Source organism: Mesoplodon bidens (assembly GCF_964165515.1).
Source record: "Mesoplodon bidens genome assembly, chromosome: 4".
Lineage (NCBI taxonomy): Eukaryota > Metazoa > Chordata > Mammalia > Artiodactyla > Ziphiidae > Mesoplodon > Mesoplodon bidens.
Genome location: NC_138160.1, coordinates 15,485,015 through 15,557,103, shown reverse-complemented (window position 1 = coordinate 15,557,103; position 72,089 = coordinate 15,485,015). Strand labels below are relative to the sequence as shown.

Sequence of the window (72,089 nt, the reverse complement as noted above, 5' to 3'; positions counted from 1 at the left end):
TGTTACTTGGTTCCTGGAACCAACATGAAATAAAAAACACAGTGGTTGCCTTTTCAGCGTTCTTCAGTCCAAATGAAATCCAGGTTAAAGTCTCAGTTTGATCTACTAGCTCTTCATCTCCACTCTTGCACTGACTAATCTCCTCACTTGAGTCAGTATACCTCCCATCCAGAGGCTGTGTCAGCCCACGCCATCTGGCTAGAATTCAAGTCTTCAGGTATCTCCTATTTATAGCAAATTATAATGGCTTTCCATTTTGATGGTGAAATAAATGTTCCTCTTTAAATAAATAAATATGACTCAGTAGAAATAAATAAACCAGTGAACTAATTTGAAGAAAACATTTAAGTAAACAAGTCCAGGTGTTACATGAATGTATCAAAACTATCAACTTTGGATGTGAGTGACTGAAAAAGAAAACATTGAGTTCATTAGAGACATTTTAAATATATATATGTGTATGCATACATGTATATTTATTAGATACATATATATCTTGATCGATTTCAAATCTCCTTAAGTCTGACAAAGAATAGTGTTTAAAAAAAACTAAAAAGGAGCTAAAAAGTATCTAAAGTGCCTGTTTTATTTTGTAAAATAAGCAGTCAATTCCCAATGATAGTACCAAGATTAAACATCTATTTCACAAAAGAATGCTTTTTCCTAACTAAGAGTTAATGTAATAGATGATCAATAAGTACTCTAGAGATGCAATGGTAAAGGAAGACAATAAGCTTTATTCCTCACAGTAATGGAATATATGTGGTTCATAGAGTCTGAGTTCTTATCCAGAGATTAGGTGAAGAACTCTTCCCCAAAACTTTCTATAACACCCTTGTTTCAAAATTTCAGCACATGGTTCTTCTATTGGGTGACACCATCACCAAACATTCAGAAACGTCAAGAACATCCACCTCCCTGGTGCCCACGTTTCATCTCAGGACATTGTCAGACAAAGTCAGATTCACTGTGGTGTAAAGATTAGACCAGAGGAGGGGGACCCAGAAATAGGCCTGCCCCTTAATGTGGGAAATGCTCTGACGCCTGCCAGTTCAGGGACAAAACTGAGCAAACCTCAGAATTCAGAGAATTTGGTAAATTTTGACCAGTCCAGGCAAATAGTGTTAGGATGTATAGGGTGGAATAACAATAACAGGATTCTCTGTGCAGGTAAGAGGGGCAGGGGATCCAGGTGAAAGGCAAAATTCAGAGATTCTAGAGGCAACCTCTGTAGAGTCTGTGAAAAGCCTCTGTTGGCTGCCCGCTGGGCTCTCGCCACTAGCAGTGGGCTAACACCTGGCCTCCCAGTCAAGACGAGGACTGGCAAGATCTAAGAAGGACCTCAGTTCTAGAGGAGCACAGTTTAGGAAGGCATACGTTCTGGATAGGCCGCTGATTCTCTTATCTTAAGTAAGTACAAGGGTAGACTGGGCTTCAATACCAAGGCCACAGTGCCATCATGAACTACAATGTTGGGCTACATCTTCCTAAGTCCCCTGAAGTACTGAGGTCAAGAAATGGTCCCCTATCCTGGAGGCAAAGATGAATCTTCATGTGGGAATGAGGTCTTCCCAGAGGCAGGTAGAGGAGTGATTCAGAGGATGAGAACCTGGCAGGGGCTGTACACGAAATGGAAGGTGACAGTGTGATCTTTCCATTATTACACGGAACAATCGTGACCTGTGAGGGTCAGTGGTCCAGCCTTCTAAATCTAGTAGGTTATGCTCTGAATCAGTGGTTCTCGTCCAAGGGCAGGGATCACATGAGAGTCTATTCTCTTTGAGAAGATCACTCTGTAATGAGGATTCTTACATGCCCCAGCATTCTATAAATCTCTGCTATGTACAAACCAAAGTTATGCAGCCTTAATTTAACTTTTTTTTTTGGTTGTTGTTGTTTTCTTTGGCCGCATAGCACAGCTTGCCAGGATCTTAGTTCCCCAACCAGGGATCGAACCCACGTCCTTGGCAGTGAAAGCGCTAAGTCATAACCACTGGATCACCAGGGACTTCCCAATTTAATCTTATTTCTATTTTAGTCGTATGTGAATGTGGAGGTTGGAGGGTATGTTGGGAATGGTCAGCAATCCTTTGAGAAAAAGAAAACAAAAACTCTCTACGTATGAAAAGATACAGGAGCTGTCATTTAGCTGTCTCGTGTTGGAGGCCAAGCAATGTCCATTCAACATCTCATGACTTAAGCCTAGCAATCATTCAGATACAGACAGCAAAGCAGAAAGCCTAGAAATATTTTTTTAAGTACCAGACTGGAAAAAATTAGATATACACCTATGACATATGTTTCCAGAAATCAACAATTTTCAACTGTATAAAATAAATAATATTAATTATTTGAAATCCCTTAAGACCTCGCTACTGATGTGTGGAGAAAGGACCAGAAGCATGGGCTTTCCTTGGGAGATTTTTAGAAATGATGAGCCTTTGCCCCAGTCTAGACTTACTGAATCAGAATCTGCAACTGAATGAGGGTTCCAGTTGATTCATATGCAGGTTATGTTTGAGAAATACTCTGAGATATATACTAGTACCTTTCCCTTTTCAGTGCGCTCAAAAAGGAAAATTTAGAAAATAACATTTATTTCTTATACAGAAAACTCTCCATCATGGTTGCCATCAGTTATCTCTTAAGTATAGTTCTTAATTGGTGAAGGTAAATATACTAAGGAACTACTTCCTATCTCCACCCTTCCACCTCAACCATTTCAAAAAGGTGACAATTCCCTTATACTTAGCAAACCCATTATCAGAAACACAAGTGGGATGAGGAGTGGTGCGAACAGCAGAGGGGAAGCCCACACATTCAGGAAAAGCCCTGGAAGGACTGGGGAGAAGTCAAAAGGCAGGAAAGGTAGCCTGGGGAGAAGTTGAAAGCATGGAGCATCCATGATAAATGCACATATGGTTGGGTGTTTGGCTTCATAAATCACAAAGATCTCTGATTTCTGACTTTGCCAGTTGACTGGGTGCTCAAGTGGATAACCAGCTTCTTCTTCATCTGATTTGCTAGTCCCCAGTTGGTATGCTCATTCCTAGGCCCTGTTGGTTTTCAGACATCTATCCTGTTTACAACTATTACCCCTGCACCTTTATCTTCCTAAGTGATCTTCCTCAAAAGTCACACAAGACTCTCTTCTAACTCTTCCATAAACCAAACTGTCTCAAGGAACAAAGCAGAACCATAGTCTAAGATATAAAAAAGGAGCCAGACTTCAAATGCAAAGTATCTTTAGGCTCAAACCAACAAAATCATCTGAATCATCAGCAATACTTTGGCCTCCTCTTGCCTTTGGGAGTGGTAGTGGCTTGTAGCTGGTATGAAATCTCTCATAACTATGAACTTGTGCTTGCTTCAGAGAATCGGAAGATGGGGAAAGTTGGAAGAATTCTGATTAAAACATCAAAAGGACCTCGTGTGAGTGACTCTTGAGCTATGAAGTATAGATGGTTGGGCAGCCAACAAAATGGTGACCTTCAAAAAAAAGTAACCAAGATTTAATCTATCAACTTCTCAGTTGAGAGATCCAAATGTTTCCTCGAGGACTAAGATTATAAGAAAGTATCAATCAAACTAGGTAGCATGACTAGCCAGAGTTTCTCTCTAAAATCAGATGCTCAGGATAAATGAAGAAACTAGCAATGTGAATGTTTTTTAATATAATAATCCACATGCTTTTTAACCTTATACAGATTATTTCCATTGTATTGTAAATTTGATAAGTGAACAAACCTAAGGATAATAACAGGATTTTTTCTTTTTTAAAGTGCAACGTATTTGAAGCATCTTTTTGTATGCTTTGTGTAAATGAAGAATAAGTTATTTTTAATTACTGAAATATAATGAAGATACAGGCATATGCAAAATACATGATATAATTGATGGAAATTATGAACACTGTATATTTTTCTCTGTCAAGGAAAATACTATGTTTCATAAAAAGAAAATCCATAAGTGAATCATATACGTTTCCACTAGAAGTTACCGAATCATCATGCATTACATATAGGGAGAAGGTAACATGTATGTTAGGTTACAGTAGGGGCTTTACCAGAATAAACTCACTCTCTAGTTACTTAATAATGCTGATGGATTGATTATAGACTTAATGTGTAAACTCCTAGTTCCTTGTTTTAAAAAGATAAACTCATCCAATAATTATTAGTTGTCTTTAGAGAGACTTAGAGAATTAAGTAAGGAAATGCCAGCTCTTCTAGTTGAACTTCCTATGGGACCTTCAGGAAAAGCCTGAAACTCAGAATACAAAACAGACAGCAAATTTCCAGGAATCCATGAAGAGCTCAACAATAAATGTTACTTTCTCCAAAGAATATCAAGCAAAGCAGCTTGATATTCTAGTTGCTTTCTAATTTCTTTTATTTTATCCAAATTTAAATTGAATAATAGTATTTTCAGCAAGATCACTATAAGGCCATCTGCTCATTACTGTCCAATTCCACAGGAGGGCTGTTGGAGATCTTTTGGACTCTATGCAGAGATAGGAAGCTCAGGGAGGCAATTCCGTTCAACATCTTCATAAACTAATAATGCTTGGCTTCAATCTGTGATTCACAGATGCATGTTTTTCATTTATAATATTTGATTTAGGACAAGCACTTCCCTCCTTTCTTTCCCAAATGCTGGAGATTGCTATATATTAAATTATTAATAAGAAAACAAATTATGTTGTTATCATATCATGTATTTGTAACAAATACCAAATACAGAATTGGCCTTATTAGTTGAGAAAGTCCAAACCAGCCATATACGATGTAATTTCAGTGGTTCTAGGAAGTTCCTGATCAGTAACGTTGTCCTGCCCACCCAAAGTCACCCCACTCTTCCCCAAACAAATACCTCTCCTCTGCCTGAACATTTACCTGAAAGTGGGCAATTGAGAGTCTTTTTTTTTTTTTTTTTTTTTTTTTGCGCCCAGCGGCCATGGCTCATGGGCCCAGCCGCTCCATGGCATGTGGGATCCTCCCAGACTGGGGCACGAACCCGTGTCCCCTGCATTGGCAGGCGGACTCTCAACCACTGCGCCACCAGGGAAGACCTGAGAGTCATTTTTACGTAAACTTTTTGTCTCATCTCAAAAGGCAAATAGGTCTGGGACAGAACATAAGAGGCCATATTATATAAGCCACTTACATCTCAACACATATTTTAAAAATACTAAGTGAGAAGCAACATTCAAAATACTGGAGATAAGAGAATGAGAAATTATGTTTCTGCCCACAAGTCACTCACAGCCTAGTGAGGGAGCTATATGAAAGAGAGGATTTGAAAAATTCCAGTGAGTCTGGATTTTAGGAAATATTTGGAGAAAATAGAGACAAGGCTGCACATTTTCTTTAGTCCATCCTTGGGTTCCAGGTACTGTGCCTCAGATCCATTATATCATTGATCTTGGTGACAACCCTATGAGTTGGGTGATATTATTATTCCCATTTTACAGATAAGGAAGATGAAGCACCAAGAGGTTAAGCCACTTGTCCAAGGTCGCTGAGCTCAGAAAGTCTCAGAGACAAGCTTCAAACCAGGAGTCTGCTAACAGCTTCTCAGTGCAGGTTGTGAAAGAGGAAGGGTCACGGAACACAAAGGCATGGGAGGTCTTCGGAGAGACGTGAGGTGTGTGCTGAGCCCACATGGAAAGCAGGTTCACCCACGTGTGCTTTGTTTGAGGTCCAGCCTGCAAGGTCTACTGAGGCAAAGTGCAGAATACATCTTTGGCCATTAGGGTCAGAACTCACTGTCCTCAAAGGGAATGTTAAAGCTTAATCTCCACGTCTCTCATCTCCGATTACCATCAGTCAACATACAGTGTAAGTTACCGGGGGGCCCAATTTGTTGCAACATCATCCTCCCCATAATGCACTCTGTTTCCCTGCCTGGACTCAGCTGCGCTCTCCTCCCCACCTCCCAGACTCGGCTCCAGGAGCGCAGCGTCATAGCAAGCAGAGGCCTTTTGCCCTCCATCGTCTTTTTGGAACATCCCTCCTCCCTCCTTGTCTTAACTGGAGCCACCGAGGATGAGCTCCCTCCTTGCTTCCTACAGCAACTTCCAGAAGTCTGGTCTGCAATGGTCCTGTGCAACACAGCACCAAGTCTGCTTTGAGGCTTCTGCCCTTTGACCAAAACATCCCCTCCTCCTCACATTTTCACGGGCTCCTGCTTACTCCTTCTCTTTCCCCACGTCTTGCCCACCAGCCTCCTGGGTGGCATTGCCTTCCACGTGGACAACTTAGCTCAAGTCCTGGCCTCTTAGTGTCTTCAATTCCTCTCCTTCAATAACCCACTCACCCCGTCAGCCACCTTCTTCCTCAGTCACCAGGAAAACTGTCACTGTGCAAAACTTCTCCACTTACAAAATTTCCAATTCAAGTGTCCTGCTCCATTTCTCAAACATGCTTTTCCAGGCACTCTTACCAAGACTGTGGTTCGACTTCCCCAGGGTGTTTATCACACGGACTGGTTTCCTTCTCCCCATCCACCCACCGATCTCTCCTGGTTCTTCACTCGCTCGGTCTTATTTCCGTGGGATGGCCACCGTATCAACAACAATCTTGCCAGTTCCCTAATTGGGTTTTGAGGACTGGGTTTCTGTCACACGCACCTAGAAAAATCCAACCCTGGAGGCCCCCAGTTGTGCTCTTTTTATGTGTCTGCACCCAAGTAGCCAAGGAATTCTGGGGAAGAGCAAGCAATGGAGTATCATTACTCATCATTCAAGATCAGCCGTCTCCAATGGGCCCTCAAGTATGTCTTACCACCTTACTAAACTTTGAGGGCCATCTTGCATATCTTCCTTCTTCTGCATCTTCAAATCTCCTACTAAGCTATCTGACCAGCACCCCAGCTGGCCCCCCTCAATCACAGTAAATACTCTTGCTTCAGAGGAATAGTCATGACTTTTTCGAGAGCAGGGGTGTAATTTGGACCCAGACCTGATGCAACATTCCTTTTCCGTAGTTGTATGGCCTTTTCTGGCTGTCGTCATGGCAACTGTCAACTCTCATGGCACTGGTGGGTGTGTCTTTAGCATGCTAATGTATTACAATGAGCATATAATGAGGCTCAGGGTCTACTGGAAGTCAAATCTTTCACCATCTTGGGCCTAGCTGGTTCTAACCAGTTCTTGTTTTGTTCTCTTTGCAGCTTCCTCCTGAAACTTAGATAAGAGTAGTTGGTTTCCATTTGAGGGAGAGGCAGAGGTATGATTCTGGGGCAACAGCCTTGGTAACACTTATGTACTATGTACTGTGTTAAATATGCCCTTTGATTCTCTCCACAAGCCCCCAAGACAGGCATATTCTCTAGCTTTCAGATTAGTATATTGAGGCTTTGAGAAGTTAAAGCTCTCCCAGTTCACAGAGTTAACTAAATAATAGAGGTAGGATTCCAGGTCTTCACCTGCTGTACACAAGGCAATTCATTTTCTCTCCTTGAGTCATATCTTAGTTATCTCAGTAAAGTAATTAGAATATTCTCAGGGAAACCATCTTAGATTTTGACATTCCCCACCCCCCTCCCAAATGGTTTCCATGCCTTGCATGTGTGTTTTATTTTTTTCCTACAAATTAGGCTGTCTCGTCTAGGATAATTTGGGTCTCAATTCCACAGTCATTGTTTTTGTATTTCCAAGGAAACATTAAGAAATGTCTTCCCATTACATTTTCCTCTACAATTTAAGTAGGATAGACAAGCCAGAGCTTACAATCCCAGCTTTTTTTAGGAACTGAAGCCTCTGCTGTGGTTCACTGAGTATCTATCAAGAGCTGGTTACTTCCAGCTCTTATTAAAAATATTCACAGCAACTTATTATTATTCCTTTTTTCCCTAATGAGGTAAGGGAGCCTCAGAGATGTTAAGTAATTTACTTAAGATCAAATAATCCACAAAAACAGATTCTAACCCAAGTCCCTTTGCAAATCTTGTGAAAGTTACACTATCTCGGTGGATTCCCAAAGAAGGGCTTTATGACACTCTTCCCCTCCCTCTACCTTCCATAAACACTACTGATTCAGAATCATGGCTTGGTGGTTGGAATGTTTTTATTTCAATACCTTAAAAAATTTTATGTAGTCGGGTTGTATGGCATTTCGGAACCACTGCCCTGCATTCTGGAACAGAGTTTCTTGAGGCGAAACCTTTAGGATTCCCTTTTAATAAGCATTCTACATCAAAGACTGTTTCAAATTATGTTAGATTCTGAATATATCTTCCCTTAATCTCCCTGTTATTTTTATAGATAAATGGGGATGGGGGGGAGAGGAGATGTAAGTAAAGTACAGGTAAGTTCCAAGTAAAGTATATTGTTCTTCCTGAAGAAAGAACAAATGAATAATAAGTGTTGTGCAAAGTAAAAAACAAAACAGTACACTTAAAGTGTATTTAAGAAGTACACATTTAAGATGTATATAATTTTTATAGTTCTGGCCCAGTGTATGTATTTGCCTCAGTATGAGTTCAGTGGAAGGAAGGTAGGAAGGAAGGAAGGGAGAAAGGGAGGGAAGACAGTGACCATATCACTTTAGAATTTAACTAGTTGACCAAAAAAATGTAAAAGTAGGAGACTTCATGGGAAAGATAAACTGCAGAGGAAACAGAATAAGGAAGAGAGGAAATAAAAGACAAAAAAAGTTATAATGAAGTTCTGACAAGCATCAGAAATGTAAGCAACTCTTCTTTGTCTTCTAATTATGTTATTTTTCTTTCTTTTTTTTTTTTTTTTTTACTATTGTGTGTTTTATTTTTATTTTGAAAAGGTAGAATTTGCTCTGAATGTCAAGGCATTTCCAGCTCCTGCAAGAGAAGGCAGTTGAATAGGTAGCAAAATATAGTCTCTATTATCCTCAGCAAAAAAAAAAAAAAGAAAAGAAAAGAAAAAGAACCAAGAACCCTCTGGGGAATTTGCATACTAGTCAGACTCTGGTGGCTGCGGTGGGTGGCTCTGGCTGACAGGCAGCTCTATTCTTAGACGTCTGGGCTGAGGCAGAGGGTAGCATGGAAACTGTTCACTGCTGCTTTAGGACCTTCTTCTAATCAGAGATTTTAATGGAGTTCACCTGTCAGATCAAATTTCCCAAACCTGCACGAAAGGCAATTGTAATCAGACGTGTCATTCCCTTCTGCTCATGGCAAATGTCCAAACAGGGTCTTTTCTGTCAGTAAAGTACTAAAATGTAGTCTTTCTCTTCCATTAAGAGGATTGTTTTCTTTTTAAGGGTTCAGGGATTTTTTTTCTTTTTTTGTTTTCTTCCCTGTCCTTTTTGTTAACAAAAGTGTATTACAAGTAAATGTGTTTTCCTCCAGGTTAAAAAAAGTGCCTTTTTCCTTTGAATAACAATGTTATGGGCCTGACTTTCTGGATGTGTGGCTCTTAAGTACAATCCAGTAGACATTAAGGATTAATTTAGTCAATTATAAAGCAAGAGTCTTTGGTACCTATTCCAACATATTTTCTACTTGAATAAATTCATAGCTTAAAAAGCCAAAAGATAGTGAGGTTGCCAGTAGGCTTTCTAATGATTGAAACTCAATCTTTAAGATATATGTTTTAATGTATCAGCATATTTATGTAAGTTTAAAAAAATAGATTTCTTTTTAAGTTTTAGTAGACGTTCCTACACCCATGACTTCAGGGAAGCCTGCAGCTTGTCTGGCTATGTTTTCGTTATCTGAAACTCTGCCTCAGAAATAGGGAAATACATGTAAAGCCACATTCAAGATGAGAATTCCCCAATACATCATTTTTGAGACCCTTTTATTCTTACTCTTTTAAATCCTGGACTATATAAGCAAAAACATATGTGAAGAAAGCAAATATGAAAGCTTTCTAGGTGATTCTAAATTGGTGCTTATTGCTCTATCATTTTTTCATTTGACCATTAAAGATATGAACCTGAGGGAGTTAAAACAAAAGAGATGGATACATTATAGAGGCTAATTAATTTATAAATGAATGATATTAAATGTGAATTTTCCTGGACTCAGAGGGAAACTTGGGGGAAACATAAAACCACCTTCAAAGGGAACAAAATGAGGAACAAATGTGATATTTGGACCTTAGGAAAATATGAAGGTCAAGTGTACATGAGATAGAGATATATGATATTGCTATTTGATTTTTCTATTTCAATGTGTACAGTTGTACTAAGTATTCTTTTTCAAGAGCATAGTTCTTCTTTAGATATTCCCTCTAGGAATTCAAATATGTAAATGAGTGGAAGTATACAGCTTCAGAATGAAAATTGCTTTTAATAAAATGAAGACTGAGAAAAACTTTTAGAAATGTACTGAACCAATGGTTCCTGGATTTCGAGATTTCATATGCTCATAAAATTTCTATCCTTAAAAAGGCATGCAGCATATCGGCTCATAAAAGAAATAGCTTTTTTTTTTAAATCAAGGACATATACCTTTATGAAAAACTCTCTACGTTACTCTCTTAACTTTTTCATGAGCAGAAAGGGTAAAAAAATGTGACATCCTAGCCAAATAGCAGTCCCTGAGCTAAACGTTTAAAATATGAACTACTTGGCTGACCAAAAACAGTGTCAGTTATAAATGAAGCAAATTTTGCCTCCTTTTATAAGGATGCATAGAAAAGCCCGTCCGATTTATCCCACAAATATTAGCGGCACTGCTATTTGGTATATTCTTAAAATTATCTTCTAAGCATCTGATTTCCATTATTGTGTAAATTAGTTAAAAATAAAGATCAAAATAACTATGCTGTTACTCTGGAAAATAGAAGTCAAAAGAATGGAGATTAAGCTCATCAATCTTTTTTTTTTTTTTTTTTTTTTTTTTTTTTGCGGTATGTGGGTCTCTCACTGTTGTAGTCCCTCCCATTGCGGAGCACAGGCTCCGGACGCGCAGGCTCAACGGCCATGGCTCACGGGCCCAGCCTCTCCGCGGCATGTGGGATCTTCCCGGACCGGGGCACAAACCCGTGTCCCCTGCATCGGTAGGCAGACTCTCAACCACTGCGCCACCAGGGAAGCCCAAACTCATCAATCTTGAGACAAGAATTGGATAACAACAAAATAGTAAATTCTCTAAATAGTAGATTATTTTCCCATAAATGAAACTTGACTGAAATTGCTGTATGTCAAAACTTTCTATATGTAAAGGAACAACATAAGATGCGTGTCCCAAATCCAGCTCTGACACTGGACATCAGTTGATATGCTGAATGTTTCAATGAAGATGCTGTGTTTCAATATACCATGGTATGTCATTTAATGAAAATTAAGATTTCAGGTTGCTTTATGAGAACAAAGTGTATAGCTGCAAAACCAAATAGTTTTCCCAACTTAGGCAGCTAATGAATGTCTAGATCCCGTCAGTACCTGGCGGTTGACAATATACACTGGACCTGGGTCTGACCCCACTGAAAGGAAGGATGCCCTCTAAGAATGGCAAATGGCAAATGGCATTCCTGGATGGTGGCCATGTGTGGCCTCTGCCTCAGTGGCCAGGGACAGGCTGAAGATGGCCTGCTCTTAGGGTTGAGGCCAGGTAGGATCACCATGGCACACCCCAGCTCTTGAGGACTTGGGTCCATCCCTATCATGCAGAGGCAGTGTCAGCTGCTGGACAGGACACCCAAGGTAGAGGGACAAAGCAGGTCACTGTGGACAAATTCATTTCAATTCCTATTAAGTTCCTACCTGCAGTATGTCCATAGGCACCCAACAAGTGTTAGGCCCTGGAACGCTTTCTTCTTCATAAATCAGACATTAAACAAGCATGAGGTAGTTAAGCCAAACATGTGGGGAGTCTCCAAATAAGTTGCCAGTTAAGCAAATTCTGTGCATTACCTTCACTTTATTTAATCTCATTCATTAGAAGGGAGCAATCGAGGTTCCTCCAAAGTTAAAATGGATGCTCAACATTGTTCCTTCCTGACTGAGCCCATCACCCCCACATGCAAAACACATTCTGCTGAATATACAATGTCAAACTAAGTTTTTCTTAACTATGGTAAAATTAAATGGCATGAGCCACAGTTAGGTTAAAATTCTGATTTCAATATTTGGGGGACCACATTTCTGATACTTTTTAATTGCTGGAACACCTACTAGAGTTAGAAAAAAGAAAAACAGCTCAGATTTTAATTCTCCCACAAAACAACTTTAAGTGTAAATAAACTAGGAAAAATGCCTCCTTAGTTTCGTTTATCCCTAAACGGCAATTTATAGGGATAAACGCTAATCAAGGAGGCTGATTTGATTGTTCTAATCACCCAAAATCCTAGTGAATATTTTTTATTAAAAGATGAAAAGAGTGAACTTATATGACTTCCATCAAGCACATCTATCTGCAAGAAATGCGTGGTATTTAATATGAGTAACTATTTAAATGTCTTCCATGGTTCATAGAATCTGTTATCTCCCCACCACCATGACCAACCCACCCCTGAGCTATTTTACATCTGCTAGGACACACCAGTAATAATTTGGACATTCCTCTGCTATTTTTCTTACCTAAAACAGTTGCTTCGTGGTTAATGTGTTTACATATTTCTTTTTTGTTGTGCTTTCAAGCATTAAGAGTTCAAATTTATTTCACTATAGAAACAAGAACCAAAAGTGCCAAAAGTTGACCATAGATATGAATTAAACCCAACAGGTATATTGGCCTAGTATCCAGTTTCACCATTTCTTCTTCTCCAGTATTACCCACTGGCAACATCTCAGGTGTGGTACACACTAGACTACTGAGACGATAATTGAAGGGGACTTTTTTTCCTATTTTTCTCCTTTTTTCTCTTTTTTTATTTAACCATGTGTAATATAACCCATTAAGAACCGAATAAGGTTCATTCTCATCCACTATATCACTAGTGTCCATCTGAGAATTAATTCCAGTATATTGGCCCTTCACAAATTCTAAAGAAAATTTTCTAGGTTACAGGGTGAAACTGTATTTATTACTCTAGGTAATTACCACCCAATCCCACTCTCCCCAAAACCTGCCATTTAAATAATTCAATCATGAGAAATCTTTGTAGTGGCTAGCATTAAATTCATTTTTAAGTGTTTTATATTTGAGATTTGGTTTCTAATATCCAATCAGAAAGACCAAAATCACTACCAAGAGATGAGAGACAATTCCTTATTTTCTTACATTATAGAATTTATACGTGTGCCTGGCTGCTCCATAAACGCAACTGCTGATGCCAGTTCTCCAACCCCTTCCCCATCTACAGAAAGTATGAGCAAACTGAGGGTCACTATTCCAGCTCTGGTGGAGAAACCAAGGGACAGAGGTGACACCACATCTGTTGGTATATACCTGTCCATCCTATAAAATCGTCATCAGACATATATACAAACTATTAAATATTTCAGAAGTAAAAGGGGCTTTGCCTTAACCCTCCTGTAGGTAGAGCAGAGAAGCCTGCAGGTTGGATGTGACTTAAAAGCCATGAGTCATTAGTCATTAGTCAAGGCAAAATCTGAACAGGAATCCGGTCACTGTAAAGGCCAGTTCCATGCTTGCTTTCACTCCACTGCTATCTCATGGCCTGCTCACAACACTCAGGTCCCCTTTCTGGGCTCTATCATGACTACAGTACATTAACAGATAAAACAAAACGATCTTCAGTGGCTTCACAACTTACATACATGTGATGTTTCTATAAGACCTTATAATTCTCTTCTACTCAGCCTTCAAGTTCAAATCCATTTATTGTCTTATAATGTATTTTATTCAAAATATTTGTGACTTTTAAGTAAATTTTAAATTAAAACATCCACATTTTTTAATAGGGTGTATCTCCATAGACATAGTAAGTCTTCAGTTTACCCTCTTCCAAGATTTACTGACACAGATCCAGCTAATTTTTGTTTGTTTGTTTGTTTTTTTGCAGTACGTGGGCCTCTCACTGCTCTGGCCTCTCCCGTTGCGGAGCACAGGCTCCGGACACGCAGCCTCAGCGGCCATGGCTCACGGGTCTGGCCGCTCCACGGCATGTGGGATCTTCCCGGATCGGGGCACGAACCCGTGTCCCTTGCATCGGCAGGCAGACTCAACCGCTGCGCCACCAGGGAAGCCCATCCAGCTAATTTTTTAAAAAGATAACCCTGAGGATCCTGCTTTATCCTTCTATCCAAATAGACCCATGAATATGCCCAACACCTTGTTCTGTCCTCTATGGAGGCGATTACAGAGGAGGAGGCAGCGTGCTGGTGGTAAAAGAAACCAGTAATCCTCGTGACTTCAGTTTAATTGTTTAACTTTATTACTGTTGCACCATTTATACAATTACATATAATTTCAATGCATCCATTGTACATTTTTTTGTTTTTTTTTTATTTTTTATTTTTTTCCATTTTCCAATAAGTGGTGTGTTGGTGTCTGTGACACAGAATGGAAGAGAAAACTGGAACTGCAATGAACGCAGACTTTTTTTTTTTTTTTCATTTCCACTGACCAATAAACAGAACTACAGGTGCACCCAACCACGGACATGCATTAACTCGTCATGAGAAATCTAGGGAGGCTAAGTAGGATGAGAGAATGTTGGTTACTCCCAAAAAGACCTGGGAAGGAAGAATGGAGTATTGGCATCGAGATACATGTGGACAGGCTACGTCGGCTGTCTGAAAGTTGGCATTCATCCACAACATTAAAAAAATATCAAAATAAGAAAGGCTGTAAATGAAAAAGAACACACAGAAAATACTGCTTTCATAAAGATCTGATTGCCTCGGCACAGGCCCTGCGGGCAGAATCAAACGCATCACTCCCAACTCCCCTTGCAGAAGACAAGATGCTCAGATCTTAGTGGCGGAGTGCATGTAACAGCAGTTCAGGTACAAAAGATGTACTGTACTTTCAGACATTGATCTTTCAAATCCAGGACTGATTGGTAGAGTTGACCGAAGGTATATTAGATATTTCCCCACAAAAATACTATTTGGATTCTCCCCACCCCCCTCCCTTGATGGGAACACATCCTTATTCTTGGGCAATACGTATCATTACTTCCAATCTGAAACAAGTTAGTATAGGAGAGAGAGAGACAGATAGAGAGAGAGAGACAGAGAGAGACAGAGAGACAGGTCGTCGTTAAGCGGTATTCTTTTTCTCCATAGGCTGTCCTTGTTACTCTTTCACTGCTACGGTTTGATCAGAATTAGCTGCCGGGGTCTCGGCGGGTTTGACCTCGTCTGCGGGGGCTGCGGGGGCCTGGGCCTTGGGCGTGGAACTGGGTGCTTCCGTGGCTGCCGGGGTCTCCTTGGAGGATGGGGCAGCCTCAGTGCTGCTGGGTTTTGAGTCTGAAGCTGGGGCCCCGTCACTTTTCGTCTCCTGCGCGGCAGGAGCTGCGGAAGCCTCAGTCTTTGTGGGTTCCCCTCCCTCCTTGCTCTTGTCATCCTTGCTGGGGGCCGCGGGCTCCGCCGCCTCGGGCTCCGAAGCTCTGGGGGCGTCGCCGCCCGCAGCGGGGCCCGCGGCAGCCGCCGGCTCCTGCACGGCATCCTTCGGGGGCTCGGGCTTCCCCTCGGCTCCCTCCATCTGCTCGGGCTCTGCCTTCGGGGCGTCTTCCTTGGCCGCCTCTGTGTCTTTCTCGCCTTCCTTGTCTTCGGGCTTGTTGGCAGCGTCCTGGGCATCCTTCTCTGGCTTCTCCTCCTTGCCGTCCTTCACCTCCGGGGTCTCCGCAGCCGCCTGGGTCTCATTCTCCTTCGGGGTTCCCTCCTCTTCTGTCCCGGCTCCTTCTGCCTTCTTGTCTTTGTCCTTGGCCTTCTCATCATTCACATTGTACCCCTTCTTCTTCTTGCTCAGCTTGCCTCCCATCTTGGAGTTCTGCAACGAAACATAACACAAAACGAGAAAGAGTCACTCGTGGCTCTAGACCAAATGTCTGTGTCCTCCCAAATTCATAGGCTGAAATCCTAACCCCCAGTGTGACTGTATTAGCAGGAGGGGCCTTTGGGAGTTGTGGGTGGAGACCTCATGGATGGAATCAAAGACCTCACAGAAGATACCCCACCACAGAGCTCTCTGGCCCCTTTCCCCATGTGCCCACGCAGCCAGAAACCAGCCATCTACAATCACAAAGCAGGTCCTACCAGACACCAAATCTGCCTGCACCTTGGTCTGGGACTTCCCAGCCTGCAGAAGTGTGAGAAATAAACTTCTGTTGTTTACAAGCCACTCGGTCTATGGTAATTTGTTATAGCAGCCTCAATGGAGGAAGATGCTTGCTCTGTTTACAAACTAAACAGTTCAGAACACTACTGAACTGTACACTTGAGAATGGAAAACATGGTAAATCTTATGCTACATGTATTTTGCCACAATTAAAAAAAAAAGGAGTCATAAAAAGAAAGTAAAGTGTCTAATCATAGTAAGCCAAGGACATACCAACCTGAGATCAAAGAATCAGTGATTAAAAGACTAAGCTTGTCAATTCTAAAGAGAAGTGGTGCAGTATTTGTTTTATCTGCTTTCCCATGTCCGGCTCAAACACGAAGTCTTGAACAAAATGGCAGTGACAGCCATTTTAGGTCTATAGTAAAGCTAGTAAAAGGTGTCATAACTTTAAAACACTTTGCAAGGAAATGGCACAGATGGAAAATCACAAATTTCAAGAAAATAATCTCAAACTACAAACTCCTTTCAAACTCCATTATTCATACATATGTACATATATGCACACACATCTTCAAAGACCAAATGCAAGGAGGATTTAGTCTATCTCATTATTAAGAAGGACCCATTAAAGGAAAACTATCACTCAGAAAATGAAAAGCTTGGTGTTGCCAGTTACATTTAGTTTGTTAGTTGTGTCATACTTGTATGCATTGCTTTTCAAGGTACTTTGGCTTAAAAGAAATAGTTCCATAGTAATATAAAAGTGCCCTTCATTATAAATTTCTTGATGAGAAGTCAAAGTAGATACGCAACTTCAGTGGTCATTAACAGCCTATTTCACTCAAAGTTAAGTCTCCAACTTCCTGGAGGTTGACACTTTTATTCTATGAATATATTTGGATCCTGAATTTTTCTCCTCTGGTACTAAAGCATTAATCCAAATCAGTAATCAATTATAAATTTAAAAATAATAAATTCAATCCAGAACCGTTGTCGGAGCTAAACTGGCACTCCATTTCTTTTTGTTCAAGTGTATTTTTACAGCATCATATATCAGTGGGAATCCACTGAAATGTTGCTCTTTAGAGGAAAATCTGTTGCCTTTCCTTGATGAAGCATGGCAGAAATCATATGGCAATATCCTCTTTAGTCCACACAAATAAGTCCAGGAGAGAAAGAGAGAGAAAAAGAGAGAGGACACACGCCTTACCCTGTGCCCCATGTACCGGTGTACAGGTGAGACCTCTGGTTCTGTTCTAGTTCAGGGCTCTCTCCTGGCAGAATTATACTGTATTCTTTGACCGATCTTTATTTATTTATTTTTTTTAAGTATTTTCCATTTAGAACAGAAAATTTGCTGCTTATACATTCCATTCCTTGGAATCATGACTCAGGACAGTGATAACCTACATTTATCTTACTTAGAAGCCGGGCGTTAGGTAGAAGAGTGCTATTCTTCAGTCAAAATTTGTCTCACCACTCTATACATGAATCTCCTGTCCAAAACTGGGGAAGAAAAAAAAAGGAACAAACCGAAGGATGATGAAAATACTGCTCCAATTCTCAAGGAAGGCCTTTATTACATTATCAAAGTAATAATTTCTCTTACACATTTCTTTCTAAAAAGAGAGTGACTTTTGGTCATAACCTACATCAGACATCCGACAGGCTCTATTTGACTTAATTTTTGGTTATTTCTCCCCCAGAAGTGGGAGCAAACATATATGGTAAAAATACTTTAAATGCACCTTTATCCTGTAAGCAATCACAAAACAATAGATGGAAATCTGAAGAAATAAACTGAAGCAGTATTTTAAATTATAGTTTATAACTCTTTCATTGAATTCTTAATTACCCAGTATGCATGAATGGTGCACGTCAAAATGTCAGCTCTGATATTTCAAGGTATTTTGGTACATTAGTTTAGAGCAAAGAAAGAGAAAACCTGACAGGCCTGCCTTTAGGATCTTCTCCCAATTCTATAATAGAAACCCATACACCAACTTAGAAATTATAGAATAGAAAACAAAGGATAAATGCAGTGTGTGTATGAACATAACACATGAGTGCCCCTTTTTGACCCACAAGGCATGAAATTCTATACAGCTATCCCCAGAGGCTTAAAGTCATGTTGGTTTGCAAACCTAAAATCTACTTTACTAAAATTGGTGTTCTGAAACACAGTTAGGGCCACTTTCTATTCTTTATTTCTGGGTAGGAAATGAATGTATATAATCAAATTCTAAGTAAGAAAGTGTGTCTCCATTCCTGTTTGTCTTTCAACGTTAATAAACACTCCTACTTTTGCAAATTTTCTCATGTTAGTTATAGTGAGGTATCAGAGGGAGGCTTACAGAATCCACTAGAACCCTGGAAAAGCAGGACAGTCTGGTTATTTCCCAAGACAATGTGGGTGAAAACCTTGCCAACAGCCAGGGATAAATTAAAATTATAACTTAAAATCTATTAACTGTTTCCAGGGGTCCAGCACAATCCTAATTCCAAACACATTACTAAACTATTTTATTTAATCTTCTCAACAGGACCATGAGGTCGTAAGTATACCATTAGTGTCCTCCTTTTACCCATATGGAAATTCTAACTAGCTGAGTTCATGCAGCAGTGTCATAAGCAAAAGGCCAAGCCAACAAAATTAGGTAAGGCAGGAGGGCACTGTCTAGGAGGTTACAGGGAACCCCACCAAGAAGTTGGCAAACGGGCAGAGCTCTTGTCTCGGGAATGGTACCCACCTTGGGTCACAAGGTTGGTGCAGATCTAGGGTGATTCAAAACTCAAGATGTTGACAAGATAAGGATGAAATTCAGAATTTCAGGTACCCTTTGCCCCTAAACTTTTTATCACCCCATTTGCCAATGGAGATTTGTATAAAATCCTTAAAAAATAAGGAGAGTGGTGGGCATATATTTTAATTATTTCTCATTTCTATTACTTCTAACTTTGAAAGAAATCAGTTGGTATAGAAATTCAGAAGCTGGAACTTCTAAGTTTAAAAAAAAGGGCAGTTAAACAAACAAACAAAACAAAACAAAAACAACACGGCAATTAGTAATCCATGCTGGAAGGCACTTAAACCCAAATCTAAGCTACAATGAAAGGGCTGGGACTACCTTTGCATTTCTCCACACTTGGGACATTCACTAGCCATAGAGTGAGTGACACAGCAAGAAAACTCACACCCAAGCTGATGCACTGGAACTAAGCTCTCCATGTTGATACAATAACCAAACACTAAAGTTGATTTATTAGTTACAGCATCTCAAAGGAAAGCAAACTCCGGAGTTGTCCTTTGAAATTACAGAAGAATTCTAATTTACAAGGGCCAAAGTTATTTGAAGACTGATGACTTCAAATTGGCACAGAAAACAACTAACAACCAACAGCAAGAGAGAGGAACTTCACTGTGTTTAATCTGGAAAATGTTGGACAGGAATTATTTCATGGAGACTTTGCACATTGCATCATGGTAGATGTTGTTATGGATCCCATCTCCACAGCACACTGGCCCTGAATCCTTGGGCAAGTTACTTAACCTCATTGTCCTTCCATTTCCTGTACAATAAGAAAGGTCAATCTTAGGAAAATTTTATGTGAAGCATCAGTACAACGTTTGACATTTCATGGGTTTGCAATAAATGTTAGTTCCTTTCCCCATCATTGAGTTTTGCAATTCTTAGATAATTCTGTGCTTCTAAACCCCAAGAGAAAAGTAGAACATAGGTTCCACACACACAAACACACACAAGTTCTAGAATCAGGAATTAGAAGCACTATAATTAAAACATTTAAAAATATTTTTAAATGGCATCAAGAGGATTTTTCATAATTGTGTTCCAAGCATGCTCCTGCTGACTGTATATATGTGGAAAAGAAGTTTGTACAGTTATCTGTTGTCACCATACTACCAGCATACTGCTAATATTAAAATCAGTCTACTTCTTTGATTTGAATCTTTTATGTACTTAAGATTCTCGAGGTTACAAGTCTTTTAAAAATATAAACAGTCTCTTATACCAAGAAATCATTTTCCAGACAGAAGTAAAAATTATAGATCAGTCATCAAATCTAACTCCTCCCAATTTGATCTGATACTGGAGTGGTCATAGAAGAAATATCATTTCATCTTCCCACTATCTCTCCATTACCTTGTCCAGGGAAACAAGAAAAAGAGTCCTTTCAGTCATCAGGATGAAAAGAGAGCCCAAATTCTTCAATTAAAACTCATTTACTGACTCATATTATATACATACGTGAAACACAAAAAAAATTGATCTACACTTTATCTTGGCTAATAAGCTAAACATAGAATGTCTATGAGGGAAAGTAACAGTCAAATGTCACCACCTTTTTTCTTTTTTTTAATTTTCCACAGATGACATTTTTCTTGTATAAAGTCCCAAATCATTTAATATTTTTTAGGCACTAATAAACAGTGTTCTAAATCTCCCACAGCTGTCTTGTGATTTATTCCCCCCATCTTATAAAAGTGAACCTCTATCTAGTTAATTAATCCCACTTGGCTATAAACAAAATAGTCCCAAAGAATTAAAATTCTGCTTTTTGGTGAAGAGAGAAAGTGACATTCTAGCACTATTATGTGATCAAAGCAACCTGGGATGGTAGGTGGGAAAACAGGAGAGAAGCTGTGAAAGTTAGAGAGAAAATCAGTGGCAGTTATGGAGCCCCCAAGCCCAGTTCTCCTTTGTCTACACCTCCCATCAGGGTCCCAGAAAGAGCTGGCATCCATGTGATAAATTCCTAGTTAGGCAGGCTAGGTAAGGTGAGGAATTTTTTGTCCTCAGAAATAAGTAAATGAAGTGACCTAAATATTAGATTTTAATTTTTTCTCCAAAGCAAATATTTGGAGGATTTTGTTGAGTCTTAGAGCTAACAAGTATTTCTTTTCTTGTAAAAGGAAATCCTATTTACAAGCTAATGTTCAACTACCAAGTTGAATACAAATATAGATGTATAAGAAAAAAATATATGATCCTACATATTGCCACCCTAGCAAACCTAAAATTAAAAAAAAAATTTCTTTGGGGGGTTCTGGGCAAGAAATAATTTGAAATGCTATGCTGTAATAAAGATACTCTAATAGACAAGATAATCACCTCTACAAAGCTCTTCAAATTATTTGTTCCTTTCACTCCAGGAAGGCTGTCAGGGAACACGGAAGATGGTCCTTAGCCATTCAAATCAGCTAAGTTGTGTTTATTTTGTACACACAATTCCAGGACACACTGGGCAAAATCACCTCTGTAGATGTTGAATTATCATGGGGTTTCACTAAACAACCACCATTCTTGCAAATTCTAATGTGATCAACTCAGCCAGAACTTTCCTAATATGCACCTGATGGTTTTTCTCACCTTGAAATAAACCAATCTATCAGCATAGCCTACTGAATTAAAACTTAGTCTTTCATTTTGAGAAAATAAAGGTAGACAGGCAGAGGACAAAATGTCATTTAGAAAAAATTAAATTATAAATATTTTCTTTACGACTCATGTCAAAAACAAGCCACCTAGCACTCACTCAGTATGAAGTTTGCTAAACATAGCATGCACATTGAGTGCTGGTCCCAGCTGTCAATAATTTGCTATAAAACTCTGAGCAAGTCACTTCCCCCTCTGGGTCTCAAATTTCTCATTCAGTAAAATGAAGATATTTAGCTTATTCTTTTTCTGAAAAAAAAAATTATATATATATTATGGATGCTTATAGCACTAAACAATAAGGTATGTGTGAGAAAATGTGCTGTGATCAATGCTATGGTCTGAATGTTTGTGTCTCCCCAGAATTCATATCCTGAAACCTAACCTCCAAGGTTATGGTATTAGGAACTGGGACCTTTGGAAGGTGATTAGGTCATGAGGCGGACTCATCATGAATGGGATTAGTGCCCTTATAAAAGGGACCCCCATAGAGCTTTCTGGCCCCTTACAGTATATGAGGATACAGCAAGAAGATGGCAGTCTACAACACAGAAAAGGGCCTTCACCAGAACCCAACCATACTGGCACCCTGATCTTGAAATTCTACAGCCTCCGGAATTATGAGAAATAAATTTCTATTGTTTATAAGCCACCAGGGTATGATACTTTGTTAGAGCAGCCCAAATGGATGAAGACAATCAATAAAGTTCTATACTCCTGTTAATTATTACCATAAAAACATACACCACCTTTCACCCTGAAAATCAAATTGACAACCAGTTGGTTTATTGGTATGATTGGATTTCTTTATACATAATTTTAACATGTGTGAAGCTTGTTAAAAATCAGAAATAAAAATTTGTAAAACAACATCCAAATGTTTTTCAAATACCAGACTTTTTAATGTTTTCAATTATGTTTAGGAAATGTTTTCAGGATAATGTGTCAGTTCTGTAAGTAATGAATGGGAATGGAACTGAACACTGAAGACATCTTAGATGAAAATATCAGTGCTAGAAAAATTCGGTTTCATTAGCTTTGCTTATGCAGAACTACTTCACAGCGTTGTGTTTATAGAAGATGCTCAGTTGTTGCCACTTTACTTCCTTTTTTTTTTTTTTTTTTTTTTTTTTTTGCTGTACGCGGGCCTCTCACTGCTGTGGCCTCTCCCGTTGCGGAGCACAGGCTCCGGACACACAGGCTCCGCGGCCATGGCTCGCGGGCCCAGCCGCTCCGCGGCATGTGGGATCCTCCGGGATAGGGGCACGAACCCGTGTCCCCTGCATCGGCAGGCGGACTCTCAACCACTGCGCCACCAGGGAAGCCCCTACTTTACTTCCTTTTGATGGGTAACCTACCAACCACTGGTGGTTCTGCTTGGCAAGATTTGCTCTATGCCCAAATTTTGTTTTCTATATATAAAAACCAGTTATGAAACATAAACTGGTGCAATGTAGAAATTATTTTCTTGCCCTCACCATCTCCACTACCTCATCCAATTTAGTTGATATTGTGAACAGTGTTTGCAAAACCTTCGGGAACACACGTTCAATGCAAATGCAAGGCTTGACTTTTTTCTAAAGCAAGATTTGCCATTTCATAGGACACTAACATTGAGCACTTAGTCATGTGTGGCCTCCCAACAGGGTGTATTTTGTCTGCCAGAAACCAGCTTTCACCCCCTTGCTACTGGTGAGAAAAATTATCTAAGTAGAGGCTGGATTCACTTCTTCCTCAATAAATGCTAAAATTCTCAAGTTCCTAACTAGAGACTCCTTTGTCCCCCAAAGTTCGCAACGGATCTTTAAAGTATGAAGGGTGATTTTATTTATACCTAGGTTAATCTTCTCATGGAAAAAAATATGATAAAGTATCTTGAATTTTACGAAGAAAGTGGATTAAATTCCTGAGCAAGAATAAGTGTTAAGATTGTCCGATACCACAAAAATGGTCTCAATTTTGCCAAAGTTGAAGGTTTTAGTTGTGGAGCCATTCCCTTTTCTTTCCTTCAACAAGTCTGAAGAGGTGAACACATAAGCAAACACTATTATCACCAATTATTTATACCATTTACTTTGGAAGGAACCATTTTTGTTTTGTTTTGTTTTGTTTTGAATTGAGCCCAGAAAATGGAATATTTCTTCTAAGAAAAAATTTTCACTTGTTCATAAAGGCTTGTATCTTTTCATGGATTCTCCTGTATGTTCAGAACCTGATGAAATAGTTTTATCTAAGAAATCGCTCATGAATTGCTTATTTCCAAAGTCAAGGGGTAATTCATTTCTACATCGATTGTATTGGAAAGCTACACCACACAAAACTAGGACATAGAACCATTTTTACAGAGCTGTTAGAATGCAACATAGAAGATTTTGTTTGGAGTTTATCATACGTTGGGAAAGAGTTCCAGGCCAGCTATAGGTTTTTAATACCAACAGCTTTGCTTTGGGAATATTAGCATGAGGTCATGGTGACTTTTAACACAGTAAGGACAAAGATTCATTACCCACACATAAAAGAGAGAGGGAGAGAGGCTGGAGAAAGAAAGTTTCTCGTTTTGAGTAGTCTCTCTTTTATTTTTTATTTTTTTCTTTTGCGGTACGCGGGCCTCTCACTGTTGTGGCCTCTCCTGTGGCGGAGCACAGGCTCTGGACGCGCAGGCTCAGCAGTCATGGCTCACGGGGCCCAGCCGCTCCGCAGCATGTGGGAGCCTCCCGGACCGGGGCACAAACCCATGTCCCCTGCATCGGAAGGCGGACTCTCAACCACTGAGCCACTAGGGAAGCCCTTGAATAGTCTCTCTTCACCCTCCTTATTCTGCTTCTGAATATCTACTCCTCCACTGGAACCAATCTTTTTCTGCATTTTAACTTATAGAAACTGAAGCCAAATATTCGATCCCATAAGCTTCTCTAGCAGGACACCTTCAGATGCAAGACAAAAGTATCCAGCAGTAAAGGATTTAAACATTGACTCCATTCTGCACTAAAGGTAAAGCAATGGTATGAGGAATAGAAGCCCATTGGAACAGTTTTCCTGTTCCCCAATGTTAAGAAAGGAGCCAATTAGCAGACTGTGGTGAGTGGACCCATGGAGCTGACCTGGTCCTCAGTAGTCTCTATAGAAGACAGTTCTGCCCCTTTCAGTGACTGAGGCTCTCTGGCTACCAATTGAAAACACACAGCTCAGTCCCTCTCCCCATATATTCCTTTGGTTTCGGGTAAGACAACTGACAGTGTTTTAAGACACAGGCACAACCCTACCTACCAGGATAGACTCTAATCAAAATTTTAGCCGTTCTGGAAGTTGTTCTTATGGCTTTCCAATAAAATGTGAGGTTTCTGGGAGCTATCATTTACTGTTTCCTTTCTTTAGTCTTTGAAATAAAATACTTGCTAAGTAGTCTGGTTGAGTGCAAGTGAGGGAGAAGGGGGAAGTGTTGGATCAAAAGGAGTTTTGAGTAGGAGAAACAAGAGAACTGTCATCACCAACTTTAAAATTTCAGTCCTTTGAGGGAGGTCTAAGTAATAGCACACCATCAGGCATCCTAGAAGAGTCCCTCTAGAGAGCTGCATTATCCAAAGAGCTTACAAGAACCATTCTGCATTCTGCTGGCAAGCAAAATTATTGGTAATTAAATGTTAGTGTTTATCTCAGCCCATGTACTGAATTTTAGATGTTTTGATGTGCAGATGACCACTATTTGTGACTGCTGAATTTTCATTTTGGTAGCACTTTGTCGGTTATATCCATTAGTTAAAGCTTCCCACATCTTCAGATAAAAAAATGCAAGCCCCAATTATAGCACTGACCCACTTCAGAAAATGCAACCTTGCATAATGACACAGTTTCCAAGCATTAACTACCCCAAAACCACGGGGATTACATGCACTGTATTCTTCCTACAATTAGTATGTATTCCATGACATCTCCCAATTCCATTTCTCATTTGCATACTTCTACATTTGTGCTACTCTGTCAATGAACAATAATGCAATTCTGTGACAATGAAAATCATTGGCATACGTTAACTGGTGTAAAAAACAAAACAAGAAAATGACTGATAATAGTATTTCTCCATATGGACTTCCAATGCTATTCCTATTTATATCTTCTCTCTCTACACTAATATCTAGGCATTTTCTATATAGGACAGTTTGAATCATACAAAGGTCACATCCATTGCCAAGTTTCTATTTTGAAAATACAAATTTGGATTAATTAAACATGTCATCTAGAACCAGGAGACTAAAGTTCTTAGGGATGATATCAAACAGATTACAATGAAAAAGATGACTCCAAGTCTATAGCAAAACCCAACATGAATATGCAACAGTATGTGTCAGAGACTGAAGTGTTATTTCTGGTTTGATTGCTGCTTCACAGTGTGATCAAGACAAGAAACAGTCTCCTTTTGATTCTGTTTCCATCTGTGAGGCAGATATATTTTCTTCTGATTATAAGATGGATACAGAATCAAAAAGAGACTGTTTCTTGTCTTGATAACATATGAAAACGAATCAATGTTTCCTGACAAAGTTAAACATGTGACCATAGCACATTAACTGTGTCACTCTGCAAATTCAAGGCTGCAAAGGTTCAACAGGTTTAAATACAAGATAATCCATTACTGATTTTTTAAAGTAACATACAAAGTTAGAACTGACTCATAAATTGCATCTGCCTACAAACATCACCAGACATGTTGGCTTTACAATGACTCAGGCTGAAAGAATCCAACTTGTTGGTCAAACCTAGCTGAAGCAAATGTTGGGAAAAGAGAAAGGAAAAAACATTTTTTGTTTACCTTAAGGAAAGAATTTACAAAGTATGGAGAAACACAACAAATTCAAAATACATTTTCAGTAAGAATACAGGGGAAAAAATCTAAAACATATGGTTGGTTATGTCCAAAAATTTCTATTTTCAACAAACAACTGTCCCTTTTCTTTCAAATACCAAAACTTTTACTCTAAAAGAGGAAAATGAAATAAAGATAATGTAGCCTATGTGTATTTTTGGTATTCCCATCAGGATGCACTTTGTCATAATGATTTGCTCTCAGGTTTTATCAATGCCTGGTGATAATTTCTATTGCTGGAATTACTGTTGTCAGTATCTGATTCAGTGAAAGCTTCCATTCAGCAATTGTAACATCACCAACATTTAGGGTATCGGAATGTCCTCTGGGGAGAGGGTACTATAGTAAGAGCTGTCAACCCATGTCGAAATTTCTAAGGCCAACCTATTAAATACAAGAGTAAAATTTTAAAGAAAACATTTTCAAGATAATTTATTTCCTTGTCACAATAAATATGTTCAACTTTGTAAAAATGTACTGTAAAATGTGCAAGAAATATTTGAAAAACACACAGATATACATACACTGCTACAACCCAATTTTCCCAAAGAGGTGGTTAGGATGAGTTAGAGCTACACAGTCAGAAAGCCCTCCTATAGAAAAGGAAATTAATCACAAGTGACACTTCCATTATTCTCCTTCATGAAGTTCAGGCCAGCCCTACAGAGCATCCTCAAAGTATCTTTGGGGATCTCTCATCAAAAATTCAAAACAGGGCCTCCCTGGTGGCGCAGTGGTTGAGAGTCCGCCTGCCGATGCAGGGGATACGGGTTCGTGCCCCGGTCTGGGAGGATCCCATATGCCGCGGAGCGGCTGGGCCCGTGAGCCATGGCCGCTGGGCCTGCGCATCCGGAGCCTGTGCTCCGCAACGGGAGAGGCCACAAGAGTGAGAGGCCCGCATACCGCAAAAAGAAAAAAAAAAAAAAAAAAATTCAAAACACAGAATAGTCTCAAGACCTTCAAATCTTCAGAAATTAGTTTAGGAAAAAATAGACTTGATCTTTAGTAGGAAAAGAAAATATTTTTGAAGTTAAGTAAGATATGAGAACACATGAGAGCAAAAAGCCTACTCTAACCTAGGTTAAGACTGAGACAATTAAAATTAGAGTAAGTTAAGCCTCATAAGAGAGCAAAAAATAACAGTTTTCCCAGAAGAGATGACTTTTAGTTGGACTCAGGAGATGAGAAGTTTTATAGACAAGGTGGAGTTTGAGAGAGTAGAAATATCAAAAGTACTTATAGGACTTACTCGGTCTAGAACTGTCTTACTATTTAATCTTTACATATATTAACCCATTAACTGTCTCATCAATCCTACAAGGAAGAAATTATTACTACTTCCACTTTACCATGAGGAAACTAAGGCATGTTGGAGCCAAATAACTTACCCAAGATCATATACTAGTAGTCTGGAGATGTGGTGTGAACCCACGCACTCTGGCTCTGGAGTGAGGTCCCTTAATCATCATGATAAACTGTCTTGAAAGATGACTAAGCTACCTTTAGATCAAGATAGAGAAGTAGGAAGTATTTATGTTAGAGCGAACCAACAGGAAGAATCCAGTCAAGAGTATGAGAAAACCGTATTTATATTTAGGAGCTCAGTGAGGAAGAACTCATCTGCCTGGAGGGAGGTATGATGGAATATAATCTATCAAGGTTCCCTAATCGAAAGTTTGAATTTAGGTGGCAGAAAGTAGAAAACCAGCTTTTTTCCAGAAAGGGGAAAAAATAAATATGTTTCAGAAATCAACAGAGAATTTTAGGAAGCAGCTTGGAGGAGTTATATTCTGCTACAAAAAGGTGAAAAAAGAACAGGAATTGTGCAATTTGATCTTGTGATGAGTTGTTAACTACTGACCCTGGAGTGACTCAGGTTGAGGAGTGAAGACACATGCCTCTCTGGAAAGGCTCAAAGAACACACGAGGAGCCAGAAAAGATAGCCACAAAGGCCCACACTGAAGAGCATGAGTGAAGCAAAAGCAATGTCAAGGCAAGAATTTGCAACTTTGTCAAGACTGAGTTTTGTCTATTTGTTTATAAGCAGTTGGAAGAACTGAAAATATATACAGGAAGATGGGATGCGACAAAGAATAAAGAGAGAAACGAAATTGGAAAGACAAAGGAGAAATAATTGATAAGGCAAGGTTCCAGAAGACTCAGAAAGGTCAGTCAAGATTAAGCTTGGTAAGGAGGGACGCTTAACTATACAGAGGGCAAGAGAGGAGTGAAATGAATTCCAAATCCAGTGGTTTTCCCAGCCTGGCCACTGGCATCGCTGTCTTTCAAGTGCACGCAGTCAAATCTGAATGATTCCAGACCAAAAGACTCAAATAAGTTCTCTCTAGAGTAAATGTTTGATCATGTGTCTTTGAAACAGTCATTTACCTTTTGGTACTTTATCTTTTCTTTCATATAACAGTGAGGATTTCTCAAGTACTGGGAGGAAAAGGACAGACATTTCATCAACCAAAATGCTAAAGAATTAACATAGTGACCACTAAACCAGGAGAGGTCTTATTGTGAAAGAATGTAATGTGCAAAGTAGAGCAAATAGGCTTAGTGCATTATGAAGGGGTTTAAGAGTTTCTTAGATAAGAACTGCATAGCTGATATCTAGACCTGTATTCATACAGTATTCATGTACGAATTTTTCAAATTCTTTTCCCATTTAGGTTATTACAGAGTACTAAGCAGAGTTCCCTGTGCTATACAGTAAGACCTTGTTGGTTATCTATTTTAAATATAACAGTGTATACAAGGGACATTAATTCTTAAGAACTTCATTACTACCCTTATCCTTTCCTTATTATGCAATCTAGTCTTGGTTTTAGATAAGCCTCCATCTTTGGTTATTTACCTGTATCATCATTGCTTAACCGTTTTATACTGTGATTGTGCTGGAAGTTTTAGCAGTAAAATAGATCTGCCCCACTTCAACATCAACCTGAAGTCTAACTTCAGATTTATTCAATGTAAATATAATGACTTCAGAACAAAGATTTTGTTTTTAAGATTGGTAAAGCACAATGGGTACTTGGTAAGTACTATGGACTCACTATCCACTGAAACATGCAATTTTCAAGTTTTATAACTTGAAAGAGTTATAAAACTCAGAAGATGAAAGTCTATACAACCACATAAATTGTTATGTAAACTCTGCTTTCACTTAGCAGTAGAAATAAGTATGCTAAATTAGAACTGAAATGTCCATTCCATTCAATGAGACATGACCAAGTTCCAGGGATCATCCATGATGGCAAACTCTAAAGCACTAGAACCCATCACATAATTAAAACAAGAATACACAGAAATCACTACAATAATATTGACAAGACATTTTTCTTTTAGGTTACTGTGTGCATATCATAGGGACCAATTTTTCAAAGTGTATCTCCTAATTGAGTCTACAAGTTTTGAGCATAAAACTCTGAATTGACGCTGCTGTTATAAATATGACAGATGACAGTTAAGCTTGTCTTGGAATATAAAGGTTAACTAAATGCAGACCTCACACAGAGGGTTTTTTTCCCCACTTTTAAAATATCCTGCCACATGCCGCAAACACTATCAGAAAACATGTATTATTCATTCTCATCAATAGTCTAATATGCTTTTAGAGTCTGCTGTACATTCAGATCGTTATTTATTTGCACTTAATGGGTAAGGTGGCCCTTTCCAAAGCCCTGGTTACAGCATCCTAACATATGACTTTATATGAATCACCTGGTCTTTTATTCAATAAAGCTACTAAGTGAACCACAACCAGCCCAGGAAATTCAAGCCCCTGAGATCACTTCTGAACCTCTTCTCTCTTCCACAGAGTCAGGAAACTATCATGTCTTATCACCACAACTAATTTTGAATTCTCAAAACAGAGTTAAAATAAACCACAGGGGAAAAAACTTACAGCAGCTGAGATATTTTTGCTGCTTATTAATGGACTAGACAGACCATCATGGGCTCTGGAGCCATAACAGGCTTGCTCAGTGTAGCTCACCCGACAAAGACAGGCTGGTGACCAAGGAGACGGGGAGGCGGCCTACCTACACCAAGAGAAGCTGCAATTTTACTTCTAGTAATTTCTATATCCAATCATCAAGGGAGGTTCACACTTTCTATGATCGTCTACAATCGTGATATATTGACATTTTAATGTGTCTTTCCTGCCCCCCCACCCCTCCCCGGCACCAACAGCAAATGTAGCATTTTCCAGTCCTAAAACTATTGCATATTTTAATCATTTTTGATGAAAACCTTTCCAAAATTCTTCATACGTGTCCTTGATTTTTAAACAAAGAATTTGCTTTTTTTCTTGGTGGTGTGTTTAGAACAAATAAGGATTCAGTAAATGTGTGTTGAATTAAGAAACAATGCATTAAATCCACAGGCAGAAAGTATGTGCTATGTCTATCTTCAAGAGGCTCCTACAATGTTGAGTTTAAGCAACACAGTGTTACATTTAATGTCCTTTGTCATCCAGCCTCTCCTTACAAATCAAGTTTATCTCTCAAAACTTCTCAACCAAACACTCTGTCCCAAGCTGTCCATGTTCACACTCCCTGCCACACTTTTGCGTTCTTCAAATTTGAGCATCTTAGCTACTTAATGAAGCACTGAGCAATGAAGAGACATTGAAGGTTTGAGTCCCAGAGAGCTGTGGGATTTAAAAACATAACTGAGGGGTACTTCTTCCCAACCATGGAACTCCTGAAGAAAAAAAGACTGCCTTTCATCCCCAGACCTGGCATGTGGCAAAAACACAATACATAGCTTTTCAAGTAATGACTGAATGGGAATGAATTCTAACTGAAGCAACCGGAATTCAATACCAATTTGTTCCTTATTCATGATGTCATTTGGAGCAAAGTCACTCAAATTTTCTCTTTTGTTGATATTTCAATGTAATGTGTCAGATAGAAATAGTGAGATGTGTGTATATAGGAATCACCCAAGGAGCCTGTTAAAAATCTAGACCTGGGGTCTCGTTACGGAGGTTAATTAGTGGGTCCAGAGTGCATCCTAAGAATCTATTTTTCAGCAAGTTGACCAGGTGTAGCCAGAGTTGGTGGCTCAGAGCCACTGGTTGAGAAATACAGATACATGGAGTTTGAAGTGACACTGAGACAGTTAATGACTTTTCATCATCTGTAAAAACTGAAACATGAAAAGCCCCAAAACCAGTGTGATTACTGGTGGTCACAAAGCTAAAAACAAGCATGGCAGAACACCTAGCTTGGTCTAACCTGCAGATAGGGGTGGTGTCAGCCCCAATGAAATCTTATCAACTACTGAGCCATTTTGTCTCTGAGTGCTCTTTGCTACCAGAATCACAAATAAGTTAGAATGACCAGGACTTATTCTCCTTCCCCCAAGCTCCCCAGCATCCAATTGCCCCACCACCCACCTACCCTCCTCTCCATCACTCTCCCACCTGAGCCCCTCCTCAATGCCATTGTTCAGCCGCAGAAGGGGCACCGCACAAGCAGCCCACCTAGAAGAGCAAGGTTCCTGACTGAAGAGCAGTTTTATCAGCTGCAGAGAAGCCCCTGTGCCTACACCAGGCTCTGTGCAGTCCTTTGTTACCCCAGCAACTTCTGTCACTCGTGGGAGAATCACAGCACGGTGGGTATTCAGCTCTGTAAACTCCCTTCTTACATAATGTGAGGCTTCAATTGTTGTTCAATGTTTACAGTCCGCCCTGTTGAGACAACACTGTTTTCAGAAGCATCCATTTTATGTAATTAGAGTTCACGTTTCAGAAAACAGGTTTTCCTCTTTTCATTTCAAATGGAACTTTGATGGCTTGCCATGAGTTTTGAGCCCTGATCCAGTATAGGAGAAAGCCTATGGGCAATGGGGTCAGCAGGCCAAGCTCAGCTATGTGAACTTAGGCAGGAACGTTAACCTCAGCACACTCAACCTCACCCTTAAAAAAAAAAGAAAAAAGAGGGAGAGGAGGTGATCAATAGCATTTAAATGGAGTATTTGCAGGAAAGAACATAGTTCAGCTAAAGACACACAGTAGGTATTCAGTAAATTTTTGTTTACTCCTTTACCTAAAACCATTTCTCAGTTCTGTTCATATGTAATAGGGAGTAATCTTGAATTTCAAGATTAAGTAAAACAGAGGTGGAACAAATTACTGTATTCAAAACAGGCAAACAAATGGAAATTGATACAATTATAATCAAAATAATAATCACTTTCATTAACATTTAAATTCTAGATTGAAGTCTGCAATATGCATTATATAATCTGTAGATTTTAAAAGCAAGTGTTACCTAAGGGGCAAAATCTTACAATGATGAGAACAGATGTTGGTTTGGGACACGAGTCCATCTTCTCCCCAGGTTGCCAGCCTCCTAAATAAAGCAACCTTTCCTTTCAAACCAACACTCTCCACTGTTGGCTTTCAAGCAGTGGGCAGCCAAACCTAAGTTTGGTAACACTGGGAAAAGATGAATGCCAACCAGGAACAAAGGACTGAGTGAGCCCAGCAGACACAAGAAAATGCCCCAGGGAAAATCAAAAAGGGACAATGGGCCTTAAAATCTGCTTTAAAGCAACCTTCTGAAAGGGAGGGTTTTTTTCCAACTCTATTTCCATCCTGTTTGCTTTTGATTGAGAGGCTGTGGTGCAGAGCCATGCTCAATATTCTTTTTTACCAGTTTCACCTGTTTGGAGTTCATAATAGTTTTAAGATGGAAAAATCAATAAACCTTCTCCCTAGGAATATTTTATTCTTCATCTACAGCTATAAAATAATACATTTAAACACTTTAAAGTAAGAAAACAATGACCAGATATCCTTCCTCAATTTTAGCAATAAAAAAAAAAAAAAAATTCAGGCAAGAAGCCAGCCACTTCTCTATTTTTTCCTATAGGCTTAGAAAAGCAAGTTAAGAAAAGCCAATTGCCCGAATCCACGAGCATTTTTCTTGGAATTCAGGGGGCACTAGGGAATGTGGCATTGCATTCTGAGCCACACCAACATCATGCTGGTACTCAGCCTGCTGACTAAGTGCTAAATACCATCCCAACATGTGGAACTTAAAACAGGGCACCCATTTCATGCCTCAGTGGAGTCCCTCTTGAGCTGTTCAAGCCACACAGTAACTCATCTAAGGCACTCTCCTTTGAAAAGGAGCTAACGCCATTCCTTGTACACATTTTGTGAACCTGAATCTTTACAAGTATCTGTTAAACTTGAGCTTGAGTCTCACCATAGCCACTACTGGCTGCTTATGTTAAACAAGCCACTTTTAATTCCCCAGGGCTTGGTTATTTCAGTTGTCATATAAATGACTAGAACTATATACCTTAAGTCTATAATTTTTTATCTTTACACAAATGTGCTGTAATAATGCCCATATTTAATTAGATTATGCTGAGCACCCAAATCCACTAATGCATTTATTTCAGAAATGCCACTATCATCCAAGCTCTGTGCTGGACGCCCAAGGGGAAACAAGGTCAACTCAGACAGCCCATAGATCTTTCAAGTCTAGGTCACAGGAAAATTATGCCTCTTAAAAAGATCTAAGGTAACAGCAAATGCTAGCTCTAGCTCGTGGGCTGGCTTCTGACGGTATGGCTTAAACTATTTTAACAAGTACACTACAACAGAAAAGTCAATTTATTTTGCAAAAGTTAGAGCAGAAAATACATAGGCAGGGGCCCAAATCTCATTAGGCTTTCTTTGGGACGTCCTTCAAATTTTGTTCTGCACCAAGATGCGGACCCACGTGGGAGTTCCTGAAAGAGGAGTGCTGAAAGGGGTGGAAAGGCATGCTGATACCAGACAAACGAGAGGCAAGGAACACCTCAAGAGTGACTCAGTCAGTCATAAATTTCTTCTGACCAGTAGACCAAGGGTCCTACCTGTGCACTCAACCCATGTCTCCTGTGTGTGAGTGTCTGCAGTTCACTGTCTGTAAATGTACTCTGATCTGAGGACGTTGCTAAATGGAATGTGCCAGTGACAGCGTGAGTCTTAAGCAATCCTGGAGTTGTGACAGATACATTTGATGAGGGGTGTACTGTCTTAATAAAAAAGTCAAAAGCAAACATAGTTAGTGTCCATTGAAAACAGAAGGTGGAGGTGATAGAGAAGATGTATTTAACGTGACAAAGTTAATCTGACTTATACAGGCAGGAAAAACTAAGCCTCAGTAAAGACCCCGAGGGTTCTAGTACTCATTCCCACCACCAAGCTTGCACTCCCACAACTTCCTACCCTGTAATACCTTCAGGGTAGTGGGTAACAAATTACAGCATTTCCTGGTTGACGGTAGGCATCAGTGTGGGGCAAGAGATTTCAAAACACACACCAGCTTTAGACTGGCACATGTACCACAGATGCCATACAACTCTTCGGGTGTATAGAGAGTACAGAATCAAAGCTTGGAAGGTAACACTAGGCTATGACTCATGAGTCTTTTAATGGGAAAATCCTAGTGAACCTATTATAGTATTAAGTGAGTAAATTATTCTACTACATCATTACCAGGAGAACCAAAATAGATTAACTTGAACCAAAGGGAAGGAAAATCTTTGTTAGAACGGCATCCTCTAGCTCTTGAGACTGTCCACCCGTCCCCGCCATTTCTGGGCCTACAAGGTTTTCCTATAAAATAAAGGGCTTGAGCTATTTCATCTCTAAAATGTCATGTGTGTAAAATACTATTACAATAAATACCAATATAGAAAAATTTGCATGTCCCAAACTGTTTACTTGTTTGCAAAAATGGGTGCAAATAAGTACATAAATAAACATTGCTGGTTAGAATAAATTATCATGTAACATGAAGAAAAATCAAAGCTATACCTTTAGTCAGTTGGAAGGCTAAAAAGAAGCAGAAGGTGAATTAAAATTACCTAAGACCACCCATAAAAGAGGGAGCATCTAATAAGGTAAAGATCAGTGTCAGAACATTGTTATTTCTTTTGGTGTCAACTGAAATAGGCCGTCCAAGGTGCTATCTACTGAACTAAGGACATTCAACATAGACAATGCTTTAAGATTTATTTCCTCCATTTTAGTATTGGACCTCTTACTAATTTAAGCCTAAAATATCTTAGGGATCATTACCAAGCATGCTGTACAGTAAAAATTCCTTGCTCTAAATCACGATTCACACTTTGTGATGACTCAAACATGGGCTTTGCGATTCTTACCGAATGCTTATCTGAGAAACGAATATAGTTATTCAAAATTTATTGAATTCTTCATTAAGTACAGAAGACCCATTGCAAATTAAACATCTCTATCAACCTACCTCACTTTACTTATTCACACAGATTTATTCTGTTTATAACGCAGCTTTGAAAGCAGACTACACTAAAATCCAAACCATCCTCTTAGGTCTCTTTTTACTTGGAATCAGTGAAACTTGACTGTCACAGTGATTATAACAGACTCATGGGATTCCCCAAACACAGTCACAATGTCTCAGTTCCCCCAGGCACTCGAATTTCAAAGACCTTCTGCACGAGGAGGAGAAATATTTTATTTCCTGTAAGTCACAAAGAGAGGCAAAGGCCAAACACAGAAGCAGAACTCAGCAGCAGTGAGAGGGGACATTCACCAAAGGTGCATCCTGTATTACTACTACAATGCATGCTGCCGGCCTTGCCTGGGAGGGGAAGGGCACTTTGAAATGAACAGAAAGGATGAATGACAATTATTTTAGCAAAAAATTGCCTTTTCAATTACAAATAAATGAGAAGTGCAAAGAGAATCAAGAATCTGCTTATGATTCTTTTACAAAATAATTATGCTCATTTGTCATAATCAGCCCTTATTTGCATCCAAGATGTTAAAGTCCTCCTAGTTTGTTCTTTCATGCGAAAAGAAATTATTTCCCTTAAAAATTCCATCTACTTCATGTTTCCAAAACGTTCAACTACAAAACAAATGCAGCTTTGCAATTTGAACCTATCAGAAAACTATCAACATGCAAATTCCACTTAGAATGCTTTTCTAAGATAGCTATGTACATCTGCATAATACAAATAAAAAACAGGACATAAAGTAACTGATGTTGGAGGACATAGAAATATTCTAGAAAGCCCCCAGAATGTGCTAGTGGTCTTATCATTGGTGAGTAAAATACATGAAACTTTGCTAATAATGCACGTATAGGAACTTTCTCACATTCACAGATTCCAGTCTGCGAATCTACAGATGCTGGGGTCCACACACACATGGATGATGATCAAAGCAGCTCAACGTCTCAGCTTGGTAATCAAGGATCTCCACGATTTAGGGGTTGATTTGAAAGATATGGATTATTTTGAGAGATGTGGAGGCACCTTGACAACTCAGAATTCCATCAAGACTACCCAGGAGAAAACAAAAGAGGGAACAAAATAAGGAAATCCAGTTTCATACTTTGCAGCTGCTCTCCCAGAACTGTCCTTACACTTATAAAAGATCATTACGGAGATAAGTTAATTTTTTTAAATTTCCATTGTTACTTTTTAAAAAATTTATGTATATTTTATTTTTGGCTGTGTTGGGTCTTTGTTTCTGTGCGAGGGCTTTCTCTAGTTGTGGCAAGTGGGGGCTACTCTTCATCGTGGTGCGCGGGCCTCTCACTATCGCAGCCTCTCTTGTTGCAGAGCACAGGCTCCAGACGCGCAGGCTCAGTAGTTGTGGCTCATGGGCCCACTTGCTCCGCGACATGTGGGATCTTCCCAGACTGGGGCACGAACCCGTGTCCCCTGCACTGGCAGGCAGATTCTCAACCACTGCGCCACCAGGGAAGCCCCAAGTTAATTTTTAAACACAAAATTAGCCAAATATTTTGAGTTTTGGAAATGAACATTTTTTTCACAATTTTGTCGGATGACTTTACTGGCAGGATGAAACGTGGAAATTCTACAACTTAGTTTTCTTCTAGGGCAGGGGTCAGTAAACTGGGCCACCTGCTCGTTTTCGAAAATAAAGCTTAATTTGAACACAGCCGTGCCCATTCATTTACATATTGCAGCTGCTTTCATGCCGAAAAAGCAGAGTTGAGTAGTTGCGATAGAAATTGTGGGGCTGGCAAAGCCTCAAATATTTACTATCTGGTCCTTTAAGAAAAAGTTTGCTGACCCCTGTCTAGTCTTGGATGAACATCCTTCACCAGTGACTCAGTTCCTACTATCAGATGAAAGTGTGATTCAAGCCTAAAAGATGCTGCAAAGATTAATCAGGCTCTTTTGGGTTTGCAACAATATTATCAGTAAAGAAGAATGTCACATGGGAATGTTTTAAGATTGGGAAACAAGATAGTGGTTTTTGTTTTTTTTAACCTCTTATCACTTACTCTCTGTATTCTGACTGCCTGAGACCAGGGAGACTTAGGTTTGGTATCAACACAGCACTTCCAGGTCAAAAACTGGACAAGCCACGGAACCTCTCCGGAGGCATGGTGCCCCAGTACAAAATCCAGACGAGAACCAAAACGCTTGCTTAGTTTCCAAGCTAGGGTTCCGTTCCTTCCTGCGGCATGGCATAGAGTGAGTTTCCTATCCTCTGTAAGCCTATTTTTTCAAAAGCATAAAATGGGGATAATACCTTTACACGAGATTGGATTTATAACAAATCAGACAACAAAGACTTCAACGCTCTGCTTGAGCAGAGGGTGTGGTCTTGTGACACACTCCGGATTCTATCACACCTGGCCTTCTCTGAAGTGAAAATGCTCAGCTTTGTGATGCTTCCATAATATCAAACAATGGTGAAAGTGAAGCTGAAGGAAGCACAGCTGTTGCTCTCCTTTCATTCTCCCTGGACCTGTCTTTCTCATCTTCAAGCCTCCACCCGAACTCCTGTCCGTCACTTCCTTCAGAGGTCCATGGGGGAATCGCGCTTGATCCTCATCAATTCAGCTGTCTTGCTTTTCCTGGGAGATCCAACCACTTGCACACTTTCAAGAGCATTCTGGGATGCTAAGGCTCCCTCTGCCAAGTGTCTACAGCTCGCTGACTGTTATTTCCTGAGCTTCAGACTCACACACAGTCTATACCACTGACCCAACATGGATGTCCCTTGGGTATTTCAAACTCAACATCTCCCCAAGTGAGCTCATTGCTACCTTCCCCACCTTCCTGAACCTACTCCTCTTCCTGTGTTCCCATCCAAGAAACTACAACCACCATCCATCCCACTGCCTGGGCAGAAATACAGGGGTCCTTGTGGACCAACTTGAACCACCATGACCAGCACTTTTGTATCCAATTGCTTAAAACAGTCCATCATTCCACAGCTAAGCACTGGAAAACAAAATATGATCTAAAGTGTTGTACGTACTTCTGAAAAAGATAGCTTGGAGCTCCAGCAGCCATTCTGAACCATGAAGACAGAAAGACAGCCCGGTATCTTGATGGCACTGCTGAACTGCCACATCAGCCCTGGGGCCCATCTCTGGAATTTTACCTAAGAGAGAATTCTATTTCTCTTTCACTCAAGCCATTATAATTTTGGATTTTCTGTTCAGTCTATGCAGCAAAATCTCATCCTAACAGAGAGTAGTTTTCTCAAAATCACTCCTCAAGTACCAAAAGTTCAGCTTAAAGTATCTCAACACATTTGGCAATAAATCATTCAGATGCCTCCCTCCTCCTCATGACCATCTCTCAAATAATGCATACATACATTTCTAAATAGTCAGTGTTCAGAGTAAGGTATCACCTGAAAATACCAAGTCTACTCAATGAGTTTGCCACAGAAAATATTACTGACGCTGTAAAGAAATAAAACAGTAACAGAAAATTAGGTTGACTTGTCATACTTACTTTGTCAGTGCAGCTAATTTCACAAAAGAATAGACAAGCTAATCAAAGAACACACTTTCTGTAAAGTGCAAAGATTTTATAAAGAACAAAGTGACTTTTTATAGTCAAGCAGACCATATATCAAATTGAAACAGAAGGGGTAACTTTAGTAAAGATGGACCAAACAGCACGAGCAAGAGTGAGTCTTAGCAATAAGTCAAAGGAAAAAGGAGCCCTAAAAACACACTCGCATGAGAAGCCTTAAGAATGGTCAAGAAAAAAAGTTGTGGGTTGAAAAAATTAAGTAGGAAGGAGCAAAGCAAGGAAAGATAAAGACATGTTAGTATGAAAAAAGTGATTTATAGAAAACAAGATAGGATCTAAATTGAAGTTTTAAAAAGGTAAAGAGGCTATGTTTAGCAAGTGGTTTTAAGTAGGGTTTAAAAAAAATATATGATAGGAAACTGCCTTGGCATTGATTGAATGGGACCAAGAGGGTATCATGGAACTAGTCACTGAATTTGGCTTTGCAAATTTTGCATCAGTTAATCACATCCATTTAGACTTTTGCCAGCCCCTCAGCTCAGGAGGGAGCTACCATAAAGAAGGGTCTGAACGCTGCAACTCAGGATGACAGCTTTGACTTGTTGCTACAGGCCTGCATAAGAGAGGCGCAGACGGCTTCTCACCTATGACCAAATTTTCTTCAGGGTGAGAAACAAAAGGCTTCAGGGACACTGGCAAAAACTGGACCCCATACATGTCAGACCCCCCCGCCCCATCAAGAGGTGAAGCAGTGCAGGCCAGCAGCAGGAATGGTTCATGCATCAGGCCCTGCAGGTGCAGGGCAAGGCTGGCTAAGCTCACAAGGGCTCTGGAAAGTCTAAAAGTTTGGGATCTCGAAGAAATAAAATAGTGCCTCCAAAGTGCAAAAAGAAGACCTCCAGATTTTCACTAACAAGTGTTTAAGTGTTGCTATAGACTTAATGTTTGTCTCCTCCCCCCTCCCACCAAAATCCACATGTTGAAACCTAATCCCCGATGTGATGGTGTCTGGAGGTCGGGTCTTTTCGAGGTGCGAAGTCATGTAGGCAGAGCCCTGTGAATGGCATTAGTGCTCTTATAAAATAGGTCCCAGAGAGTTCCTTGCCCCTTCCAGACACTGCATCTGCTGGGGTCTTGATCCTGGACTTCCCAGCCTCCAAAGCTAAGTGAAATTAACATTTATTGTTTAAGCCATTGTACATTATTTGTTCGAGCAGCCCAAATAGACTCAGACAAATGCGTCTACAGTAACACTTATGCCAGTGAGCTCCTACAACTCAACACAGAGAGATTTATAGTTATGCAAATTATGTTTAATTTGGGATGAGAGTGTTCTCATGTTTAATATGATGTGGAGTAAGCCTTCCATAATTAAGAGATGCTAGAACTTGTGGAATGATGGTATGCGAATAGAAAAAGGCAATCAAGGAGCCTAAAAAAAGTGCAACCATAGGTAAAAGTGCTTAAAAGCTAGGAAAAAGCACAATTGTAATGTTTGAAGTGTATTTATATCAAGATATTATGGTGTCAGAGTCATCCAGTGCCCTCCTGTTGGGTAGGGGCCCCCAGACATGCTTGTTTTAGGACATCATGCTCTACCACAGTCTGCAAGCTACTCACATCCTATAGGGCAACACATCACTCCCTTCTTCTGAGTTCAAAAGAACACTTCTGTGACTGAATTTGGTTTTATTAATCCTCTAGTTTATGCAATGAGAATGTTCCATCATAGAATAGACATTGGACAGAGTAATGTCCAACTGAAGCTGAGGCAGATCTTTTCAACAGTCTGCTGAAGTGACTTCCCATTTAAATTCCCATAGTCAACTACAGCATCAATATGCACTGCCATTCAGAAGGAAATTTTAGTTACAAAATCCTTATCCGGCACACACAGCAACAGCATATGATGAAAACACCTCTTATTTTAAAGTATGATGTAACTATTTTCACACCAAATCAATAGATTAAGGTCACAACAGAGGCTGCTCTGAAATGCACACTTGTCGGATCACTTTCTCCAGGTAATAGACGCTGGATGTGAACGTGGTCCTTTCATTGCAATCGTTTATAAACAGTGGCTACATTTAAGTGTGTACCAGAGAAACTGTTGCATTTATAGCTGAAGTGAGAATTTCTGATAGGCAATGGTCTAAAATGTATTTACTAGAATACTGACCAGGATGAAGCCATCTGTTCACTATCCCAGATCTGGAATATTTAAATGTTTGAACTGAAATAATCATAAGCAACTGAGAACAAGACAGAGAAAACCTCATGACTGTGGGGCTATTGGCCAGCCTATGCCTAAGACAGCTTCGTGGTGGCCCAGATGCAAAGAAATTCACAATTTCTCTGATCACTAATGCTGCTTTTCCAGGAAACAGTGGGGCACTGCTGAGGAGACCACAAAAATGCGAACTATTTTCCAAATCCTCTGCAATACATTTATCCCCTGATTCTCATAACACAAACTCTACTGATTCTTTTCAGCTAAATCTGGGACATGTGAAGGGCCAGATTTATTCAGACACACTGGTGGACTTCATTCCTGCCACTGTCTTATATGCAGAAAGAGATACAATTTCAGTCACATTGCGTAAATGTGACTGAGGCGTGATTCCATCAAAGGCAGGCTTAAGTGCTGGTCCATGAACTTTATGAGCCACATCAAAGCTGATTCCCAACCATGGGTACCTTTTGAAGAAGCAGCATCCATGATACAGTTATAGCTTTGGATCAGTCTCAAAAGCCAGACAATAAATGGGAACACACACCCACTGGGCATTCTGGTATTCAAATGATGTCTTCCATAGTTGAATGAAGACATGGTAACATTTATGTTTTCCCATCCTCTGAACCACATGGAAACATTGCAATAACATAGTTGTAGGTATGAAGTCAGGATCCACATCCTTTAGAGCCTGTGGCGCCCTCAAGGGCCTCTCAGATCCAGTGACCAGTACTTTCTATGCTCAGAACTTTAATCCAAGTAAGAACCCAACATTCAGAAATCCAGATGACTTTTACAAGGTGATATAAAATGACGGATAGAAGGCAGGGCAATTCACCTCTATGGTGACAGCCAGAGTTCAAATCCCCAGAGGCTCAGAGGTAGAAATATGCAATTTTGAAAAAGACCCCTCCTTTAGATTTTGCCAGGTTACAAATATCTGTACAAGCTTATACCTAGACACAGAGATGTGAGTTGACCCAAAGCACAGCACCGTTTCTCTCATAATGAGTTTTATTTAACAAAGTTTGAACTAAATAGCAATAATTGAAATAATAACCAGGGTTTGATTCTAAACCTAAAAATCCTCTCTCAAGTTTACTAGTTTGCCGGTAGGTTAGCCCCTGGCACACGAGTTTCTTTCTCACCCTCCCATGTAACAATGCTGTGCACTGGAGAGCTGTGGATTTGGAACCTTGGTGCTGCTCCATTAGCGACCAGTCTAACTCCCCACTGCCATCTTGTGAGCCCAAGTTTCAACCTAGTTTTCAGGGTTGTCTTCTGGTCCCTCTGATCTAGAATCTCTCCCCTCCAAAGGTCTTTTACAGGGAGTCTTTTGTTCTTGTCAATACAGTTGAGACTGTCCTCTGAAGAGGCTAAGCCCATCCTCAAAGCTGAGACAAGTCTTGCTGAAAAACCTTCTTCAAATACCTTGGAATGTGATGTGGCTCTACCATGAAATCTTCTCCAATAATTCTAGAAAATTCCAGAAAAACTCTAGAAAAACATCGATTTCCTTTCCTTTTCTAGCGTCCTCTTCACATTTTTTTCTCTATCCATACAGTCCATTGATATTATTCAACGTTATCAGTTACTCACTACTGCCCCCCCAGTTTTGTTTAGACTCCATAAAAGCAAACACACAAGCTTAAGCACCACACACACACACACACACACACACACACACACACACTTCTGAATCCTGGTGCCTCCACTGAACACCTGAGTTATCCTAAGCAATGTATTTATTCACTCTGATCTCAATCTCTCCTTTTCTTGTCTTCCCTCCCTTTTCCCTTTTTCTATTTTCACCTTTTCCCACCCAGCGAGCTTTCTCTGTATTTTTTTAAGTGAGACAAACAGTAAAGACTGAAGAGATTCTCTGATTAGAGGGAAAAAAAAAAATTATGTAACTTTCTATGAGGAACCTAGTAAATTTTAAAGGCCTATAAAATTATAAATTTATTTATCCTTAATCTCAGAATCTCATATATTAAATTGCTGCGGTGAGAATGTTTATAAAAGAAATGAAATTAATAAAGGAGGCAAAGTGGTATTTATAGATTTACATGATTTATATACAAATATATCTGGCATTTAGATTTAGTGTTTATAAATGTCTAATTAACAACTGAAATACTGAAACAAAACAGTGTTAATCAAATACCTGAGGCAAAATAGTATTAACAATGAGAAAATAAACTCCATCTTCAAAATGAGAGTAAAAAATAATTTTTAAAAATTAAATTTAAATTCTAAATAATTTAATATTAAAATATTAAAATGTAAGATAATTTTTATATAGTTTATTTGACATCCACTAGTAGAAAAAAATGTCTTAACTACCTTTTTAGAAACTGTAATTAGAGTATTTTGCACATAAACGTAAATATATATTCAATGCCTATACACCTTTCAAGCCCCCTTTACGTTAAAACATAACTTTAGGACCTGACAGTGTATACAATAGCAGCGTGCTTGTGGGTAACTCATAGACCCTTTCGTCATCAGTTCCCTCACCCCTAAAAGGGAGACTTGGAAGAGATAGCCCTTAGGATTCAATGTCAGACCCCAACTCAGCAGGAGTTACTGGCTAGAATGTAGGTCCCCAGATATCCACGGATAACAAATTTCTAAGCCATTATGTATTTTCGTGACAACGGGCAACACATGTTTTATTCACGTTTGTGATTCAACATAATTTTTACCTGTACACACAGAGCAAATCAAACAAAAACGGACACTACTCAGTCTGAAGTTAAAGCAGATCACGTATAAACGTAAACCCAATTATACTGGCATGAGTTAAATTACGTGTTTGGAAAAAAAGCATGATGTTGGACCAATCTTTCACCTAATCTTGCAAATGTGTAATGTATATATTCTTACCAAGAGGGCATATATTGGAAATATTTAATATAGAGACTCTCACCAAATAGAAAGTTATCTACCAATATTTGAGAATCTAAAATATCAAAATAGAACTGTTCAACTCTGTGTTACAGTTCAGTGTAAGGATATATTTGCAAGGAATTAACTTTACCTGATTTCACGTAGTACCCAGCATGTATTGCACTGGAGAAACTGTGCCTGATGAACACTTTGGCAAGAGCTCCAGTGCTTTGTTTTCTGCTGGCAGTGAATACCTATGCATTGAGGACATGCACGGTGCGGAGCACTGGAGAGAGACCTGGGCTGATAGCAGAGAGCTGACATGACCAGCTAGCAGGGAGATAGCATCAGGCACAGACAAGACAAGACCACCAACCAGAAGACCGTATGATCAGACACAGTCCACAAACAAGACAAATTCCCAAACAAAATAAGTACTATGTGTCCTAAGTGCTATAAGGAAACAAAGATCTGGATTAGAGCAGGGAGGTGAATAACAGTAATACCACTCCTTCTGGAGGGATTACTCCAGTGCCTGGCAAATCCTTATAAGAACATGAGGTAGATACCATTCATGTCAAATGAGACACAAAGTATCTGAAGCTAAGAAGGATGGAGGACTTGGATATAAAGAAGGCATAGAAGAAAGATTTTAAGTCCGGATGGGTCTATCATGATTCCCTTTCACCATCTATCGCATGAGCCTGGTGGAGACAGTAGGGTACACGTGTTCCAGAATGTTCCTTTCCCCTTTACACACATGATCCACTCTTACACTCAGATTTTAAGGAAAAGTGCAAACTTCGGGGGATGGAAGGGCTTATAAAAATGTCATTTTAGGGCTTCCTTGGTGGCACAGTGGTTAAGAATCCGCCTGCCAATGCAGGGGACACGGGTTCAAGCCCTGGTCTGGGAAGATCCCACATGCCACGGAGCGACTAAGCCCGTGCACCACAACTACTGAGTCTGCGCTCTAGAGCCCACGAGCCACAACTACTGAGCCTGAGTGCCACAACTACTGAAGCCTGCATGCCTAGAGCCCGTGCTCTGCAACAAGAAGCCACCGCAATGAGAAACCCGCACATCGCAACGAAGAGTAGCCCCTGCTCACCGCAACTAGAGAAAGCCCACGCACAGCAACGAAGACCCAACGCAGTGAAAAATAAATTAAATAAAATAAATTTATTTTTTTAAAAAAAGTAATTTTACTAGCACATGTTCACTTAAAGATATGCCCCCTTCCCCCCAAAAAAATTCCTTTTAGGAGGGAAAAGATGTTTACCATTTTTTTTAAACCAAGTTGATTTTCTTCCCTAAACTTCCACTCCATTGGAATATTAATAAGTTGAGCAAATATGTAATATTATAGGGGCTTCCCTGGTGGCGCAGTGGTTGAGAGTCCGCCTGCAGATGCAGGGGACGCGGGTTCGTGCCCCGGTCCGGGAGGATCCCACATGCCGCGGAGCGGCTAGGCCCGTGAGCCATGGCCGCTGAGCCTGTGCGTCCGGAGCCTGCGCTCCACAAGGGGAGAGGCCACAACAGTAAGAGGCCCGCATAACGCAAAAAAAAAAAAAAAAAAAAAAGTAATATTATAAATAGCATTAATTTTTTTGTTGTTTAAAGATTTGAAAACATATTAATAGTCATAATGACATAATAAATGCACTGACAATCACTAATCCCCCTTAAATTAAATGAGGCCTGACTCGAACATTTATTAAGAGACAAAGTTATGACACAGTAGTGGTGGATACATGTCATAAATTAGTCCAAACCCACAGAATGTATGACACCAAACTATGGACTTTGGGTGATTATGATGGGTCAATGTAGGTTCATGGATTGTAACAAACATGCCACTCTCGTGGCGAGGTGTTGATAATGAGGGAGACTATGCATGTCTGGGGACAGGGGGCACAGGGGAAATCTCTGTGCCTTCTGCTGCATTTTGCTGTACACCTAAAACTGTTCTAAAAAGTATTAAAAGAGAGATAGAGAAAGACAAAGCCACAGGATCATTCTCAACCCCATTCACTGCTGATATGGATGTATCCTAAACTTCTCCCTCTCCTTGCTTTTTTATTAACTGAGCCATCGATAAAATTAAAAAAAAAAAGGAACTAGAAATTCAGTGATTCAGTGTAGTTGATAGTAATTGCCAAAAGTATGAAGGGTGCATCAAGAATGCCTTCCACTCTACAGAGCAGCATGAGAAGATAGTGCCTTACTGTAATTGTCTTCCTTTCTCTGCCACTCAAGAAAGCACACAGACTACGAGGGAATGAGGTGTCTTCTCTGAGAGAACCACTTGCCCTTAAAACTCAGCACATCTCATATTTTGTGGGGAGACCACAGTACGGTTCAATATTTCAGTTAAGCGTCCTCTGATTTAATTTTTTAAGCTTAAGTTTGAGTCTCAAAAATCCCAAGTTTGCATCCTGACTCCATGTACTCGTTTTGCAGCCTGGTCCCCAAATCCCCAGCTTCTGTTCAGTCAGGGGGGTTTGAAACCTCTGTTTTGTTTTGGTAAATTGACCCACAGGACCAAATCCCACCCATTGCAGCCAAAGGGACTGGAGGAGGGGTGTCTGTGACACTGGTGGCCCTCAGGGATTCACAGGCAGGCACAGTGACCGCTGTGCACAGTGGCTCTGCCCCAGTCCCAGAACAGACATAGGAAAGCTTCAGAATCTTGTTCATTTCCAACAAATACAGCTAATGCGTGGCACTTATTTAAAGAGGTCAAAGAGAAGTGACCCAAATTGGAAGCAACAAATTAAGTTTTTCTATTGACCGCAATGCTTTTGGCAAGTTAAGAGCATGGAATGCGGCCCAAGAACGGCTGGTCACACTGGCTGTGTGACCTGTTACTCACTTCTCTGTGTCTCAGTCTCCTCATTTGTACAGTGGGATGACAACAGTACCATCAGGTTGCCGTATCTTGTCAGTCGTCTCTGTAAATGTCAGTCTCTGTAAAGCTTGGTGCACTGCCTGCCTGGCCCATGATAATCTTGTATTCAGTAGACTAAAAGGTTTTATCTTATAATAATATAACTTTAAACGATTACAAAATGCTGTGAAATGCCATTTAAAAACTAGATATTTGTATAGCTTTGCCTTCCCTGTAATGATGGTTTCATGTTATCAACTTAGAATCAAAATCATAACAATCCGGGCCTTTTATTTAGTAGAATCTCTGAAACTGCATCTCTATGAACAGTGCCAAATACAGGACTACAGGTTGAAAAAGAAAACGCAAATACCACCATACTACTTCTCCAAATACTCCACCACCACCATGGTGGTTACCAGTAGAGAGGACTTTGAATAAGTACTGTACAGATTCACAGATTGGGGGTGGTGGAGGAGGGTAAATCTAAACTGGGGAGGTTTTGCTTCACGAAGTGAAGCTTCTGTTTTCAACCCTTAGAGGACATTAGCAGATGCAAATATGCCACACACATCTAAATCCCTAACTGAGTTCAGACTAGGATCAGCCTTACATTGCAAGGTCCTGGAAGGAAGGTAACCAAAGCTGTAATTAAGGTGATGGTCTAGGCTGTCTAAACACATCTTTCAGGACTCTGAGGCCTAGGTCCCAGGGTGAGTACGGGACCAGCAGTTATCGCCAAATATACGGCCCTCTGTATATGGACCAACATTGACCTTCTTACTTGGACCCTGGGTTTGGCAACTTCAAAAATGGTTTACCTGTAAATCAACTATACTTCAATAGGAAGGAAGGAAGGCAGGAAGGAAGGAAGGTAGGGAAGGAGGGAGGAAGGGAAGGAGGAGGAGGGACGGAAAAGAGAGAAAGAAGGAAAGAAAGGAAGGAAGAGAGGGAGGGAGGGAGGGAGGAAGAAAGAAAGAAAATCATTTACCAAGAAAAAACAGAGTGAGGGGACTTTTCATCTATGCCATCCAGACCTTCTTCAGAAGGAGCTAGAGTAGTGTGTCATACTCAGCCAAGTGCTGACTGACTATTCAGGTAAGAATAAGGAGTTGTGTGGCTTTATTGCCCCCACTTCTTTACACATTCCTTCAGCTCAAGCCAGATAAACTGGCTTCTTACCCGACTGAAATGAGGAAGCAGTAAACCAATCCTCCTTTTCCAGGCATTTATCAGAGAGCCGGGCAGTCTTCATCTGAGTGGAAAGGTCCTTAAAATTTACCAAAGATAACCAAAGTTCAACAGGAAAGTAGGTGATTAATAGTTCACACTCAAAAAGAAATCTCCACGTATTCTTTGGAAAATGGTCGCCATAGCAATATTTAAATACAATTCATAATGAGTTACATTTAAAGAGTCATATCCTTTATGCCTCCCTTCAGATATTTATCAGAAATTAGGAGCAGCTCGTGGTGCTGGATAGTGGGATGGCAAACTGGAGCTGGCCCAAGGCAGCAAGGAGAGACAGCAGGAGATGAACAAAAGGTGGGTCAAGTTCAGATGTGAAATGGCTGTGGCTACACTTCAGCACATTTGGTTGAGGTTACTGGGGAGTCAGGCAAGCATCTACTAGCTTTCAGGGATTCCATAGAAACCCATGGCCAAAGGATAGCCAACGCTCAACAGAAAATATCCAAGGTTTCTGCACACCGTTCTGAAGCTTGACATTAGTCTCCTTTAACACTTAACTACATGTTTCATCAAATAAACATCAAATTACTCCAAAGATAAACCTCAGTAGGTGTTAGTTGGAAGAGAGAGAGGGGATGTTCAAGCTTCTTCAGTTTCTTTGAAGTTTTATTTTGCTTTCAATAAAAATTCAGATAGGGCTTCCCTGGTGGCGCAGTGGTTGAGAGTCCGCCTGCCGATGCAGGGGACACGGGTTTGTGCCCCGGTCCGGGAAGATCCCACATGCCGTGGAGCAGCTGGGCCTGTGAGCCATGGCCGCTGAGCCTGCGTGTCCGGAGCCTGTGCTGCGCAACGGGAGAGGCCACAACAGTGAGAGGCCCGCGTACCGCAAAACAAAACAAAACAAAACAAAAAAAACTCAGATAGCCAGCTACGTAAACTGAGTTGGTGGAAAATGGTGACCGCTTTTCCTATATTAAGAGTAAGATGTTGAGGAGAACCAAAGGAATCTGGACTGAGTTTAAGGAGAAGAGAAGTGCAATGCCTTTCTGAAAAGAGAAAGCGCTTGACATAGAGAAAAAAACAGACAGGCACCTAGACAATAGAAGAGGTACAATTCACAAACATATTCCAAGTGGCAAACCAAATCAAGTGTTAGTCGAAGTGTCAAACTGCTCAGATCCATCCAAGAGAATATGACTGAGAACTGGAAAAGACAAGACTCCCCCAAACAAGCATTTATATAATTAAATGGCCTCTTCACACACGTTCCATTTTGTACTGGCTTGGTGACACCACAAGTACTCTGACTTTAGAAAGTCACATCAGGGAACACCCAGGAAAGGCCAGGTTACAGAAGCCTCATTTATACACCTCATTATCCTAGGTCTACACTGTAATGCCTGCAAGTCCAACCCCAGGTTTAGGCAGTTTTCCTTCTTCAAAATGAAAATTATCCAAGTCACTGACATTAAAAACAGACCTATGGTCTGTGTTTTAATTCAGAAGAGAATTCCAGATGAGCTCAAGGAGGGTTCTTTGCTTCCCTACCAGAGAGCCTTATCGGTCTTCCTTACAACACCTCCAGGAAGAATTCTTGCTTGTTTACTGCAGGGTGGGCTGGAACATTCCATTAACAAGCTTTCAAAGGTATACACAAAAATTCCAGCTCTTGAAAATTTCAGAGGAATTACACAGTAGCTTGTTCGATATGAAGACATGATTTATTTAAACCAAGACTGCCTCTTAAGAATTTTTTCTTAAGATGGATCTAATTAGAAGTGTGCATTACTTGCCACATTTGACCTACTCAACTTTTTGATATTCGGAGCTACAAAGATGATATAAATCTTTAATTTGTATTATTAAAATATTTGATTTTTTTTAAACAATGACATGAAAACTAAACTCTTAGGATATGGTCTCAGGATATATTCAGTAGCCATTTAACTATTTAGGAAAGAACATCAACAGAGTATGAATACTTTAATTCCCATTTATCAGCCAGGAAACTAGCTCTCTGAGTGATTTGCCCAAGAGACCCACAAATGGTTTATACTCATGTAGTAATAAATTTTTAAAATGTAAAAAGTAATCATTTTTGCTTTTCTCCCTCAAGGTAGAATAATCTCCAAAATTAATACATTGATTTATGTTGAGCAATTATTCTGGGCCAACTATTGCCTTTAATTCTAGGAGAACATTGATTTATGTTGAGCAGTTATTCTGGGCCAACTATTGCCTTTAATTCTAGGAGAACAACAGTCAAGTAGACAGGGCTCCTATGTCCAAGGAGTTTCCCCATGAGGTTGAGAAATAATCGTTTGTCAGTCAGCTGATATAGATGGCAGGTAGTACAAATCAGACTAGAAGGTGAAGGCTAGAGGAACAATAAGAAATTGGTTACCAACCTTGCCATATCATTGAGAGTTTTTTTTTAAGTCATGTTCAAGAGTCTCTGTAAGCTCCTGAATTGCAAATTTCAGAAGTCAAGAGAAACCAGCACTTTAGAGCAAAAAGGACTAGACACATAAGGAAATATAATTCCTGTGACAAAACATTAATGGAAAAATGACCTGCTATCAACCTTAGCACTGCAAACTTACCCAATCCAAGAAGAAACTCGAATTTACATTTTTCAAAGCACAGTTTATCAAAATAAAATGTTTTCTTTGTATAGAGACACTCCTTAGTTGCATGTCAGTCATTTCCACGCACCTCCCATTGTGTCCCTAGAGATTCCATCTCTCTCTGGAACAAAGGGCCAGCACCATTCATTCCTGGATTCAGGGAGCAACTTCCAGAGAATAAAGACTTGAAGGATCCTGCAAACCATTGTGTGCTTTTCTGAGACTCTTGAAAAAAGAACAACAGAAATTCTTCACTGTTTCTCAAGCTGAGTAGTCTGTCTTAAGGCAGTCAGGCCAGCAGGAGGGAGCACCAGCTGGGGACATTTCCCCAAAAGGTCCTCAGGTACTGTAAGGATGCTGCTCACTCGAGATCTAAAGCATATCCTTACCGTGTTTTAAGAACTAACTATTCTTGAAGGCTTCTCCTTCAAGTTATAATCCTAAAGTACTTTGTTTTTGATGAAAATGTAGGATATGTAAACGACTTTTCTACCGAGTGCTTACAACCTTTGAATTAAGTGAAATCAATCCTGAATTCCATATTCTCAAAAGAGATCGTTACATAAAACTCTTTTTAAATAATAGCCAATTGAACTTGGAATATCCCACATGGCTTAGTCAAGTGGAAGAGATGGATCTACTGACAGCAGAATAGAGAAAGGACAGAGGTAATCATTGATCCATGCTATTAATTCAATGATTATCGGCTAATATCTCTATCCTGTTTATACAGACCAACGCTTGTCTCACTGTAATTACTGGTGTACTTGTTTGTCTTCACCAACTGTGAGCTTCTTAAAAGCAAGGTAACAGGTCTTTGCACCTCTCAGCTCATTCAGTAAACAGACATTAATTCTACAAGATTTTAATGTGGTCTGTGTTTTCCTACATTGCATTTAGCAGAGTAGAAAACTCCTACATCCATTGCTCATTTGAACTGCTTTTAAAAAGCTTAGTCTTAAAAATATGCTTACCAAAACAACCGATCTTTTTTTAAAAATTTTTTAGAAAACCACTGATCTCTAAATAAAGAACGGATTCATCACCAAAGCAATACTTGCACCTTTTAACTATACAAAATACATTTTTAAACTTACATCTTGTGCATCCGACCCAATAAGGCATTTACAGAGCAGAAATAGAATTGTCTTCACACAACTGAAGGGGAGTTATGTAGGTATCCACAATAGCAGAAGATGGAGGCCCACAGAGAATGTTTCCTGGAGTTGGAGGATGGTGGAATTTAGACATCTAAGCCAATCATGCCCTGGGCTTCCTTACTGCAGCCACAGCAACTTTCCTGTTTATATTCCTCAATCGCAAAACCAAAACGACACCTTTACCCTAGCAAGTCACATGAGAGGACTTTTTAAAAAAATTAAGTAAGGAAAATATCATCTAGTAAACTGCTTGGAAATACACATCCAAAGGTATACCAGTCGTCCAGTTACTCATTTGTCATAAATTGCTGGTCAACCATCAATACCATGTCATGCCAGCTGATTACATATTCCAAGTACATAATCTACAACCTCAGGGCTTCAAAACAAAGCATGAAGTTTGGTAATCAGCCAGCCATATGGTGAGTTAGGGATACTCAACGGTGCATAAGATAAAAAGTTAGCTGCAAAGAGCTATCACGAATGGATAAAGAAGATGTGGCACATATGTACAATAGACTCTCACTCAGCCATAAAAAGAAACGAAACTGAGTTATTTGTAGTGAGGTGGATGGACGTAGAGACTGTCATACAGAGTGAAGTCAGAAAGAGAAAAACGAATTCCATATGCTAACACATATACATGGAATCTAAAAAAAAAAAAAAAATGGTTCTGAAGAACCTAGGGGCAGGACAGGAATAAAGACGCAGACATAGAGAATGGACTTGAGGACATGGGGAGGGGGAAGGGTAAGCTGGGACGAAGTGAGAGAGTGGCATGGACATATATACACTACCAAATGTAAAACAGATAGCTAGTGGGAAGCAGCTGCATAGCACAGGGAGATCAGCTCAGTGCTTTGTGTCTAACTAGAGGGGTGGGATAGGGAGAAAGGGAGGGAGACGCAAGAAGGAGGAGATATGGGGATATATGTATACATACAGCTGATTCACTTTGTTATACAGCAGAAACTAACACACCATTGTAAAGCAATTACACTCCAATAAAGATGTTAAAAAAAAAAACCTTTTTCTTCTACTACCCAATTTAAATCCAACTGACTTGACCCTACAGAGTAGATGATGCCTAGTTATGCTCTCCCTTCTGAGGGCCTGCTCCTTTAGATCCATATGGAAGTGGGGAAGGGTGCCAGGGGAAGGGGGGGAGATCAAGGAGCCACAGCTGCAGAGAATGCCATTGGCTAATTCATAAACTGAATTCATATAAAATGAGACCATCTGAGTAATCAGCCACATACAACCGGAATGTGTCCCATCTTGTCTAAAATGAGACCATTTTAAGACAAAGTATTGATTTAATAGTAAAAGTAGCACATGTTTATAGTATAAATCTTGGAGAGGGTATGAGAATGTCCTAGAGCCCAAAGCAGCTCACAGATATAGACAATAAATACCTGGCCATCACCTCAACCATAACTACACTTTGAATATGTAAAAAGGAAGCTTATTAAAATAAAAATTTTGCAAATAAAGTATCCATATCTAGAAATGTTTTAGAATGAGTAAGTTGTATTGCCAGATTAGACTTGCCTACTGGAACCCTGCATTACTATTTCTTAACTACAGGTTATTTCAGAAATCAATTCCCTAACACTGTAAAAACCTACAAACACATTTTATTTAATAAGAATTCGATCATTAAGAATCAGCTTTAGGGCTTCCGTGGTGGCGCAGTGGTTGAGAGTCCGCCTGCCGATGCAGGGGATATGGGTTCGTGCCCCGGTCTGGGAAGATCCCACGTGCCGCGGAGCGGCTGGGCCCGTGAGCCATGGGCCATGGCCACTGAGCCTGCGCGTCCGGAGCCTGTGCTCCGCAATGGGAGAGGCCACTACAGTGAGAGGCCCGCGTACCGCAAAAAAAAAAAAAAAAAAAAAAGAATCAGCTTTAGAGCACTAGGCACTGTCCTGTGAGAGACCCCAGGGTTGACATGAGAACGCTTATCTCTAAGAATCTTAGTTCCCACTAAGGCCAGAGACACTCAGGAATGAGACAATAAAAGTTGAATACTGACCGCCAAGGACGACATGTAAATGAGGGGGTGAGGATTAAATCACAAATGTTGTCTTAACTGTATTCAACCCCCTACCCCCAAAGAAAACACTGTGACATCTGCTAAAGATGCATGACAAGCCGGGTCTCGGATGTGAACGTACAGCAAAGGCCCACACTCTGAAACATGCCTTATCTGTATAGCAGGGTGTCACATGGCCACAAAAGACACCCTTCTGTGCCCTCAGCCCTTACTGGACTAGGTTTTGTGCTAGAAACTGACATCCAAAGACGAAGGAAGCAAAGTCCTGGCATGGATGAACTCACCATGTAGAGTAACTGGTCACAGCACAGAACCAGGGCTAAATTCGTATCTACTTCATTAGCTTTATAATCCACTAATGTGTTAAGATGTAAAATCATACGCTCATCTGGAGGCCTAATACTCCTGACCCCACAAAGACTGTTACAAACACTCATGGGTTAAGGTGCTCAATACTATTGATCCATGGCATTCAGTGACTTGCAAGTATGGATGAGAAACATAACCACAGCCAGCCCCAGCTTTCACTCACTGCGGTTTACGCCTGAGAAGACCTCACAGTGTAATACTATTTGTTTCCCAAATAACAATACGATTTCATTCCTCCTTTGACACCCTACCTTAGGAGGAAGCTGGGGTGCAGGAGCCATGAGTACTAATCACGCCATAATGTCCCAGGGCTTTAGTACAATGACCACTAAGGTTACCGCTTGGAAACAGAATACTTACACTAATTGGAGTTCACCAGATATTCATCTTCATAGTAAGCACAACTGATGAGCTGAAACTTCCCGTCCATAAATGGAAGTTACCTCAGCTGCCAAAGGACCTCAGCCTTTCAGAGGGCGGGTGCGCTCCATGAATATAATGTCCTGTAGGCAACCTTTGACACTGAACAAATACAGAGTGCTTGCAAAGTCCCAGAACTGTTGCACAGCACAGTTACGGATCAACCAAACTGACACACCCCTGCCTCCCAGGTCTTTCCAGCTAGAGGAATGGAGACATTAAATAATCACATCAGTTTTGATGAATGTGGGGATAAAACTGCCAAGTGTTCTGAGAGGTGTGGGGATAATCAGGAAAGGCGTCTCTGAGAAAGTGGCATCTTTAAGCCGAGGAGTACTCGGACAGTGGGAAAAAGGAACACTCCCGGCAGAAGAACAGTGGGAAAGAGCTTGGAGCATTGGGAGACCTGAGAGGCAGGCTGCGAACAGAGGGTGAGATGGCGAGGTCGAGAGAAGGAGGAAGAGGAAAACAGAAGGTGAACACGTGGGAACGGACAGATCAGCAAAGGATTTTTACATTTTATTCTAAGTGTCACAGAAAGTCATGATAGAAAAGTCTTCAGCACAGGAATGCCATGCTTAGACTTAGCAGAAGAAGATAGCAGTAATCGAGGAGAGGGATCAAACTTCGACTAGGCCCCTAGCTTAGTGTAGAGGGGAATGGATGGATGTGAGGGCTAATTATAAGGTAGATGCCATAGAGTTTTGTTAGCAGGAAGAGCCCAGTTTTCTGGAATGAATGGAAGAAGGTGCTAGTAACCAGATGTCGAGCACTGAAAGAAGACTGCAGACATTGGCTCGGAAATAGATGTGGCATAAACTAGTTAAAATAAAAAATTCAACAGTAACTCACATTGTAGGTTTTATGCAGAAAATAATTTACCAGTGAAATTTTTTATAAAAGATATTAAACGGTACCAAATTTCAATTAGTTTAGGGCTGCTGGTTCATCTAGAATCATCACAGTGAATTACTGTATTCAATTAGACTGTGGCTTAGTGAGGTAATATTTTTACTGCCGCAGTTAACACAACATGACGTGACCTGCAGCTTGAAACAGAAAGGCAACGGCTGAATCACTTGAGAGGGCACTTTCAAAAGCTGTAAATTGCTTTTTGAAAAAGAGCATCTCCAACGTGTTAAGTGAAGACATACCCACATCCACATTTGTTGGGAATGCCCCTCAAAAAATCCCTTCAGGGGCTTCCCTGGTGGCGCAGTGGTTGAGAGTCCACCTGCCGATGCAGGGGACACGGGTTCGTGCCCCGGTCCGGGAAGATCCCACATGCCGCAGAACGGCTGGGCCCGTGAGCCATGGCCGCTGAGCCTGCGCGTCCGGAGCCTGTGCTCCGCAACGGGAGAAGCCACAACAGTGAGAGGCTCGCGTACCGCAAAAAAAAAAAAAAAAAAAAAAAAAAAAAAAAAAATCCCTTCAGTATCACTACTTGTTTTATTACTTGGAAAGGCCCCAACATTCATGAGCCTGGATTTCTGTTGTCATCAAAGACTTCACACGACTCCTGACACTAACTTCCCACTCTTTACTGTCCCACTGTGCAGAAACCTATCAAAACTCCAACCATTCTTCCCACATTTGCTTTCTGTTAAAGCTCGTATCTTCTAATGTCTTCAAGTCTCCATGCAATAAAACTTGCCCTGTAGTAATACTCTGTATGGTGAATCCCTATCGACAAGCATAGATGCTAGAATAGGATTTTAAACTGGCTTACGCATCTGGTCAACTCTTCCATCTAGAGTAGGAAGGGCTCTTTACCAATGCCACTATTGGTAAGAGATTTTTGTTTGTTTGTTTGTTTTTTGTTGCTGGTTTTTCCCCCAAAATACCTCTATTTTAATTTACCCAAGACTGGCTAGTTCTTTACACGACATGGACTCAGTAAATCCTTCTCTCTTCCTTTATTCACTCTTGTCATTTTTAGGCATATGGATAACCAATGGGAAATGCTTCGAGCAGAGGAAAAACATGATCATACAGTGCTAGAATGAAAAATAGGCTTCACCACGTATTAATGCCTAGTGATTGGTGGCGACTGCCTAGAGCACTGTGTTGAGAAGGATTCTGAGGCCTCATCCATAGACCCAAGTCCATCCTGAGTACAACAGAGGGAACGGTACCTGCATACACACTTTGCCAACCCCAGTCCAAGGGAGCCACAGAAACCGGCTTTGAATTCCACACAGGCTCTACCTTTTCCAGCAACGTGAATCTCAGGGAAATTAACTTCTCTGCATCTCATGTTGTCCAAAGAGAACACTACTTAGGCTTGCCTCACATGGATTTGTGAGGATTAAACCACAGGCTCCAGGGTAGCTCATTCTCCCCACCCCCTTCATCTTGAGGGCAGGGAAAATGGCATTTTGCACAGGGGCTTCGAATGTTCCTCACTGTAAACCACCTTTCCTAATATGAAACATGAATTGTTATGAGCTGTGTCCCCTCCTCCCACAGATTCGTATGTTGAAGCTCTAACTTCCAGTGCCTCAAAATGTGACTGTATTTGGAGAGAGGGCCTTTAAGTCCAAATAGGACTGAGGTGTCCTTATAAAAAGAGATTGGGACACACAGAAAGAGACACCAGGGGTGCACACATGCAGATGCAAGATCCCGTAAGGACACAGCAAGGAGGCCATCTGTAAGCCAGGGAGGGAGACCTCAGAGGAAACCGAACACCTCGACTGTCAACATCTTGACTTTGAAATTCTAGTCTCTAGTCTGGGGTATTGTGTTATGGTGGCCCTAGCAGATGAATACAGGAACAAAGCATCCCTGCCTCTGCCATTCCTATCACTGCGTGAGCATCTCCACCTCTCCCCTCCTGTTCCTCGCCTTCCTCCTCGCATGCTCTAGTCTCCTTTTCTCCCCCAGAAAACTCCAGAAGGAGGGGGCAGTGTGGGGCTTGGAAACGAGGTCATTGACTGCTGATCTAGAATGATGTAGTTTTGCTTCCTGTAGCGTACTTACCAGAAATCCTGCCCACGCAAGGGGAATCCAGACACTTTTAAGAACAGAAAGGAATGGCATTCCCCTCTCTCCATCCAGAAATATGGCTGCAAAAGTACCTCGTTGAAACTTCCCTCAAGTGTAGCCATTTGCTCCCTTTCAGAAGGGTTTTACAAAGCTCAGTGTTTCACAAGAAATGTCATTGTATCCAAACGCCTCTCCCTCTCTCAAGATGAGATGGTTTAATTAGCTAGGGTGGTAGTTAAATGTGTTATCAGAATCAGATGTCAATGGAAATTCATCCCCAGCCAACTCACATCTCACACTAACCATGGTGCATGTTAGTGATCTAAAACATTTATTCTAGTAGTTAAGATATTTTCTCTACTAGGTAAACTATGCAAACAATTGCTAGCATGTCGGGGCCTGCTGGGTTGCCATGCTGTGTGCTAACATTAATTGTATTATATTATGCTGTCTAAATACCCTAAGGGTTTGGGAGGTTTGGGGGTTGATTTTTAGATATACCTCCCTCAGGTCACACCCTCTTCCAACAGAAATCATGCTCAACCCAAAACTGGCTTGAGTTTTTTTTTTCACTCACCTTAGAAACAGTATTACATCATTCTGGACTTCTTTACCCTTTATCTGGGATTCTTGGCTATCTCACTACAGGTATGACAAAAGATACTCCTTAGGTAGTATGCCTAGCAAAGCGGATCAATAACAGGAAAGAGATATGAGAGCAGTAGCTCTTGGTCTTAAAGAAGGCAAGTTAAAGGGAGTAGCATGGGTACAAATCCTAATTTAACTGGGGACAAATCCTAATTTGCCAACTGCTTCCTTTAACCACCACTTCTCCATTTAACATGGTAATATTTGTTGCGGGAAATAAGGATACAGTCAAAGGATGTGTTACTATTGACAACATTAAAGTTTAAAGTGCAACAATGTGATATTTTTTTTAAGCAGGAAGGACTAATTAACATGGCTAATGAGGCAGAGGGATGTGAAGCCTGTTCACATGCAAATTCAGTTTTTCAGGAGTTCATTTTTTGGTTACATTCTCAGCACTCAAGAGTTAGTAGTAAATCAAACATCATAGCTTAGACATATTAATGGAACTCCTTTCCCATTTAAAACTACAACTCTTACCTTAGTGAAATCACGTGTTATAATCCCATCATGTGGTTGCTTCTCTCTGCATTGTAGCCAGTTGAGTTCTCCTAGGATGACCCTCATACCCACCTACCCACCCACCCACCCAGGAGACTTTATTATAGATGAAATCAAAGCTAAGCTCTCTGGATAGTGGAAACAAAACCAGTAAGAATAGAAAAGGTGGAGGTAAATGGAGTGAGCTACTAGTTATGTCTCTTACACCAATGAAACTTTCAGTGAGACTTTTCCTTAGTCAACAACCAGATTAGGTGAGGAAGAAGACTGATAATCACGTGAGTCACATGAAGAAACACATACCTGGGAAACCATCAATCTTGTATTAACAACCTTCTTGAGAACATTGCTACAAACACTTGTTACTATTTGTCTGAAAACCACACACTGAAAGTGCTGGAAAAGTCCAGTTGGCTGAGGCCTAGGAATTCAAAGCTTGAGGTCTCAACAAAAGATCACCAGGGCTACTGAGGAAACCCTAGTGCCACAATAACCTCTGGTCAATAAGGGTAGTATTCACTGAGGCTGGGTGATCACGAGACCCACCAAGAGCTATTGTCACCACCAACTGTTAACTGAGACTCTTCCTTTCTTCCTTAGGAAAATGAGTCATTCAGAAAAGATTCCAGAACCCCTCATTTAATCATTTAAGTCTTTAGTGAATACCCAAGTGGTCATATAACCTCACCCTACCTTCTTGATGGAATGCAGGATAAAGGAGGAGAGAAAGTCATCTCAAAATCTCTCCACCTGTAAGTCACTGATTTCTCTCAATTTTCCTTTTACCCAATAGTCTTAAATATGCCAAAAGCAAATACAGATGATGTTATCTTGTATTGAAACAGCTGAGAACATTTGTAAAGGTCAGAGACGGCAAATATTCCTACAGCTCCTACAGTTTCCAAGACAAGCTCAGAGAAGCTTAAAACAGTACTCTGTGACTACCCAACAATTCCAAGGAGACGCTCTTCTCTATAACCTTAAGAAACTGGGATGTCCTCAGTTATTAGATGGTTCCTATTGTTTTCTCTTTTGATATACTATTTTCCCAATTAGATCTTGTTACTATTTAACTTGGCTATTGTATTAGTCTATGTGGCAATTGTGTTTTGAATTCCTGTCAGTGGGTAAATGATATGGGTCTTTTCAAAATCACTTGGCCAAGCAATTCAGGAAACTCATAATTTAGAAAGCTCAACCAGGAAAAGCTGTTCTCTGACATCTTTTTCTTCATAAACTTACAAAAAGTTTTAAGTTGGGTTTGTTTTAGGAATATATCTATTTCTGAACCTGCAAAACTATAATAATTAAGAGCATTACAAAAACTGTGACGCCACTTGCTTATTGCAGGTTTCCCTGGGAAACAATATAAATTTATCCAAAACTTATTCTCCACTTATTGAAATGTCTAAAGAGATTATTTTAAATATGAAATTAGAACTCTCTTATCTAAAACTAAACTTATCACAGCTTCTCCAAATACAGATGCACATAAACAGTTTACATTGCTAAAATCCGTTTCAAACATCTGAATATGAAGCTTTATGAAGTGTTTTAACACCTTAAGTACTTAAGTTCCATATCTTAATGACTACTTCAGAAACATACAGCCCTTTTAAATCCTCTAAATCGGCCCCAATACTATAAATGACAATTTTAAAGAAAAAAGATTAAACCTCATGTTTCACACAGCTCTCAAACCAATAAGCCAGATAACACTAGTAATCAGCGTAAAAGCTCGTGTCCATCACCTCTCCACAGCACTGTGCACGCTGGCTTTTCCAGGAGATTCCGGAGCATTTGGAGAGTACCATGCTTGACTGCTCCACTCACTCTACAGCCCCCAAATTAGTCTAAAACCAACTGGCTTTCTTTTCAAACTCCTGCCCTCCACGTGCAGGCTCCAAACCCTGCAACGCTGTTTATTCTAGGAGGAAAACAAAGATATGACACGAAAATTGAGTTTTCTGGGCGAAGTTGCTTTAATGCATGCCATAAATTCTTTGGCATCTAAAGGAAACCACATGCCTATAATGTAAGAAAAAAAAAGAGAGAATTTGAGGGGGAAAGATGGCGCGTAGATAAAGCAGTAGCGGGCAGTTAAGCACAAGTGGTGTTATCAAAGGCAGAATGGCATCTCTTGCTGGAGAGGGGAGACAGGGCATCAGGGAGAGAAACAGGATCAGGACTGGGTTTTTCAAAAACTGGTATCAGAGTCAAAGAATGGTAAGAATTTTTTTTTTTTTAAGTTATAGACAGTAAGAGCTTGACTCAATCAGACAGAAGGGAGGGCCCATAGGAGTGAGGCTTTATTGAGAAATAACCTGGGTTTCCACTCAGCCACTAACCAGCTCAGGGGACCTTGAATAAGCCACTAACTTTTCTAAGGTCCTTTTCAGTTCCAAAAGAAGTGTTTTAGTCATGAGCTTTCAAACCTTCTGTTACAATGAGGCAAGTACTTACAAAGGACTGCGGTTGAGTTAGCATAGTATTTACAAGCAGCCACCAACCTTCTGTAAATGAATCCTGTGTGGGGCCAGAAGGAAAATGGGGTCACAAATTTAGGACTTGGTTTATTTCTAATCAGGCAACCCTAACTGCATAGCTGGAAGAGGGCTGACTAGTATCTCTGATTAGTATTTCAAAGGTAGAATCACAGGTAAGGCATTTGAATGATTCCTTCCACTTGGGAAGTGTAATGAGGAAAGTGAAGGCGGCAACCAAACCCACGTTTCTCTACAGTCCTGAAAAGCAGCCCTCATCCTCACCATCATCATCCCAGAAATAATTTAAGGATATCAGCCCATGTTCACCGTGACAGGAAGCATTTCTAATCTAGAGATCACTTAATGTATTTACAGATTAAATATTTATTAGACACTGTATCTCTTCTAAGACAAATAATTTTTCATTGAAAAACTTAGGACAACTCTCTCTAAATGAATATTGAAGAAGTTAATGTGTTACAATATGTTATCCATTTTATCTTCAAGTGTCCATAATTACGTGAAATAAAATGGCCATGGCTGATGGGAAAGACAGCAGCATTGGCCAGCGGAATAGGGCTACCAGACATGGATTCAAATTCTATCAATTTCTATTAGCTCTAGGATCTTATGTATATTATTTAACCCTCTATTTTTTCCTTTATTCACAGGTAAAATGCATCTTACAATTTGTCTGAGGGCATACATTTCAATTAGAGCATATGACATACAATAAATAGTCAACAAGTGTCCAATTTCGTCCATTAACTTCTCCAGATTTAAAAGAAAAAAAAAAACCTTTGATGGAGGAAATTTCTTAAGTGATACAATCACTATATCCAAAACCTCTTTCCTATACTGAATACCTGACAGATAAAGTAAGACAATATAACTTCCTTCCTGATTCCTTAAGATTCAAAATCCTGTTTAAAGAAACTATTAAAAAAAATTAGCCAAAATGAGAATGATTTTACCTTCACTCAGCAGCAAAGCCCGGTGTGTAGAAGGCCAAAAACAAATCACTTGGGCAGATCCCTGAATTAAATGCCTGAAAGGTCAAACTGATTCCAGGATGAACCATCTCAAATATCTGAAATTCCAAAGAATTTCCCCTTTTTTTTTTTCTTTTCAAAGACGCCACAGTGACTAAGGTTGCCAGAGAGATAATTATTTCTAAAGATTTTGTCAACAGGTGACAACACCTTCAACATTCCTGAGTAAGACAAGCTTTAGTTTTTACTCCTGGTGTGGGTGGTAGGGATGTGGAAGAGTGAAAGCTTATTCCTGGTGTGTTCTCAGGATTTTAAATATCTAAATTGGTTTATATCAATCTTTGCACTAATGACTAAAACACTCCTTTCATATGCTGATGAATGCACCTTGACTCAGGACACAACAAAGCCAAGTCTCTTCAGGAATGTGAATGAATTATGTCTACACCCAAGGTTATCCAGTGGAGTCCAGATCTCAACATAACAAATCAGTGAGCCTTTCTCTGAAGGTCTCTCAATTTCCAAGGACTTTCACATTATTGTTTTATACTGTAATACCAATCAATATGGAGGCTGGGGTTCTATGAATCTACCCACTTTGGACTTTCAAAGCTAGTACAAGTGCCCTGGCAACATATTCAAGGTATCATAGCTATACCTGGAGGATTTTTCTAAACTACAGACTTCTATGTTCTACCAACTGTCCAGGGTACCACCACCAGCTTGTCTTGCAATAATAATCTTTGAAATAAGCATATAAACAGCTATAAATGTAGAGGATGAAGTAAAGAAAGCTGGTCCTCTCACAACTTTACAGTGTATGTGCATTATAAAGATGCACAGAATGTGTGTGAGGCATTGTCCTAGGTCTTTGACTATTTTACTTAATCCTTACAATAACTCTATATTATAACCCCCATTTTATAGATGAGAATTGAAGCACAGAGAAGCTAAGCAATTTGCCAAAGGTCACACAGCTAGTAAATGGTTGAGACAAAATTCTTAACCCAGTGAATCTGGCTCCACACCCAGCCCTCCAAGTCACGCTTTCTAAATATCATATTTCCTACACAATGTACAGTGGCTGAGCCCTATATTTCAAACAGAAGTTCAAGGAACAAACCCATGAAGTCCAGTCCTTCCTCCCTCATCCAAAATGAACAAGAAAATAAAAAACCAAGTCAAAAACAGGTTCAGAAAGTGTTTAAGAGATAAGAAGGAAATGTTGTGTAAATACTTTGCCTTCCTCACCGAACACCATTTTCTTATATTATCTTGAAACGTTTGCTTATGACCTGGTTCCCTGTTGTGCTTGCAGATGACTTCCATTTCTAAGTCTCGAAAGCTTTCAGGAATTTATTCCTAGACTTCGAAGCATGCTCAATCATAACCTCCCCTCACTGACTGCCTTCGCTAGTCAAAAAAATCTCTGCTTTCCCTGTTTTTGTTCAAAACTTCTACTGCCTTTGGAAAGCCTGATTTTTAAAGTTACTTAAACCCTCAGGGTGCTGAAGAGGGAAAACACACTCTGAGACTCTCTGCATCCATCTCATCCCACTTCTGAGTTCCAGAGGGAAGAAAAGGCTGTGGTTTAACCTCATTGCTTCTTAGGCTTGTGTCCTTTCAAAATTACAATTTCACTATATCCTGGTAAGAATTTGATTCCCTAAACGATTATCTTTTACTTTTGATAGGTTTACTGGACATTTTTTCTCACATGACACTTACTTAGATGTCTGTCTTAATAGCAGCGGAGGAAATGGCACTTAACAAAAATCTTCCTTTGGCAGGCTGGGAACTTCTGTGGTTTTAAGACTACCCCTGTATTTTCTCAAAAGAACTTAAACGCCATCTCCTGAGTTACATAAGCAGCCATGGGAAATTCAGTGAGGGTGGCCATCCTAGCTTCATTCAATCCACTTTGGGGCAAATTCCCACACAGCATATCACACAATTTCAAATACCTACATGAGGTTTGAAATATCCTATTTCTGACTGAATACACCAAAACCTTCAGGTCTTAATCAGCGTGGAACAAAAATACAGCTCAATATACAGAAATTAGTAACCGATGTCAATCACACTGATGACTGTGCTGAAAATGCAGACTGAGAGGTTAGGCCGGCCCCTAAGAGCTAGCCACTGTACTTATGCACTTTTCAGACATATGTGTGGTCCTTATTATAGCCTACAATTAGGAATTATTACTCCAATTATACAATTGAATAAAGTGAAATGCAAAGAGGTTTGAAGTAATTTGGCCAAAGTGGCCGAGCCAGTGCCTAGAGATTTTTCAAACTGACTCTCTTTTCCACTAACTACATCCTAGGAAACCTCCCCATCAAGGGTATTTGCTCTTTAAAAAAACATTCTGGCTATTCACAACCTCAGTTATTTCATGATACTAATCCACCAGAATTTAGCTGTAAAGTTCACACTGCATTGTATTATCCAAAGTCTTAAGAGGCAGAATAAATGCAAAGGATTCAGTGAGTTGAGAAAACTGGATAAAATGACAGATTCCGCACCCATTCCCCCCACCCGCAGAACTTCAACCCACATACATGCTCGGTTTTCCCTCAGCAGTTACCTGGTTTCCAGTTTACCAGCTAAAACAATCATTAAGATGTTAATCTTTTGATAAACAGGGTGTAAAATGAGTAGGTAAAAACTACCTATTAGAAAGATAAAGACCTAAGCAAATCAGAGCATTGCTCTCAACAGAAGCAGACACCAAAGGCAATTGCTTTTGACAAACAATAGTTAGCACGCCTTTTCTGAATATTTTTCAAAACAAAATTTTACAAACGATAACAAAAATAAGGCAGAGCAACTTTATTATAAATCTTTTATTTAGTAAGCATTGTTTATTACAGCTTTTAAAGGGCTTTATGTGAATATTTAAGCCCGTAAATGAACATGTTAATTTCAGATGCTCAATGCAACCCATTTGTTTCAGGAGTACATGGGTAAAAAGTGGAAATGAGCATCTCAGTAGACTAGTTAGGTTCTCCCATCTATATACATACTGAGAAAAAAAGAAAATTGATTACTTTCCGAAGACCATTATGAAGCACTGTAAAATGATATTCTACACCAACTAGTTTAGTTTCATATCATTTATAAAATTTTATTTCGTAACATGAGTATATATGTATAAACTGTGTATGTGTATATACACGGCACCTTACTTGCTTTAAAAATGGTTTTGGATTTTGCCATTTTTTACAAAACTACAGTGAATATTACAGACATCCATTGTACAGTGACTGAATCTCCTCCAAACCTAAGTTTTTCATACTCTACTCATCTTGACCACGGAGTGAAAATGGTTTAAAATTGTTGTTAATGTGAAATTTTTTTTAAAGACAAAAATTAAAGAGACAGAATATGTCACATCTTAGATTATAATATGGTTTGGTCTAGTAAATCCAGGAAGATTTAAAGATGCCTCCAAAGAGAGGGAACCAAAGCCCATAGGGCTCTTCCATTCAAATTAGGGTGTTCAAATTAGATATTAAAATTAGGGTGGTCTGTGGGGAGAAAAGATCCTCCTGTGCCCACATAATCAGAGCGTGAGCACCAGTTAAGGAGAGATGCGCCACTGGTGCCACTGATAATACTGTGTAGTCATTGTTGGCGCATTTTGTCAAAAGGCCCAACTCCCTTTCTCTACCTGTTAAAGCTTGCCAAAAAACTAGCTGGATAAAAGGAAAAGGTAACGGATCATTTATAATTCAATTTAAGAATTATCTTTCTCAAAAACCTAAGATTCATTGAATTGGGGATACATTGGTATATATTTGCCATTGCATGTGGTCTATATTGACTCATCTCAAAAACATAACCTAAAGGAAAAGAAAAACAAAAACAACAAACAAAAAAACCCTACATCTAGCCCTCTAAACCATAAAAAAAAAAAAAAACCACTCAATACTATGGAGTAGAGAGGGTAGCAGGCAGCCACCCTACCAAATAAAGGTCCTGATACAGTAAACTTGATCAATATCAAGTTTTATTAAAAGGAACAAAAGGGATGATTTCCATTTTCCTGCCACGTGTTGTCTTACCAGGGTGTACCGAGAATACTTAAGCATAAAATTCTCTCAAGCATAACATACCATTGCGAAAATATTATTAATATTTAGCTCCTTTTTATACACACAGTAAGTCTTTTAGTTGGTAGAACAAACTAGCCCCAAAAGAGGCCATAATCTGGTTACTGCATCACTGAAAAAAAAAATCAGTCATCAACCATCAAATGTGTGTGTGTGTGTGTGTGAGAGAGAGAGAGAGAGAGAGAGAGAGAGAGAGAGAGAGAGGATGGCTCATGGCTTCTGTTAGACACCGGAAAAAAAAAAAGAACTTAATCAACCATCTTCACCCCAGCAGCCCCAGCTGCCTTCTTCCTCTCCTATCAGTGGATTTCCAACTCCATGGGGTTCGTCTTTGGGATTCCTAATGAAACAATGAGGTACTAGGAATCAAGAGAAAACAGACAGCGTTAGGATCCTGACAAGGTAACCCTTTTTCTCAGCTCTGGGTTTTGTAGGCCATCTTGTTCGTCTAAACGCCAAAATGTCTTAATTTTTCCCAAGAAGTGACACTAGGGGCAATACCCACTGTCATTTCTGAGACCAGGGTCCCTTAATCAAATGGCCAGCAGCAAAAATCTGTCAGACAAACGGTTAATTGATGCACATTAAGACAGCCACCATCACTGCAGCGCAATACGTTACAGGAAAGAGAACAATGCACAGCACGAGAAAGGAAAACAGCAGTGTTCGTTTACAAAAATATTTAATCCCCAGTTTGCCCTCATCGTCAAGGCTAATCTTATTTTTCATCAATTGAAATCGCTAAGAAAGCAAGAGATGAGATAGCCTGGAAAAGAAGAAATACGCATACAAGGGGGGAAAAAAACCTGTCATCTGTATCCAGCGGTTTCACGCAACATTTAGGGCAAACGCCTTTGTTCCTGGGCTTGGGAAGGGAGTGGGGGGGTGGGTGATGAAAAGATCAGATAGGGCTGCCTGGGCCCTCCACTCCCTGTTCTCCGGCGCATGCGCCAGGCCAAGACAAAGGAATAGGTAATTACAGTCCCGATTCATTCATTTTGCCCGCAGTACTGAGGATCTGCTGGCCCCGGCTGTAATCCCTGGGAGGTTGATCCACACCCCTATAGCAAGAAGACCACCTCTAGACTAGTGTTTGATTTTTAACCCGCCACAGATGTGCTAGTGGCCTCGCGGCAGACCGAGGTGTGGTGTCAATCCTGGTCAAGGTACAAAAAATGCACCCGTGTGCGCTGTGCTAATTTAAGCAGAGTGAAAATTACACAGGCAAAGACTGTTCACGGAGTCCGTTTCAAGGCGGACATGTCTCCGAGGAAGCAGATCAGGAGGCCAGCCAAGCATTCGATGAATATTCATGAAAGAATGCGGTTTGTAGCCACGCTTTGTGTGTGTGCGCGCGGACCCAGGGATTCTGCAATTTTTATTCTTGGGGGGGGGGTGGGGGGGGTAGGCGAGGGCGATTGGGCGAGGAGGGCGAACAAGGGCCGGGAGTCGGCTTTCAGTGTTAGCGCTTTAAGCAAAACCTGCTAAACCCCAAACCTTCGCTCACAGCCGCGCTGGGCGGTCAGGGGCCGCGCGCTGTCAGGTTCAAGCTCACACCCTCCCGGCCGGGCCCGCGACAGGAGGCGCTCAGCGCATTCTCCGAACCGAATACTCGAAAACATAAAATGCTCAGATGTAGCCCACGGGTTCATGGGAAGGCAGTTCAGCCACGACCGAGGCCGGGTCTCTGATCTGCTCAGCTCTGCTTCTGGAGGCACGTTGTCGTGTGAACCTCGCATTTTCTTGGCCACCCGAAACCAAGATTCAGGACTCCCACGGGTCAAGGAAACCCATCTGCTGAACCAAGAAGCCGCCTCCTCCCTTCGGATCACACCAGATTCCCCGTATTCCTTCTCCCCTCCCTCCCCCCCGCCCCACCGCACCCCACCCTCCATCTTCTGCTGCTGCGCCCCTCGCACCAAGCGCTTTCTTCCCGGCTCTGGACGGGGCCGGTGGCAGATACTCTCCCCTCGGCCTCACAAAACCGTCTCTTCGGGACGCAATTCATTTAAAGGGTTTCACATTCGGCAATTTCCTCCTTAACTAGCAGCCTCCCTCCCACCGCCCACCTCCAACTCCGTCTATCAGGCTCACCAACCCCCCATCCTCCCCGCCCTGCGAGCGGTCGAAACCACCCACCTCGGGGCCCCCCATCACCCCAGATGCCCGAAGCGCGACAGAGGCCTCACGGAGGGGGACCGCGCGACCCGCGCCGTCTAGTGGGGCCCGCACCACTCCCTCCCCGCCCCGGGCTGCGGCGCCGAGAGAGAACAAAGGGCCTCGGGGGTGGGGCGGGGGCAGAGGGGGGAACGGAGGCCCCCGGGTGGCCGGCACCCCGGGTCCGCGGCGGCAGCTGGGCCACCGGGGCGCGCCTCCTTACCGGATCTGGGTGCCTGTGCCGCCCCTGGGTGAGCGCGGTGCCGCGGAGGGGCCCGGGTCGCTGGCGTCGTCCGGCCGGGTGCCTGGCCGCTGGCGGTGGCTCTCTCCCCGGCTCGACGGCGGAGCCCGGAGCGAGGAGCGAGTTGGAGCGCTGCCGCCGCCGCCGTCGCCGCTGCCGCTACTGCTGCCGCCGCCGCCGCTGCAGCCTCTGCATTTCTCGCGCTCGCGCTCCCCCTCCCCTTCCTGCCCAGCGCCCTCCCCCGGCGCGTCCGCCCGCCCAGCCTCCCTCCTCCCGCTCACCCCGCCCACCTCGCTCCCCTCCCTTCGCCTCCATCCCGGTGCCCCTCCCGCCTCCCCTGAGCTCCCCGCCACGCCGGGGCCCCGCCCGTCTCCCTTCAAATCCCCTCCATCCCGGTTACCCCCACCTCCCTTCTCCTCTAAACGGCTGGTCCCCTCCTTTCCCCCTCCCCTGCCCTCCATCCCTGTGCCCCTCCTGCCTCTCTACATCATATCTGAACGCCGGTTTCCCACTCCTCCCCACATCCCTCCCCTCCTCTCCCGTCCCAAGCCCCCCACCTCTGTCGCCTCCCCTTCCCCGCGGCGCTGGAGATGTCCGTGGGCACTACTCTCTCTTTTTCTCAGTCTCTCTCTCTCTCACTTTCTTTCTCTCTCTCTGTTTGGAACGGTTGGATAAGAAGTGCTCGGGCTCTCGCTCAGGCTCCAGGGGCTGCCTCGAGGTGGTGAATGACGCCCCCTGCCACCTGCTACCCTTCTCAGCATCCCAACCCGGCCGCTCGCGACGTCCGGCTGAGATTCTGATCCCCGGGCAGGCAGTGAGGTCAGGGGTGACCTGGTGGCTGCCCTCAGCCCATCAGGACAGATGCCCGCGCGGTTGACAGTGACCTCCAACTGCAGGCGCGTCTGGGCGGCGCCCCGGCGGACCGAGTGCGCTCGGCGGGCGGCTGGCGCGCACGCTGGGCTGAGCCGGGAAGGCTGCAGCTTTGGGCAAGCGCGGCGCTAAGGCTCAGCTGGCCGGGCGCGCGGCGTAGCCCCTGCGAGGATGCTCTCAGGACTTGGGAGAGGAAGGAGGGAAGACAAGAGCCCTAGGCAAGGAGCCGTCGGGTTTTTTTGATGCCTGTGCTTTAATGGAGGCACCGGTTCTCAGGAAGACTGAGTTAGCCGAGGCAACCTGCACAGTGCCGCTCAGAAACGCACAGGTCAAAACCGTAGCCAACTGCCGTGTGTCGGCATGGCCCGGGGGGCTGCCACTTGGTTTAACACAGGAATACAGAGTAACCACCAGGGTGGGAAGATATGCTCACCTTGCTTATCTGTTGGCAAGAAGCAAATACGACATCGTTTAGCACGGTAGCTCTTTCACTAGACAAAAGCCAATTTTTCCTTCCTGCAAAACCCATCTGAACGTTGGAACTTTCATTTGCGGCATTTGGGCGCCCTCTGGCTGTGTCTGAATTGCTTTCATGCTCGCCTACGTCGCAGCAAAGAAAAGAAAAAAGGATTGAGCTGCTGTTTCCCCTCCAGGATGGTTCTGCCCTCTTGACCTGGGTCTGGATTCCAGGATAGAAATATTTTCCAAAATCGGGGCGACAAAATGTAACCGTATTTAGGGAGGCAGACGCCAAAGGCAAGTGCATCCGCTTTCAACTGGGGTAAGTCCATTTTCGATGAACAGGGAGAAAACTTACCAGAATCTGATTACTATATTTAAATTCGGCGGGGTGGCAGTGTCAACCCCATACTAGGCTAGAAGTTTTGCAGTGGAACAAGGCTCCCCGACTGTGCAGTTATTTACAGTTTATCCAGGCCACACCAAATTAGACAAAGACATGCAAGCTGGATGTTCACACCTGAAAGCCAAAGTGGCAGGGGAATTTTGCTGTCTTTTTCATTTTTTCTTTTTTCTGTTTGCCATTTAAATGAAATAACGAAGTAAATATGGTACAAAAACAGGGAAGCAAATTACAACTAGGGTTTCCTCCAAAGCATTGCATTTATTTGAACGTAAATGTTCAATAATTTAATATGTTAAATATACGTCCCTCTTTCCAGCACATTATCTATGAAGCTAGATGTAGGGTTTCTCAACCTCCTGGTTTGGGCAGATAATTTTCCAATGGGGATGGGGATGAACATGTCCAGTGTACTGTAGGCTGTTCAGCATCACTGTTGGCCTCTATCCATCCACTAGTTACCAGTAACACACACACATATCACAACCACCACCACCACCAACACCAGCTGTGACGACAAAAATGTCTCCAGGCATTGTCAAATGTCCCCTGGGAGGTAAAAGTCACTCCAGGTTGAAAACTACTGGGCTATAATTTTTTTTTTTAACTGTCGTGAGCAAGTCTCTAAGTTTTTACCCTATTAAATTAAATGAGCACTTACAATTTCATGCTCAAAACCTGTACTGAGTGTACTTGTTAGTGTATCTGTGTAGTTATTCCGTTTAGCATTCAGTTTTTATCCCTGTGATCTTCCAGGCATGTAAACTCATCTCAAAGTTAGTAAATATATGTTCCTATTGTGTTTCCTTGATAAGCCTCTGGACGTTATCTTCTTTCTATCTTCTCTTTTTTTTCAGTTTTTCAAAAAGAGACATAAAATTTAATGTCTTTGGTGCTACTGGCTAAATTTTCATGATGGAGAAACCAAGCCTTTTAAAGGTGTGATTAGAATATAGATCATAGGTTATCATAGAAACAGGAGGCAAAAGCTTACACCAGTGAGACTGCAGGTCTCCTCAATTTTGTCTTCCATCAGATTTATTTGTTTACTTAAAAGATTTTTAAAGGAATTCTTCTTTAATAAAATAATGTAGCTGGCTGATAGTGCTATTAACCTTAAGAATGGAAGCTTTTCCAG

The 72,089-nt window shown here is 41.0% G+C and overlaps 1 protein-coding gene across 1 annotated transcript; it reads right to left on the bottom strand.

Moving 5' to 3' along the window:
- Window positions 1-14,246: 14,246 nt before the first annotated feature.
- On the bottom strand, window positions 14,247-69,416 carry BASP1 (brain abundant membrane attached signal protein 1). The gene is made up of 2 exons (XM_081233540.1): window positions 69,202-69,416; window positions 14,247-15,831 (listed from the first exon to the last, which is right to left on the bottom strand). The coding sequence occupies exon 2, from the start codon at window positions 15,820-15,822 to the stop codon at window positions 15,136-15,138; it is 687 nt and encodes a 228-aa protein (XP_081089666.1). The 5' UTR covers window positions 15,823-15,831; window positions 69,202-69,416; the 3' UTR covers window positions 14,247-15,135.
- Between the last annotated feature and the right edge of the window lie 2,673 nt (window positions 69,417-72,089).

Coding starts and splice junctions, on each gene's coding strand:
- BASP1 (XM_081233540.1), bottom strand. CDS start 15,822: ATGGGAGGCAAGCTGAGCAAGAAGAAGAAGGGGTACAATGTGAATGAT.